Source organism: Oreochromis niloticus, linkage group LG17 (genome assembly GCF_001858045.2).
Source record: "Oreochromis niloticus isolate F11D_XX linkage group LG17, O_niloticus_UMD_NMBU, whole genome shotgun sequence".
Taxonomy (NCBI): Eukaryota; Metazoa; Chordata; class Actinopteri; order Cichliformes; family Cichlidae; genus Oreochromis; species Oreochromis niloticus.
The window spans coordinates 19,734,910-19,795,857 of NC_031981.2; the positions used below are offsets into that span (position 1 = coordinate 19,734,910).

A 60,948-nucleotide genomic window follows, 5' to 3' on the forward strand; every position below is an offset into this window, starting at 1 on the left:
TGATCATCTGCCTGACACCAGCAAAACCAGCAACGTAAATCTGACTGAGAAGCCACTAAGCCAAAGTTCCAGCAAGATTAATGGGATTAGTTTAAGCATGAGAAGTTTATTTAGTCTTAAATAACCTGTAAAACAAAGCCAGAAAATCCTGATTAGGTGGCTTTCAGTTGCAGGGATAATACACTGGGTGTTTTTGTTTCCAGCTGCAAGACTTTTTTTTTTTTTTTTTTTTTTTTGGTGGGTGGGTAAGGAAAGAGACAACCTAGCTTCTCTGGGGTTTCCACCTTTTACCAAGCTTAGAGGCTGCCTGGTACATTTTCACTCAAACATAAACTCCTGAACCTTCACAAAGTCATTTCCCTATCAGCGGAGACTGGTTTCAGGGTAAAATCAGATTACCAAACCACAGTTTAGACCCCGGTTCTTTTATACATAGATGAAGACACAAAGCGTCAAAAACTTGGACACCAGGCCACCATATTGAAAAGAAAATTATTTCAGGTTCTTGTTTCATGTGTTTGTGCACCCGAATTTCTGCATAGTGTTCTTCCTGGTTCCTCTATCACACATCCCATAATAAATGAGAACAAAGCAGCAAGCTGCAGATAACATCTCGGTGTAAACCAGCAGATGACAGATTAATCATTCACATTACCTTCTGTTTCCGTTCTGTCATTCATTCATTCACCCACTCAGGCCTCTCCCAGCTCCGCTCTATTCCCCAGCCTTTCACTCCTCACCTGTTCCCAGTTTCCCAATCAGTGCACCTGCCTCCTTGTACCTGATTACCTCTCCAGTACCTCCAGCATTTCTCCACTCACTGTCGGGTTTTCTGTTCTGCCCTAGTGAGTTTTTCTCTCTCTGGTTTTGACCTAACACACACACAGAGGTACACCTTATTTTCTCACTCATCTCAGAATCAGCCACCTTATGTGTCAGTAGATTATTACACATGTTATCATCACAAGTATTTTAACCTTTTACTGTAATTTAGAAACAAGATCCGAATCATTCGAGCTCTCCCGTGATTTTCAGCAGCTCTTTGGGCTTTTACCAAACATCAGGTTAAGTTAAAAGTAGAATGAAAACAAAGTCCCCCGGTGAAAAATGGAGACTTTGGATAAAACCGCCTCATGGTCACTGTTTCACCAGTTAGAGAGGTGAGGCTGACATGGTTTAAACATAATAGTGGATATACTTGGCAAAGGATGATGAGGATGAAGCTGTCAGGCAGGAGGAAAAGAGGAAGACCCCAGAGGAGGTTCATGCAGAGGGTAAGATTCTAGCAACAGGCTGAGATGGAGCCAGATGATCTGTGGTGGTGACCCCTAAAAGAAGCAGTGGAAAATAGAAGAAGACAACAAACTAATGGCCTCTCAGACTGGTATTAATTTCCAGCAGACAGTGTAAAAATTAATTAATTACAATCACCTTCACTTTATATTACTATAGTATAAACTACTATAACTATAAATACTGAAAAAAACACAAAAATAAAGAGCTTCCTCAATATATGCAAACATATACTTGTTTGCATATATTTGTATATACTGTTGGTGTTAGAATGAAAACGCCAACAGTCGAAACATATTTAAAGTCTTTATCAAACCAGTTGATTCCTTTAAAAGAAGGGCATTCAATATGTAGTGAATAATTAGCCTATTTTAATCTTATAGAGTATGAATGAATTAAATAAAAACTTCACAGAGTTGTTGAGAAGTTCTGTCAGTAAAACGTGTTTGTAAGTCGCCATCTATCGGCAGCTGTATGAAAATGCAGCAGAGTGAGTGCACACCTGTGTAACTGCAGCTCCCCCTTCACTGTCTGTGAGCTCACAGATACCCTCACAGCTGTGAGACTGCAGTCAGGCAGGTGTTTGACTGCTAACAGCCGTTTGCATGTGTCTGGTCATTGTTTCATTTTGTAATATCACTTCCTTCTTGTTTTTTAATGTTTAAATGTCTCTCCTCGATCTCGGAGTTAATTGTCTTTTTCCTCTCGTTGTCACTTCCTGTTTTATTCTGGTAGACTGCTGCTGATTTGGCTCGTCGTCTTTCTTGTTCCCGCTTCCCCCCCCCCCGGATCGTTTTTGCCCTTTTCCCCGTTAGTCCTTCATGATACAGATGATGATAAAATCATTTAAAGTTTTAGTCAAAAATCCCCAAGTACTTTTTTTTTTTTAAACAGAGGAAGGGATTTTCTAAACTAGCATAAATTATTTCAGAATTATTTCAGGAAAAAAGATGTCAGTATTATTAGCCCTCTATTTTTGAATCACAAATCACTGCTGTGCAATGATGCTTTAACTTTGTAATGCTCAAACTTGTAAAATCAAGCTAAAACGGAAGGTTCTGAGGATCAGGGGCTGATCTAGAAGGGTGACATGGGGTGGCAAGTGCCACCCTAAAATCATCCCTTGCTACCCCAAGTGCCACCCTAGTTTTGCATATAACAGTCTTGTTTATTAAAATAAGATAGCATTAACACTTTGAGCGTAGTTACAGTTAACAGTGAATATAAATGCTAAAACTGAATATATTGCATAGTGTTCCCCCCCTCCACCATTAACAAATGGTTCAGGCCATAGTGCAAACCGGTGTTTTTTTTTCTTGTTTTCAGTAGTAAGCCAGAGCACATTTTGAACAACATCCATGGGAATTTCAGATTTCGCACAGGTGGTTGGTTGTTACACTCTGGAAATGGAATGAAGGTTAGTGTTATTAACCCTCTGGGACACGCTGCACCTTCAAATCACATGACTGATTTAAGCTGACGCAGCAACAAGCTGCAGCCACGTTGACTCGGTTTTTCAACTCATAGTGAAAGTTCGGACTTCAGAGTATACACCGGTTTTTAAATTTTAATTACAGGCCAGTAAATCCAGAGTTATGTTAAAAATATATATATAAGCCATGCTTTTTTCTAAATACGGTGTGTGTGTGTTTTAAAGCGTTTTCTAAAGACAGCGTGAAAACAGTAAAGAAAGAAAAAAAGGCACCTCTTTCCTATCGGTGGAAAAATGTACCATGTCGACCAATTTTTTTTAAAAAAAAGTCAGGTAGGATTAGGTTGTTTCGGAAGAGGGCAGAGTTCTGGGAGTGACGGTAACGGCAGAGAGACAGAGTGAGAGAGATCTCCAAAAGTTGAATCTGTTCATCTGGACGTAGCGTTTTGTGGGAGAAACGTTTCGTCACTCATCCAAGTGACTTCTTCAGTCTCAGCTGACTGCAGGTTTCCCCAAACCTGGATGATTGAGAATGCATCAAGAAGAGTGAGAGAGAGTTTAGATGTGGGAGATTTGTGACGTTTAGCGTGGAGTTAGTGTAGTTAGTCTGTCGTGTAGTCGTTGTTTTGTTTTGTGTGTCATTGAGGGGACTAAAGAATGTCACAAGCACATTTGCAAAGTAAACACTCTCACCAAGTAGCAGCGGAGTGATACACCTGTTGTCAGGCCTGCAGGTTTATCCCTCTGTCTTTTTCTTTTAACTGACACACATAATTTGTGGGGCATCTTATTGCGACACCTGATTGTTCTCTCATTTTAGTTTTAGCAATATTTTTAAATGGTTGTACGATTTTTTTTTTTTTTAAACGGCAGGTGTATTGACTGCATTTTTAGATAAATAGTTGTATATGCTTACAAAATGTGTGCATAAGTTTTCATAAGTTTATATTTGCATTTCAAGTTATGAAAATAATAATTGACTCAACATGTCTGTGTTTTTTTTACAGTAGAAAAATACTACTGGGATTTTACTTTTTTTGTGTGATTTCAGATCAGTAATACTAAGTCTGTCAATGAAAAAACAACTAAATTCAGACACGTGAGGTTGAGCCGCAACAAATGAACCCAAACAAGGCAAGGGGAAAAAATAAAATGAAACAATTTGAGGGTGAAATACAAATGTAAAATCAAAAGGAGTCAAAAATGGCCGGTTATATTTTGGACCTCAGAGGGTTAATCCAACAAACCATGAAAAATTAGGTTTAAATTTTTGTTCATGACGGTGCAGATTTCTGACATTTTGTGTAATTTAAGCATGTAACAATTTGATTTTTTTTTGCTAACAAAAAACAGTGTGAAACTTAAGTTGAACTTGTGTTTGTAAATGAACCACCCCATGTTGTGATGTTATTGGGCTACATATTTATTTATTATACAGGATATACAGTACATAAAATTAAAACTCACATGTTTTATGTAACTAAAGTGTTTAATTATGTGGGCTACAGAAAATAATTAAGTTATAGACTATATTTTTATGAAAAGCGTGTATACTTACTGCATTTCAATCATTTTAACCATATGTAACCACCTGCATATGTGTTTGAAAAAAAGGCTTTGGTTTTGCCACTCCATTTGATTTCTTTGCCACCCTAAGAAAATTTCTGTAGATCTGCCCCTGCTGAGGATTCTTTTAAAATAAAAACTTACACGAGGGTTTGACCTGTTACTAAGAAGGCATCGATGCTATAACAAAAGACGTCAGTTTAGACTTGAATTAAAAGAATAGATGCTCATACAGGAGGAGATTGATATCTAATTGTCAGGAACTGGAGTGAGAAGTGTCATTCAAAGAGGGCCACACAGTACAGAACAAACCTGGCAGATGTAGGATGCGAAAAAATTTAAAGACCCTGGAAAGAAAACAAGTGAGAGACATCTAAAGACTTCAGAACAACTGCCCAGACACTTGTGAAGGAGTTGCTAATGAAAACAATCACTCAGACTCTGCACAGGCATGAACTGTGAGGTCGCAGACCAAGAAAAACTCCACTTTTGCAGAAGAGACTAAAGTGTGCTAAGGACAACCTGGAGACAGATTATTCACGTTAGAAGTGAGTACCTTAGTCAGATGAGATGAAACTAGAGCTCTTTGGTCACAGAGACGCAGCTTATGTTGTTTTTAAAGAGAAAAGTGAGAGAAGTACAACCCGAAGAAGAGCGTCACCACATTGAACCACGGTGGTGGGAATACTGTGAACGTTACTGACTGACCTCCACAAAGCCCTCACTGAAAATGTGTGAGGTGAACTGAAGACCAAGGTCCATACCAGAAGGCCATCAAATCTGAAGGAATTGGAGAGATTCACAGGGGGGCGTGTGAGACTTGTTTCTGTGTGTAAAAAAAAATAAAAAAAATAAATAAATAAATAATGTGAGCATTTAAAATAAAACTAGGATGTTTGAAAAATCGGTGAACCTCTCTGGATCAGCTCTCCACTTCTCTGCCTTCTTGAGTCTCTGAGTCGGTGCTGGTTTTTCTTTGCCAGTTTTGCCTCAGTTTTGTTTTTCCCATCGTTTATTCAGCAATGATCTTCTGAACCCTTCATCCACCCCAACCTTCTCCCTTTTGCTGAAGGTCCGTCTAAGTGTTCTCCAAAGTTTGGCTGGAGATGATATACATTGTCAAAAGAACTGGGGGTCATTTTAAGCTTTATTCTTTAATGAAATATTAAATGTTTCATTCTTTGTCTTCTCACTGAGTGTTTTCTTATTTTTAGAAAAGATCTGCTGGATTTAGCGGGTGTTCCCCATGTGCTCACATGCTGTCCGTCCTGTTCCTGCACTCTTATAGTGCAGTCTGGTCTGCCCGTACACGTCTGACACGTGGAGTGTAACAACCTGAGTTACCGTTTAAATGAAGCGCAGCTCATAGGACAGTCCAGAGTGATGTCATACTGACATTTTTCAGGCTGTGAATGTGACGTGTAAGAAGCAGGCAAGGAAAGCAAGCTGTGGTGACTTTCTCTGGGCACGTTGGAAGTGGTAAGAAGATTTCAACATAAAAAAAGTCAAAAAGACTTAAATATTTAATGTTATGATTAATTTCAGTGGAGCAGTAAAGAAAACTGTAAGGAACTGTAACATAATCTGGATTCTCTGAGACTCAGCATGTCAGGACTCGTCTCACAGAGCCCGACACAGATGATTGTCTTCTTTTTTTCACAAGAAAACACCCAAACCTTTGCTCATTTACCTGATTTATACAGTGATCTTTCCTACATTTAGTGGAAATTTCAGTCAAATTAGTCCATGCATGGCTGTAAATGTTCAGTCGTGTGGAGTGAACAAAAACACACTCGGCAGCACAGAGACTCGCACCTAAAACGAGAAAAGGACTAAAAACACTGAGTTTGCATCCGGTGATCTGGTGTCACTGCTGCGTTTGTTAAGAATCCAGAAGGTTTTCAACACTGCAAAGCCTAAACTTAGGACATAATCAAAGCAAACTGAATCATTGTAGGTCTTAACTGCACTTTAATATTGCTCTAATATTTATTTAAAGTATGCAAGCAATTCACAAGAAGACGCTTTTATCACAGCAGCGTAATGCTCATATTCATACAAGAATAACACTTACACGAACATCCCATCTATTTCTGCTCTTTGGTTTATCAGGAAGCCACAATGACGTCTACTAGAGAAGATCTTTGGCGCATTCTTGAGTGTCTGACAGCTGAACAGTTCAAGAACTTTCAGTGGTTCCTCAAGGAGGAGGATGTGAAAAACAAATTTCCAGCCATCGCACAGGCCCGACTAGAAGGAGCGGACAGGCAAGATACGATTGATCTGATGGTGCAAAAATACCGCCCCTCAGGAGCTGTGCAAATAACCATGAAGATCTTAGGGAAGATCAACAGAAATGATCTGGTGCAGGATTTGTCAAACAAGTCAAATGAAGGTAAAAATATGAAGAGCTGAAAAATAAAGGTTCACATTAGTTGCATGAATGATTGCATTTAATACAGCTCGAGAAAAATCCTCACTAAAAAAGTTGTTTACAGCTTTTCCTGCTTTGGCTTGTTTTAGACCACAAGATCTCTGCAGCGCTCCCATGTGAGGATGAGACAAGGAGGGCCAAACTGAGGGAGATGAAAGCCCGAATTGATCTGATGATCAAGGACAGGCAGATAAAGATCTGTGAAGTCAGACGCACAGCAGAGCTCAGCAGGAAGTCTGCAGAGCGACAGACCTCAGACAGCATGAGGGCGTTTGAAGCTCTGGTGGCCTCTGTCCAGAGCAGTCTGGATAAACTCATCGGAGAGATCGATGAAAAGCAGAAAATGACACAGAAACAGGCTGGAGGATTAATCCAGCAGCTGGAGAAGGAAATCTATGAGCTGAACAAGAGTAGCGAAGAGGTGGAGCAACTTACCAAAGACCAACGTGACTCCCTGCCAAGTTTCACAAATGAGATGCTGACAGAAGCCAGGTTCCCCCAGCCATCTTACAAAGAAACTGTGATAAGCACCGTCACTCAGCTGAAGGAAAAACTCAGCAAAGACATGGAGATGTTTCTCGCTGTGACTGAGCTGAACAGGCTCCGGCAGTTTGCCGTGGATGTGACGCTGGATCCAGATACAGCACATCCCAACCTCATCCTGTCTGAGGACGGGAAGCAAGTTCACTGTGGTGACATAAAACAAACTCTCCCAGACAACCAAGATAGATTTGACCAGGTTATTAATGTTGTGGGAAAGCAGAGCTTCTCTTCAGAAAGCTTTTACTATGAAGTTCAGGTTAAGGAGAAAATCTCCTGGGATTTAGGTGTCGCTAAAGAGTCAATAAATAGGAAGGGATCAATCAAAGTGAGCCCTGAAAACGGCTTCTGGACAATATGTTTAAGGGCAGGAAAATACAAAGCCTCATGTGTCCATCTCAGTGTGGGCTCTCAGCCAAGGAAAGTGGGAGTGTTTGTGGATTATGAGAATCGTTCAGTCTCCTTTTATAATGCTGAGTCCGCAGAGCTCATTCATTGCTACACTGACTGCTCCTTCAAAGAGAAACTCCGACCTTTCTTCAGCCCCGGGACTCTTCGTGATGGCCAAAACTCCACTCCGCTCATCATCTGTCCTGTCTATCACAACTATCAGATCTGATCAATCATCCTTTCAACTGCGTGAGACTCATCATAGAGTCTTCAGCTTCTCCACCTTTATTTATTTATCACCCCTAAGTGGACATCTGAAAACAAATCCTTAGCCAACTTTTGAGTGGTTCATTGTTAACCTAATGGGAGTGTTCAGGGGTTAATGTAGTTTGTAAAATTCAGAGGGTCCAGTGTGGCCCGCTGAGTAGCACAAAAATGTAATCAACCCTTCACCGACCCCATGCCACGCAGCAGGGTCAGGATTGGGTCTCCAGTCGTTAAACAGATGGTGTTATATGGGGCTGTTTGAATTGTTTATTTTATCATCAGTTTTACAGCCTTCAAACTTAAAGCCTGCAGTTTGCCACGTCACACTCAAATAAGGTGCTTAAGAAAGGAACGTCTAGTATCTTTGTAATGATAAAAGTCTAAGTGAAACGTGGGAAATACGTTTTTACACACTTCTGAAGTCTTTGTGTGGCTCATGAGCCAAAAAGAGTTTGACACCCTGATGTAGGAGCTTCAGAATTTGTGTGTTGTTACTTGTGATCTTGTGGAAGGTTTCACAGACGGGCCACAGTTTTACGCTCAGTACGGCGTTCCCTGACAGATTTTTTCTCGGTATTCAGTTACATGGTTGATCAGGTAACTTTGGCCTGAGCTTTTTTAAGACCATGCTGGTGACCAGTGCACATGAGCTTCTGTGTCATATTTTACTCTAAAAGTTCAGGGTTTGGTCTCAACTCTAGAGAAGCAAAACCTTCCCGAACAATCAGAGAGAGAGAGACTGGTTTTCAGCCTTGAGGGTCTTATTTAACACACAGACAGTCATTTTTCAAACATCTCCTCCCTCCAGCAGATCGTGTTTTACTTGCATGTCGAGTGTGGGGATCCAAACTGCGACGGTAACCGTTCTAACTTCGCACGCAGCTAGCAGGAGATAAACTCATTTAAAGGCAGGTGTGGTTTTTCTACATTTAGACTCTGTGGTCTCACCGAGGCGCGTCTTTCTCTGCAGTCATTATAAATGGTAAAACTTTGGATGATAACATTTTTTGTTCAAATCAGAGATGGTCAAATATAAAATGTTTAAAAATTTTGCTGATTTAAGATGGAATAAATAAATGTGTTACAGAAGAAGATCTGATAGCTCATTGTCCAGACTCTCCTGTAATTTCAAAAGTGAAGGTTTTTGTTAAAATTCTGATTTTTAATTTTTTAAATACAGATTCAAATGAAATGACAGTTTTCTGTCATTTCATTTGGAGTACAGATGGCAGTGGGTGAGGTCATTATCAGTAGGAAAAGCTGTGACCAATAAAAGTTTAATCTGGCCTCCGGGCCTTATGTTTGACACACCTGGTGTAAATGATTTGTTTTCAAACATTTTTTTCCTCTTCTTCAAGAAAGCAATCTTTACTGTTTACTAGAAAAGATCCACACTGAATTTTACTTTAATAAAGATGGATAATGTCATCAGTCTTTTTTTATGTCCCACATTAGCACCCAAAAAATTTTACTGCAGTTTCCCTTCGTATTTGAGTCCCTTCGTATTTCATGCGACAGCGACTGCGTTAATATGTTACCTGTATGCAAACTTCGTAAAGTAATAAAGACACGATGGGTGGCTGGTTACAAAATAACCACCAGGACACATAAAACTGCCAAAAATGTAACAGTAATAAGAAAAACTACCTGCTTTGAGTTGGAGTAATAGATGATTCAGCCAACAGGAACCAGCTGTGCTAACCAGCCTCTGTGCTGCACTTCCTGATGTAATGTTTCAGTAAACTGAGAAGCACTAAAATCAGAAAACACTAACCAAAGGATACAGCGTGGTTTCATCATCAGATACCGGAGCAGTACGGTTGGGTCTTGTGTACTGCAGTTAACTGCGATGACTTACTGACATGTTTTCATGAAAACACCCTGCAGTCCTCGACGTCGGCCATTACTGGCCCACCAGCCCTGTGTGAGCTGAAGTGAAGCTCATTAGAAAGTTTAACAGAATTATCTGAGCCTTTATCTCCAAAGTGAAGTTCAAGTCTCCGTTTTGTGTTCAAACTGCAGACTTTAATCCTTTTAGTCATTCAGCAGGGCTGCGTTTGCATTTTTGAGTAAATCTGTTCTTACAGGACTCGGCAGTGCTGTGAAAAACTGAGTCCACAGTATATGATTCAGCAGCTGTAGCAGTAACTACCTGCAGAAACTGTTTCCCTTTGTGACTCGTCTCACATCACTGTGGAGGAATTTTGGACCCCTCTTGTTCACAGCATTGCTTGAGGGTCCTGCAGCAGCATTTCAGTCATTCTGTTGGAGATCAGCTGCTTTGCTTGAGGTTGTTCACCTGCTGCATGACCCAGTTTGAGTCACGCTTCTTTCCAGCCTGCCTTTCCAGTTCTTACACTGGACCATTTTAGAAGAATTATTTCTTTTTGTTTGTTTAAGCCGCTTCACTCTGACCTGAGGTTCGCTGAATTATACATGAACTGGACTGAAAATCAGTGGTAGTAGGTCTGATGGAGCCATGAAAACATATTTGAAACTTTTGACTCACATTATTGTCAGTATGTACAGTGGAGGCCAGGAGGGAGGTCCAACAGTGAGTGTCTGCAGCCAGCTGTAAAACACGGCGGAGGCTCTGCCATGATTTCTGGTACATCTTTCGTCATCTTACAATGAAGTGATTGCAGCCATTCCCCAACTCTGTGTGAATGGTACCTCTAGCCATTCAGCGGTCTTTGATCAATGGACTTACGCTACGTCCAGATGAACAGAATCAACCTTTTGGGATTTTCTTGTAAAGTTTATAATATAATTTTCACATTAGTTAAACTATTTCTTTCAAACACTCTGAAGGAAATGACACGTGATGAGCTGAAGACGTTCTAGTGGTTCTGAAGCAGGACGGCATCGATGAAGATTTCTTAATAGGGGCCGAGATGATTTTAAAGATGATTTTAAATCTAAAGTTTTTATTCGAGCCTATCAAAGTTGAAGGTTTCTCACATTTCTGCTTGTCAAGAAGGAATCACACAGCCCGTAGATAGAAGACAACACCAAGCTTTTCAAGCTTATTAATAAACACACACAATGATTTAGTGCAGACACAAAATAATCCTACAGATACTTCTGAGTCACTCAAAGGTCACTTTGAAAATCTGCTCAGTCCCAGAAAAAACACCGAGTTCACTTGTCCTGATTCAAGTATTTACAAAAGGTTGAAAAAGTAGAAGTTGTAAACATAAATGAACAAACACTGAACGTTTTTAATGACTTCATGTTGCATTAAAACAACAGCTGAACTTCAAGACTGACATTGTATGCGCTCTGCTCTTTGTTAGGTCTGAAAACTGCAGATTTTAGGGATGGGACAGAAATCAGGTCTAACAAACTGCAGCATTCTTCATGGCTGTTTCCCTTCACTACTACTCACAGCGCTTCGGTTGTTCCACATTTTGCCTTTTTCACCTCAATATTTTCCAGACAATACCCCAAAATGACAACACGGAAAAAAGTCTGCATGAGCGTCCTATTTATTAAAAATAAAACATAAAAAATACGGTTTAAATACAACAAAATGTAGAAAAACTGAAGCTCTGTAAACACTTTCTGGATGAGTTGTATCTATGTCTCATCATCTTGAACAAACACATCACCTGTGAAAGAAAACAGCCATGAAGAGTGCTGCAGTTTGCTGGACCTGCACAGAGTCTGTGTGGATGCGATAAATCATTCCTCTAAACTCTCCCCTGCATAAAGAGCTACACTCTAAATTACACATGTGATAGCTCAGAAACATCTTTACTTTTTAGCCTCTTCCAGCTTTGTTTATTTCTCAGAAACAAGCTGCTAACTGCAGCACGAGCATCGATGGATGCAGGGAGATTTTTGTTTATTTGGCGGGTAAACCTCAGACTCGTCTCTGAAACTGTATTTTGAGCAGCCAGTGAAACAGAGCTTGGCTTTAGTACATTATTTTCTCTCATGTACACAAACGGGCTCTGCAGCAGCGTTTGTTTATAAGTGAAGCCTCACAGCTCCTAAATCTCTCTCTGTCCACAAAGAGTTTTTACAACTTCTCCTTCAATGTTTTAAGTTCACGTCTGCCAACAAAAACGAAGAAGTCTCCATTTAAAACCACCGTGTGTTGCTCACCAACAAATAATTTAATGATGCGAATGAGTCACTTCCTGTCCTGTATTCATTATTTAAGTCCAACTTCTTGTTTAACATCAGGTTAGTTATCATTAACCAAAACTCGAGCTTTGAGAAAATAATTTAAATAATAATAATAATAATTTAAGCATTTAAATTAAAAATGAGAAAATAGAAAACTGTAATAACTGTTTCACACTTTGAACTTGTTAAATTAACACAGCCAGTTTTCTATTCTTACACATTTACATGGATTGTGTGACATTTTAAAAATCCAGCTGAGCTGTAGTTTAAGAACAGCGCCACCTTTCGTCCGATAACAGCATGTGCGAGTTGTGTGACTAAAGTTCAATTCAGAGGTCTGCAGGAAATTTATCCAAACATGTAACTGGAAACCCATCTTTTCTTATTTTGTTGAATTTTCGCTTTTGAGTTGCTCCAGGTTTTGTTGTGCACTCTTATTCCTTCAGTTTTCTTCTCTCACGTAAGATCATGAACATTATGGAGCGCACTGAAGAGCGATTCAAACTAAAAATGTTACTAATTCGTCAGCCTTCTGTTGTTAACTCTGCTGCACAGATGGGCTGTTGAGGCATACAGACGCCACGCTTCATCAAATTATTTGAACTGCAGGCCTCAGTCTGAGGGTTTGTCTGCACACTCCATTCTGCCTCCTAATATCATTAATAAACCGACGAAGCAGGAAGGTGTGATGGGAGCACCTGCTGAAGCTGAAGCAACAGCAATAGAAAGCCTCGTGCCTGACCGTGAAACCAGGAAGAGCTTTTTGTAGTTCTTTAAATGCAGCTGACACTAAACCTTTGACCTCTTGAGGAAATAGAGCGATCAGATTGACTGTACTTATTTTCTCATGAGTAGAACACTTCCCCAGAGATGAGGGAAGCCTTCGATGAGAACCAGTGAATGATGAAGACGTGGAGGTCAAGGGGAATGTCATCTGAAGCTCCAGCTTTTTGTATGGATCTTTAGCGAGTTCTTCACACATTTATACTCATACGTCCATCTGACTGGCTTTACAGAATAACCCTTTGAGTTTATTGCTCTTAAAGAAGTCTGAAGCAAAAGGAAGACGAGCTGGACTGATTCAGACATGACCTGGATAATCTGGCTGAACTCGACCTGTCCTCAGTCCTTCAGTTTTCCCCCATGCTTTTCTTCCACTGACTGGGATCCATAATTCCCAGTTTCAGTGATTTAGGATAAAATGAAGGGACACATGACAGAAGGTTTTAATGTAAAATTATATTTAATCTGCAAAGTGCTTCTCAAAAATAAAACAATTTCACTGAAATAATGTGCAGTTTATTCTACACATGAGATCCTGTCACATGACTGTGAGTCAAACCAAAGGTCAGAACAAAAGCACTCACACAGTCTCAATGAATAAAATTAACACCAGAATCTCTTCTCTGAAATTAAAATTCAACTTTTATCTTTTAATTCAAAACAGACAAACACAAGAAAATGGACCAGTTCAGCTTTTGTACTTGGTGCTGAAGTGAGCGTTGACTTTGAGGATGGAGACGTAGAGCGTGAGGGCGACGAGGAAGAACTGCTGCTGCTCTTTCAGCCAGACCAGCTTCATCTTCACCTGCCCCTCAGAGCTGCGGTACACCATCAGGAAGTCGGTGCCGCTGTAGTCGAACGACTGAGACTTCTTCACCATGGAGATGGTGACGGGGGTGCTGACGCACCAGAAGGGTTTCTGGAAGTCGTCCAGCAGGGTCAACGTCATAATGCAGCAGTTCTGAAGACAGAGGCAGAGCGAAACATCATGACGCGCTTAGTTATTCACACCAACATCACACAACATATCACACAACAACATCACACTTTAACTGCAGCTTAAACTCAGACATCACATGTGTAAAACACGTCTGCACGAGGTCATACATTTGCTCACATTTGGTTTCTTTGTCTGTACTGTGCAGAAGTCTTGAGCCAACCCTCATTTCTTTGTAATTTGTTATAATAAGGTTTTTCCTTTGTTAGGGCAATTCACACCACACATACAACTCAGCAAGGAAACCATTTTATTTTATTGTACCTTTGGGCTCTGTCTTTTCTGTGACCAACAGCCGGTCACAGAAAGATCTCATTTGTTCCCATTTGTTTAGTTAAAAAAAAAGTTTTCTATGAAAAAAAGCCAAAGAAAACAGACTGATATAAAACTGTATTTTTGCACTAACAAGGTGATTCCCAGAGAGCTGTTAGGCAAAAACATCTCTCAGCAGGATTTGCAGTGAGTTTCCCAAAAAAAAAAAAAAAAAAAATTATGAGCAAACTGGACAAGTGGAAGGTAAGGCCTTAAAAAACAAAAACAAACAAACAAAAAACCCACTAGCATTTCAAAATCCTATGTCACCTTGTTGAGAGGTAGCTCGAGACGTTTGCACAGCACTATAAATCTCTGAATTTTGTGTGTCAGACGGCTGTACCTCTACCGAGCCTTCCAGCTTCTCCCTCTTCCAGGGCAGCCGGATGCTTCCAGACAGCGATCGGTGCTGGGACACGTTAGTCCTGCTGATGACCTTCATCTCAGCAAGTCCCTGTTGAACTGACCACAGGCCAGAGAGTGTTGGTGATGTAAGCTTTTTCACTTACTCCTCAGTTGGTTGACTTTAGAGTTTCCATAATGTGAATCCACCAAGTGTGACTATCTTCACTCCATGTGACAGGATGGAAGTTACCGATGTGGTTACACACGGTGGAAAAACAGTTGGCTTAAAAAACAAAACAAAAAAAAACAAAAAAACACACACCCTAGTCTTTAACTTACATTATAAGAACAAGTCAAATGTATAACTCAACGCAGCACAAATGTAAGGAAATAGAAATGAGTGTAAATCCTAAGATCCGGGTCTAAAGTGCAGTTTCTTGGCTCGTTTTAATTTAAAAAAAAAAAAAAAAAGTTACATTTGCTCTTTTGTGAAATCTCTATATAAATTGTGGCACAGACAGTATACGGACTCCCTGCTTAACAGGGAATGTAATCTCATTACTCCATGATTACTTGTGCTGCAGGAGAGCCGGCGAAAGTGTCTCGACATGATCTGGGTCCTGGTATTGTGCAGGACGAAGTGCAGAGTGTAGCCGTGAAGACCAAATTTAGGGTCTGAGTCGTCCACGAGAGGCCGGTCCAAAGGTTCGGAATATGGGCTGCAGGAAGGGACAAATGGTCATTGACACAGAACTGAATATTAAACAAAGTTTCTCTTCTCTTAAATTTAAATCATGCTTTTTATTTGTTTTTGTTTTTAATGTCTCTGTAAAGCACTTTGAATCACCTTGTTGTTGAATTATGCTATATAAATAAACTTGCCTTGCCTTAAACTCATGACAGACATACAAGTTTGTCTTTTTGTGAATCACACATTTAAATCAGGCCCATTTATTGTTAATATTTGACAAGCCAGGGTACTGATGCTGGCCTCTGTTTTAAAGCAGGACCACTTCCTTAAACTTACCATACTGGAGATCCCAGCAGAATCTTCTCCACCAGCCTGTGGAAGTGCAGGCTGATCATGATGAAGGCCACATTGCCCTGCCCCTACACACAGAATCTTCTTTTACAATTCATTTTATTTGAATAAAAACATACAAGTTCATGTTACAGAATTAGAGGCTTCACTGCAGAAGAACTACTTAAAGATGTTCTGTTATTTTAGGGACACTAATAGGAAGAAGTGCATTTAAAAAACACAAATTCCCTCAGGAATTAAAACTAGGGGTGGGACTCTAAAAAAAATTAATCTAATTAGAGGCTTTGTAATTAATTAATCTTGAATAATTGTATTTCATCACACACAAAAATCTGCCCCAAAACTCAATTTAAAATTATATAGGGTTTTACTGAGCAATAGAATCAATAATAGTAAAAATTTCAACATAAAGTGCAGTTTCTCTTTAAAAAAAATAAATAAATAAATAAACATAACAAGAAACATAAAAGGGTATTTGACCAGCTTCACCTTTAAACTCCGAGTAACCTTAGCCTAATGTACAAAATAATGTTTGCTAAAATGGTGTAATCATCGAACATTTTAGTGCAAAAACAAAAAAAGAAAAAACTAAGAAAACAACAACAACACCACCCCCCCCCCCACCACCACCCCCCCCCCCCCCCCCCTCCATTGGACTCACAATACCTCCATTCTCATTTACTGTTCTTCTCTTTCAGCCAGTTACTTAGACAAACTAGCTTGTTCACATTTTCAGAGCTCAGTGCAGTTCTCCTTTTTGTTACTATGTGACTGTTACGGTCGCCGACCTCTAGAGGCTCTCCCCATGTGAGAGAGCTTTTTCTCCTCCTGTGTTTCAGGTCTGCCTCATAAGCCGGAGCTGAGATGTGCTGCAAATCGACAGACACTGCATAAAGACTGCTGTCTCGAAACACCACACCCCTTTTAATCCTTCCCTTTTCCCCGGGCTGTGAGCTGCAGTGGTTTGGGCAGCGGGTTGTAGCTGTGTATGAATTTATTTCTGTGACTAAAGGTGTGCCTTTACAGAGACATTTGTGAACCACAGTGGAAGCAGGTAGGGGTTCTCTGCTGTTTTTGTTTCAACCATTTTTTTCCCCTCATGTTTTGTGGCTAGTCAGGGAGCTCAGCCATTGTATTTTGTTTTCCAACCGATGGATCTTGGTTTGTCTTTTAGTTAGAAAGACAAACCAAGAGTTTGTTGTTTTGGCCTTGGAGACCCTGACTCAGAGCTTACCTGTGTTTTATTTAGGACCTAACTAGAAACGTTTGTTTAATTGTAAAACAAATCACGCCTTGCTGACGTTAACTCCATGGCAGTTAATAGTTTTCTTTTCCCTTTGGGTCACACCCCACCTCAGAAAACCTCTTGTTTGTAAATTGGGTGTAACAGTGACCTGCAAGTGAGAACAGTCTCTCACATGGGACAGAAGTGGCAGGACTAATCAAATACTTGCGGGCCTTGACAGACAGCTGTGGTTGGCTCCCTGCGCGACTTTTCTCTCTCACAGATGGTGGGTTCTGATCCGTACAAACTCAGGGCTCTGTTACACAGGGTTTCCTCATTGGAAGCCGAGTCTGAAGACAATGAAAACAGGAGGCGGCTCTTTGTCTTTGCTGGCTCCTTTGTGGTGGCATCTTTAAACTGCTCCAGCAGCAGGGCCTCAAGGCTGGTCCAAACCTCTTCTGGCTCTCCCCTTGCAAGACACTTTAAATCCTTAAAGCGTGGGTCAAACACAGTAGCCATCTTGAGCCACTGATGGTTAAGCGTAGCTACATGTTGGGATAGGTCCTTTGTGAAGGCAGTCTTAAATTTCACCATGCAGTTTGAGTCATCATCAGAGACCTCCATGGTGTGATGCAGGTGGCAGAAAGCAGCTAAAACCCCTGAACCAGACAAATGTCTCACCTCTAAAAAGCTCAGTCACAAACCTGTAGTAGGCAGTTGAAAAAAGTAATTATTAAACTACACAATAACTCAACTATAGAGCTTTTTGACGAAACAGTAACAATAAGATTAAAAAAAAAGAAGTTTTATGTACCTCCATGGCTCACAGTTGCCAGCTTTTGGAGTTTTACCAGCTCGGATGGAGTTAAAATCACCAGTTTGTGCTTTTGTTTGTCTAAAGCAGTAAAAACAGCCTCTTGCTTCTTCGGTAGATGAGAAACCATATCCAGCATTGAATTCCACCGTATGGAAACGTCCTGTATCGGTGGCTCTTCCTGTTGGCCCAGTCTTGTTTGCTCCTGGTATAGTTCCTCCATATTAGCAGGGCTGTGTTTAAAGTGACCCACTATCTTGCGACATTTTGCTAATGCATCACTAAACCCACTATCAGCAAGGCTAACAGTGATGGTTCTTTGCAAGATATGAGCAACACAAGGCATGTGTTGGAATGGGAAGTGTCTTGTTGCAGCCACCATAGTTCGTGCACCGTCTGTTCAAGTTGTGGTGACCTTTTATTGAATTCCCCATTCCCCTGCCACAGAGAGAAACTGCTCAGCGCAGTTTTCAGCGTAGGTTCTGGTATTTGTCTTCTCCACAGTCAGGGCAAAAGACTCCATGTCCCGTTTTTGACATCAACAGTATGTGCAGTGAATCCCATTTAATTAGAATTACTGACGGAAGTCCAATGAGCCCCAGTAAGAGCCACAAAGTCAGCTTTTTGTCATGCATTTTCTGTGTCATAAAGCTGTTGAATTTTACTTGAAATAGTGTTTCGGCACGGCAGTTGGAAAGTTTGATCAACTGACGTTAACTGTAGCACATTTTCTAACCCCTTATCTTCTACAACTGATAGTGGTCTACAGTCCAGAGCAATCCATTTTACAGAAGAATTTGTAAGTTTGTCTGATGCTGACTTACTAATTTTGCTCAAGAAGCCAGTCATTTTCATCAAGATTGGCCTACCGACACCTTTTGTTGGTACTCTGACAGCTAGCGCTAACAGCTCCCACAGTTTCTGTGCTCACTGCAACATGTTTTGCATTTAGATCACACCCTAAGGTTGAAGTGCTTTGGTGGTATGCAAACTCCTTTTTGCGCAGTTTGCACAAAACCAGGCTTTTATCAAGGCTTCCGTCGGGTAGTCTTTTGAAATGAAATTTGCCTCTGATCAGTCCTAGCAACACACTTTCGTTTGATTCTTCCATTTTTGTAGCTGTGTGCATCAGTGTAATCACATACCGTTTATTGACAAAAGTTCCACTTTGCTTGGAATGCAAAGTGCGATTAAATGTAAACAAATTTTAAACGCGTTTTTTCAAATTAATTGCAATTAACGTGTTAAATTCCCACCCCGATTTAAAACTAATTTAATAATCAGCAGATAAACAAACGTGATGTTAAACAGATGATGGAATGCGCGTTTAAACTTACAACACCTGCACTTAAAACTCCAGATCCACAAAAACATTTTTGTTCCTTTAAAGAGTTTTGTTAAATATTTACCGTCCAGAAGCCGATGACGACTCCCGGCGACAGACACGCAAGCCTGATCTTTCCATCTTTGCCGATGACCTCATACGGATGGGTCTCCATATCCAGGTTTAAAATCAGAGAGCGCCAGGCCAGCCTGGAGGAGGAGAAGAGCACAGCTGACCTGAGCATCAAATTTAATTACTGAAAGAATTCACAAGGATGAATGAATTTTATTTTATTCCACAAGGGAAATTAGTCTACAATAAATAACACACTTTAAGTGAAAGTATTACAGGCCCAGAGTGAGGGCTTTATGCGACCAGATATTTATATACACTCACACAACAGTGATAAAAAAACCAAACAAATAAAATGAAGACAGTTAAATACAAATAAGAACATTTAACATTAACAGAGCATTGCTTCCATGAGAGTGTTGACTATCAGTTTTCACTTTTTGTGATCAGTTGACGACTGCAGCTCACTGTGGCAGTTTTAGAGGTCAATGATGGTCAGTCGTTACTCTGGAACATGGTCGACCTGCTCCTTAATGTGGGTGGATACTCCATCTAACCATCACCAGAGGTCCACAACCCTGTTTGTGGACCTCTGAACCTCTACCCCTCATTAAATCCATCTCTAGAACTTCCTGCTAGCAACTACAGGACATCTCCAGACTCTGCTCGTCCTCTCAGGCACTGCAGCCAATACCCTCAATCACACCTTCATCACCTCCAGCGTGGAGTGCCCTGCCTATCAAAGGCCTCCACATGCTGAACTTGGCTCAGGACTTTGCTTGGAGGTCTTACCTCCCTCCCTTTGTAAGATCCTGAAAGATGCAGGAATAAGTAGTAGGATTTAAGAGTGTAATAACAGAGTGAAATAGAAGATGGCAGCAATGCATCTACAAGGATGCCTGCTGCTGTTAAACGCCGAAGAAGCAGCAGCGTCCGGTATCGTAGCTGTGTCCAAATTCAGGGGCCGCATCCTTTGGAGGCCGCATTTGTATGCCGATTACGTTACTGCGACGCGACGAAGGCTGTCCAAATTCGAAGACTCCTCCAAATGCGGCCGACAAATTTTCCCCATATTTAAAGGCTGGGACGGTGTATCCTTTGTGGCCCAACCTATCCCAGAATTTATAGCGCGGCCCAGCCAATACCAGTTTCCAACAATGTCGGCTGCTACTTAGTTTAAATATTACTCTTATTAATCCTTCTGGGTCACAAAATAAACTTTTAAGATATTTTCAGGCGAGAATGTAGCTGTGTAAACTACAAATATCTGCTAGATTTATCAAGACATCACATATTTGCAAAAGCACTCCGATGTTTTTGGAGAAGTCTGTTACCCACCAGCTCAATAGCTAGCCGGGGGTTCAAGGCTCACTAAAGCCGTCAAGAACAATGGACACCCTGCACATCGTTTTCAAACCCCAGCGGTCTTTCGCTACTCAGGTTAAACATGATATACAAGTCACTCAGATAACTTAAAAGTGTTATTGTTTGGCCTTTTTCAGTGTTTTATTTGTTCCTGAGTAAATTGGTCTGACTGAGATGACAGAAGTGTGAGATGGTAGAGAATCCACTCCAGTGTCCTGTTATATTTGAGGGAGCAAGAAGCAGACGGCTGACTTTATTAAACTCCACTGAGACAATCTGCAAAATTCATTAAAAGTTTAATAAACTATCATAGTCTTTTTTTTTTTTAGTTAGCACATGCCTTAAACACTTCAAGCTGTAAGGTAATGACAGTTATATAACAGCAGATGCACGCTGGTGCAATAAGCTGTACATTTTAAGTCCAATAGATGCATGATCTGATTAGTCGACTAATCCCAAAAATAATCTGACTATCGACTATCAAAATAATCGTTTGTGGCAGCCCTACTGTCAGTAAACTCCCACATCTCCTCTAAAATCCTTCTCCTCACCTATAAATCCCTCCATGGTCTTGCCTCTTCTCTTACATCCCATCTCAGATTCTACATTCCACAGATAAAAACTTACTATCCAACCCTCAGACTGGAGTCTTTCAGGGACAGCCTTCAGTGCTCTTGAATGCTGCCTGCTCACTGACACCTTTTACTTTTTTTATATAAAACGGCCCTGAGTTCAGTTTCATCTTATTATTATTCTTAAATACAGAAAAATAACACAGAGATAGGTCTGTGGCCGTCTTACTTCTCCTTCCTGACTCCGTACAGCTGGATGCTGTTGATGTGTTGGTAGGACGGAAGGCGGCCTCCGCTCCAGTGGACGATCATGGAGGACTCCAAGTAGTACCCTCGGCTCTGCTCCAGCACGACCACCTGACCCCGCTGAGTGTGCAGCATCAGCTCCCAGCTCACATTCAGGTTCCTGCAAAAATCCAGTGAATAAATCTGTATTACACAGACAGGAAACGCAGGCCGCCCCAGAGTTCAACCAGGAACCATTTTAGTGACTGAAACAACCATTTATCCAGTTCTCCAAAAGTTGAATCTGTTCATCTGGACGTAGCGTTTTGTGGGAGAAACGTTTCGTCACTCATCCAAGTGACTTCTTCAGTCTCAGCTGACTGCAGGTTTCCCCAAACCTTATAAACAGTACATTTGCATAATGACTGAAACCAGCCCACTGAAGGATGGGCTGTGAGGTCAGTTCCTTAATCATAATTATGCAAATTCCCATGACCATTGATCAACAATCACTGACCAAAACCCACTGATCAAAGAACACTGATCAATGGCCATGAGTACCATTCACAGAGAGTTGGGGAATGGCTGCAATCACAGCGTTGTAAGATGGCGAAAGATGTACCCTTAGGCCCCCTCCTCGATTCAGAGATGGTCTTTCCCTCTTCACATAAATGGCCTCCTTGACTCCGCGCTCAAACCAGCGTTCCTCCCTGTCCAGGATGTGTACATCCTCATCGTTGAAAGAGTGTCCACTGGCCTGTAGGTGTAAATAAACTGCAGAGTCCTGGCCTGATGAGGTTGCTCTTCTGTGTTGTGCCATCCGCTTCGCTAGAGGTTGTTTGGTTTCCCCCGATGTATAAATCCTACTCGGTGGACCGACACATCAAATTCACCAGGGAGGATATGAAAAGTGGCAGGTTAGCCTTCTTAGACTGTGAGATTTCCATCAGTAATGGGGGACATCTAAAGGCTGACGTGTACCGTAAACCTACACATACGGATCAGTATCTAAGGTTTGACTCTCATCATCCACTGGAGCACAAACTGGGTGTCATCAGGATGCTACAACACAGAGCAAACACCATCCCCACTGACACAGCGGCCAGGCAAGCAGAAGAACATCACATCAAGAAGGCCCTGAGTAAATGTGGTTATCCCAGCTGGACTTTTGTCAAAGTGGGAAAGGCACCTAAAGAAAGCTCCAGTCGATCCAGGAGAGAAGGACAACTGCTGCCCAGGCGAAAACCTGTAGTGATCCCGTATGTGTCAGGAGTATCGGAACAGTTGAGACGCATTTTTTCTAAACACCGTGTCTCTGTGGCTTTTAAACCCCAAAACACGCTGCGCCAAAAACTGGTCCACCCCAAGGATCGGGTCCCCCGACACAAACAGAGTAACATAGTGTACGCTGTCAAGTGCCAGGAGGATTGCCAGGATTTATACATCGGGGAAACCAAACAACCTCTAGCGAAGCGGATGGCACAACACAGAAGAGCAACCTCATCAGGCCAGGACTCTGCAGTTTATTTACACCTACAGGCCAGTGGACACTCTTTCAACGATGAGGATGTACACATCCTGGACAGGGAGGAACGCTGGTTTGAGCGCGGAGTCAAGGAGGCCATTTACGTGAAGAGGGAAAGACCATCTCTGAATCGAGGAGGGGGCCTAAGGGTACATCTTTCGCCATCTTACAACGCTGTGATTGCAGCCATTCCCCAACTCTCTGTGAATGGTACTCATGGCCATTGATCAGTGTTCTTTGATCAGTGGGTTTTGGTCAGTGATTGTTGATCAATGGTCATGGGAATTTGCATAATTATGATTAAGGAACTGACCTCACAGCCCATTGTTCCTTCAGTGGGCTGGTTTCAGTCATTATGCAAATGTACTGTTTATAAGGTTTGGGGAAACCTGCAGTCAGCTGAGACTGAAGAAGTCACTTGGATGAGTGACGAAACATTTCTCCCACAAAACGCTACGTCCAGATGAACAGATTCAACTTTTGGAGATTTACTTTCCTGGATGACTGAGAATGCATCAAGACATTTATCCAGTTATGGGTCACAAACTCATGAAACCGACTCATCGAGCCTGAAATAAAGAAACAAACACTTTTAGAATAACCCGGAGAGGCAGCAGCTTGTACCTGAGCACCCACTCAGTCTGCTGGGGCAGGCCGGTGAATGGGCCGATGTCTCTCAGCGCTCCTCTCCACTTGTTCATCTCTCGTCCAGTCATCATCCTGAAGTACATCCACTTCCAGCAGCCCGTCGATCGATCCTCCGCTGGCTCCATCTTCACCGCCACATTCCCCACCGCTTTTGGCTTCCACCCAAACTCTGACATGTAGATCCTGTACCACATGAAGCTGCAGAGAAAATTTTTCTTTTGCATGTTTCTGCTGTTTGTGCAGCAGCTTCTAATCTCACCACCTGGTGGGTAGATGAATCCCGCCACCTGCTGGCTGCAGGGATGTATTACTCCAAGTCTTTCTATGTTCATGTTGCAGCTCAGCAGGTTTTGATGCCGTGAATTTAAAACATCCTCCCAGTTTTTTAGGACAGAAAAGGATCACAGAGATCAGTTTGTTTCATTTAGTGACTATTTGAACATTATCAAAAAGTATTAAACACTTTCAGCATAGTTAGAGCCCTGCATCCAGGATTTACTGTTCAGGCCATCCGATGCAAGGCTGTGCAGGTGTGCTTCGTCTTACTCGTCATTGGCGAGCTGGTAGAAGAGCTTGCTGACGTGGCTGATGCAGAACAGCGAGGACACATCCAGGTACGACAGAATCTTGAGCAGAATCTCAGACGGCAACCTGGAGAAAAGATGAGCAGAAAACACAGTGAGGCCTCAGAAATTTAGCATTTTTGTTACATGTACCTTTTAAAGGAGCCAGACTGTGCATGATTTTGCATGATTCACAGTCCAAATATCCTCAGTTATGTTATCCTGGGCCTTTGTGCAGCCTGGGAGTGGGCAGATTGATCCAAATATCTACAGTATTGATTCCATTATTGCCATTAGAGTCAATGTTAGCTTCAGTGATGGGAATAATGGCATTAAAAGTAGCGGTGTTACTAACAGCGTTACTTTTTTCAGAAACTAATTACCATTTCTATTGTTACATTGCAGTTACCGTTACTAACAAGAAAATGTGATGTGGACGCGTTACTAATTTTCAACACACAGACGACTGAAGCTGTGGCAGGGGAATGGGGAATTTACTGGGAGCTGAAGACAGCTTACTAGAAGCACACACGTGTTGCTGTTTGGCTGAGGAAGAATAAAGTAGTCATGGCAAAACCAATCACATGACCAGTTTAAGATGACATAGTTACAAGATTCTATGACAACCCAAGACAACCCTGAGTGTCTATTTTTATGTTAAAAGTGGGGACTTTAAACAACATACCAGTTTTTAAATTGTGTTGATAAAACCAGAGTTATGATAAAAAAAATATATGTGATGTTTTTTCCTGAATACTATCGTTATGTCTACTGAAGAGATGGGAAAAACTGTTTTCTAATGAAAGCGCTTGCAAGAAAGCTCTGCTTGCAACCAAAAAAGGAAAAAACAAAGAGAAAGCAAGAGAGTGTGTTTGGAGATGTGAGAGATTTGTGACACTTAGCATGTTTGGAGTGTGTAGTTAGTGTGTTGTGAAGACGATCGTTTTGTTTTCTGTGTCAGAACGATGAGGTGACTGTTGAATGACACAGCTGCTGCAAAAAAGCCACCAAGACAGATTACAGTGTAAACGCTGTCTCAAGGTGGAAAACAGTACGAGTGATACACCACCTGCTGTCAGGCCTGCAGGTATCAGGCTTGTTAAGTGCTCCTCTGTCTTATAGTCGACAAATTATGTTTTGCAGTGGCACAAATAATTTCTGTGGCATCTTATTGATGCAGAACGCCTGACTGTTCTGTAAATAATTTGAATGGTTATAAAAGGTTTTTATAGGTATAAGTTTTTAAAATTTACAATTTATTTTTGCATTTCATGTTATGAAAATGACTCTTAAAACATGTTTGTGGTTGTTACAGTGAAAAATAACTTTCTTCTATTCTGATTTTGTGTTCAGTCTGACTTTAGATCATTGTGTTAATACAGTATGTCAAAGTGAAAAACTAACTGTAAATTCACACATGTGCATTTGTCCTGAAAAGAATGATACCAAACAAGACAAGATAAATAGTTTCTAAAGGTGAAATGAAAGAAGTAGCCAGTAACTATAACTAATTACTGTTTCAAAATAACTTGCCCAACACTGGTTAGCTTACCTTTCCACCAAGTTCTCTTTGGAAACCGAGGACCTCACTTTGGGAAATTCTGCTTTTTCGTTGTCTGTCGGTGCTTCTGGACATCTACTTAAAAATGACGAAAAAGAGAATCATGAAATTTTTAATTCAATAATAAATTAACTGCTAACAAAGGTGGTGGGGAGGGGGGACACCGGGGCTCATTCCTGCCACACTGCCTCGGGTTTGGGGGCTTTGAACTCGGCCACCTCCTGCCGCCGGTCTGTCTTCTGCTCTGTCGCCTGGGACCTGGCCTTCCTCTGCCGCGACCCTGCTCCAGAACTGGCTGGTTCCACTTGTTCAGAGCCTGGGGAAAACTGCGGAAAATTTCATTCTTTCTCTCCGCCATGATGGATCCGTTTGAAGCTGTTGGCCGCGTTCACAATGAGGCCGTGGCTTCCGGACAGCTGTCACCTTCACGATAAGAGCCTTACCACTAGATGGCAGCCACGCAGTGTTGCCAACTCCTCAGTAAGGAAAATCGCTATTGGCTGTCCTAAAAGTCAATAGAAGTCGCCCAACACTGGACTGGATGACGTCATCGCCTAATTTGCATAATTGGTCATGCTAATGTAATTGTAACCTACGTTGTTGAAGAGAGAAATAACAACGTGGAACGAGACATAAAGTGAGTAAAGCACGTCCTAAATGCATTTAGAATTTATTTAGAACTACAAATTAAATTTCTTTTAGCAATTATTGTTTTTTTTTAAATGTCATAATTCCAACCCTGCACCTTTATCCGGGCTTGGACCGGCAAAAGTGACCCGAAATAGGCACTCTGGTGGAGTTACTTTGTCTGTGTGTGTGTGTGTGTGCGTGTGTGTTTACAAGTAGTTTTAAACCTTGTGATCCACAAAACAGCATAACAGTAAAAAGAAAAGAAGAAAGAAGAACTGACTGCGTCAGTGCGGAAGCAGCGGCTTCGCTCATGCGCGATTCATTTGCCGTTTGGACGCATAGGTGTGAACATCTCCTGCCCTGATAGCAGCTGGGGGAGGACTACCCTCCACCTGTGAGCGCTTTGGCACGGGTGAGCTGCCCACGACAGCACCGCTGCTTGTTGTTCACACCAAACGCGATAGAGGCGGCCAGAGCGTCAGGTTTACATGTAAAGTCAATGGAAAGAGCGCGATGACACGCGATTGCGCGTCCGGCGAAAATTCGGAAGCATATTTGCGTCGCGAAAACGCCAAAACCCGTGAAACGCGTGTCAGTGTACCATGTCTACCATGTTTGACTCGCGAAAAAAACCATGCGCGTGAGTTTTTGTGTTGCATTTTGTGCATACGCGTGTTTCGCCTCTACCGCTGGAGTTGGAAAAATCTGAACTCCAGCGTCAAATCGCACCGCGACAACCAATCAGGAGCCTGATGACGTGGCTGTAGGTCAAAGGGGCATCCAGCCAAAGCCCTTCATTCTTCAATGGAGGGAAGGCTAATCAACGCCGTAGCTGTATGACACCAGCTGCTTTGTGTACCTAGACAGGAATATAAAGGACCGAGCTTGGAGGAAGAAATGTGAAGAGATCGGGCAACCTGGTAAGTCCATTCATTTCTCTTTTTACGTTTTTCACTGACCCGGGGAAGCCGCACAAAAGCTAGCAAGCCACCACTATTTTCCCACTGATGTACAAATACCGTTCTGCTTTTATGAATGTTGTCATATAGGAATATATTTTCTTTATTAATAAACAGCACACAGTGGTCCCGCTCAAACGTCACTGCTTCGCTTTTTCGCTGATTTTTTTTTTTTTTTTGCACAGTACAGCAGTGCATTCTGCAGCCTGATTGACAAATCTCCTCCGTGTCGTGTCTCCTGCGCTCGTCAAATTTATCATGTTTTGTTTTGATAACCATCACATCCAATAGATAAAACAGCACAAAAACCCATAACTATGACCCTCATTCGGAAATAAACACCTGCACCGCGAGGGAAAAAGGCGCACGAAAGTGGCAGGCAGACGAAGACAAAACACGGCATAATAATACTTTTACGTTTTGCAATCTACAAAGGTTTGCACTTTGAGAATCAACTTGTGAGAACTGTGACTAATGTTCGTGTGTGGGGGGGGAGGGGCTAGTTATTCTGACAACCCCTGCTGCAATAAATGAGGGACCACTGTATATACTTTCTCTGTGATTATTGTATTCAACCTGTTAACATTTAATATTGTCTTGATAGAACCAACTGATTCTGCAGCAGAGCATCCCCTGTTGCTTCTCCTTGCTCCCCAGTCCCCCAGCTCCTGCTCCCACAGGTATGCAATTGTAGCATCAGATGTACAGCACGCACTGATAGCGTTTTACTCGGTGGGATTCCCTTGTGATCACCTTTACTAAATATCTACAACTAATCTGATTATATCCTGTTGTTGTTGTTTTTCCAATGTTGAAATTAAAATCTAGTAGCAGCTTTCTCATTTCTTTGTGTTTTGTGCTGTTTTACAGGCCCAGAGAGGAGGACAGCTTCGAGGCAGATGAGGGACTGGTCCCAGGACGGTCCATCGGCGGTGGAGCTGGCCATCCTGGTGTCCCTGAAGAGGCCACGCCAGTCTCCAATGGAGCATTTCCTCAGCCTTGTTCCTGCTCTGGAGAGCAGCTGGGTCCTTTTTATTCCTGTCTCTCTGTAAATACTTATATTCTATATATTTATGTTTAATGTTTTTCTGTTTGAGAATTTTAATATTATTTCAAATAAATTTTTATAATGACTAATGTCTCAGTTCTACAACACAGCAAATGTTGGCACACGACTTGACACATGTAGAATTTATTTCATATTATACTAATGACAAAATATACTAATACAGTGGGATGCAAAAGTTTGGGCAACCTTGTTAATAGCCATTATTTTCCTGTATAAATCGTTGGTTGTTACAATAAAAAACGTCAGTTAAATATATCATACAGGAGACACACACAGTGATATTTGAGAAGTGAAAAGAAGTTTACTGGATTTACAAAAAGTGTGCAATAATTGTTTAAACAAAATCAAGCTGGTGCATAAATTTGGGCATCACAAAAAAAAAATTGATATACACTAAATATATATTCAATGTGTGTGTCTCCTATATGATATATGGGGGGCCTTTGTCTGGACGTGCTTCCCATCCAGAGCTCCACAGCAGAGAGGGAAGTTCCAGTGCTCCTGGAATCCCTCTGTGATGGACCGCCAGTCTCCAGGTGAAGGCACAGCCATGAAGTCGTCCACTAGACAGTCCCAGATGGCCGTCGCTACTTGGGGGGGTGATCTGGCACACTGTGGACACACACTCTGAAACTGAACGCGATGGTCCTGAAGGAGTCCCCGGTGGCAAGGGACCTGGACAAAATTGTTCAAAATTAGTATTATGTGTACTGCAGTTACAAAATACATTATTCAAATTCCAAAATACTTTTGTGATGTCAGATTTAAATTACAAAACAAATCTTACATAAAACATTATGCAATTATAAGGATAATTACATAATATATATTAGATACAATATAAAACAGTGTGTTTTGTTTTAACTTTCAAATATCATAATTTGATTGGTAGCAACTTTTACCCCTACAGTGAGCCAATCACTCATAATTCCTAGACATGTCAATCAGGTAGGAATGAAGTAAGACATTAATAGAAATAAAGAGTTGTATGTTGACATGTAGCCCTTTCCTTGCTTAAATCATTGTTAATATTTTTGAAAAATTAACCTGTGAGAAGACATAGCTTATCAAGATAGAATATGCTAGATAGAACCATATAACTAAAGATGAACCAAACTTCACAATTTCATCTAGCCCTCAGTTTTAAGAAAGGCTGGTGACCCTGTTATAGAGTCTGACAGCTGCGAGGATTATATACAAATATTCAACTATACCAGAATTAAACCAGGTCTAAATTAAAAAAAAAAAAAAAAAAAAGGAGTATCACTACAAAGATTACCAACAGTGGTCCATACCACAGTTTGATATCAGCAAACACTGAGAGCATACATTGATAGACACCACAGCCATGCTATCATTGCTAACACTGATAACAGCATAAATCGAATTAAATCGGGACTTGATGAGACCTTTCGAGTATCACTAGAAATATTATAAACAGTCGTCTCCATACCACAGTTTGCTATCAGTAAACACCGAAGGCATTCACTGTTAGCATACCACATCCATGTTAGCAGTATATAGACGGATGGTTTAGCATATATTAGCACAGGTATCAATAAAGGACTACCATATTAAACACTTTTACTAACCTCAGGCAGATGGACAGGCGCTCTGCAGGTGGGATTGAGCGCCTGTAGTTGGTGTCTAGGCGGGCGATTCTGGGACCGACACGGGACAGCAGGTCCTCAAACTGGGCAAGTGAAAGACTGTGATATCGCTGAAATCGGCCGTCATCCAGGCGCAGCTCCTGAAGCAAGTGGTGAAACTCGCCAAACTGCTCACGCCTCTGGAGGACTGGACCCAGGTACGGCGAGGACGTCCTTAACGGGCTGCTCTGCTCTCCACAGTAAATAGAAAAGGGAGACTCTCTTCAAGCGCTAGCTCGACAGCTGCCATCTAGCAAAGATACCGTCTGGCACAACTTCCTCCCACATTTCCGGTTCACGTGCGTCAAAATATGCAATTTTGAGGCGCGATGGATTTTTCTTGGACACGCGTCGAGGTGTGAATGTGCACGCGTCAAATTAGGGGCGTTTGGGGCATTTTCGCTTGCGTCTATCGCGTTCGGTGTGAACACACCGTAAGGGCGATATGCGCTTTCACGTCAAAAATTCGTCATAAATATTTCTCCAATAACACAAGAAAAAGGTCGCCAGATTTGTCGTTAGTCGCTTTTTAGAAAAAAAAAGTTGCTAAGGGGGTCTGAAAACTCGCTAAATATAGCGACAAAGTCGCTAAGTTGGCAACACTGCAGCCACGCATTGGCTAAGCAGCTCCACAGATTCACGCAGCATTTCTTAAAGATTTACCATTACCTGTGCACATGTTTTATCCCAACAGAGATGGCTCTAACAGCCATAAGAATATTTTGTTTTACCCCTAACAGCCATAAGAATATTTTGTTTTACCCCTAACAATGGCATCCTTCACTTGGTTCTCTGACACCTGTGGCATAGATATACAAACTCCAGTCTCCGAGGGCAGGTGTCCCTGCTGCCACACACCTGTATAAATTTAGATCATTAGCAAGACTTTTGAACTTGACTGCTGGCTGAGGTGGCATTTCAGCCATTTGTTTCATGTTACAGCAGCTCATCAGTGAATGAACATCGAGCAATAAAAATACTTTTTTAAGTACATTTTCCAAACACTTACATTTATTTGAATTTACTTGAGTAGGTAGGGTCAGGGGGTGCATGCCACCTCAACATGCAGTTAAGTTCTATAGAGTCTTGCCAATGACCTACTAATTTTATTCAGGTGTGTTGCAGCAGGGACACATGGAAAAGTTTCAGGACACTGGCCGTCGAGGACTGGAGTTTGACACCCCTGATGTGCGTTTTCATACTCTTTCTCTTATTTCTCTTTACAAGTACCTCTATTGTCTATTCTCAAGAAAGTTGTATAAGTTCTATTGTGTTAATGCAAAGCTTGTCAAATCACTCAGGGATTCATATTTAATTTATTTTAGAAGTGTATAGCAGATAATCAGAAGATCCACTTCAATCTGATCAAACCACTTCTCCTGGAAGTCATGAATCAACAGCCATCTTGAAACAAATATGGGCACTTATTTGGACAGTTATTTTTGAATGATCCAAATTCAATTCCATTTTTAATGGTGAGCAGTGTTGGTTTTCCTACAAAAATGTGTTTTAAAACGATTCTTCTGGAAGTTCACTCTAATACATCTTTGCATAGTTCTTTGATGGTAACTGATACTGCTCTGCTGTAGGAAGCTGTTTTTTGTGAATGAGCTGTAGTCTGGGATCATGACCTGAATAGCAACACATGGTCAAAATGAGTAAAGTCAGTGTCCAGAACATTAATCTAAAAAAGTTATTTAAAACATGAAATATAAATATTTGCTTCTTCAAGGATGTCTGATATAGTAATTGTGCTAATTTGTGAACATCATCCAGTAAAGTTTTCAGGGTGCTGTGATGGCTTTCACTATTTTTTACCAAAATTATCTATCAGTATTGAGAATATTCTGGGTGTCGTCCCAGTCTGCTGAATTGACCTATTGTGTGTATGCATGTGTTACACAAGCATGCTACACTGTGTAATTTAACTAAAAGCCATGAAACCTGAGATCACACATGCACACACACCCTCACGTAGTGACTGAACAAACTTAATTGTCTACACAACACTGCCCAGAAGCAGCAGCAACAAACCTCTCTTTGTCGATCACGTAAACATGTTTTTGGTCTCCAAGCAGCTTCATAAACACACACAGCCTGTAAAGTGATGATGTCCTCATATGGAAGACTGCGGATGATGAAGAGCGTCGCTCTCTTCAGCATCACTGACAGCTTTCTGGGACTTACAGCAAAGGAAAACAAGTGGCTCAGAATTACTTGGTGAGTACATGGGCATCACATTTACTAATGTTCACTGTTCCTGTGTTTTTTCATGGATCTATTTTTAACCTCTGTTTAAAGCTGCACATCAATGTACATGAATAGATGCAAACTGGGTGCAAATACTCAAGCTACAAAATGAATCCAAAAAGGCAGAACCAAATAAAAAATGATGACCACAAAGAGTCTCTTTCAGTCTGGCTGTCTCTCTTCTCCTGTGTAAAAGACACAGTGGCTGTGCACAAGGCTGTGCCCACTATCTCATAATTTGACCAAGATTATTTTCAGATTTGTTTCTAATGTTCTGCTTACATGATTAACATTGCGCATTTCTGACACTGTCTTTTATGACAGAGCTGTAGTAGACTGCAGCACTGCAACATAGACAGTGATCACTCATGTAAAGTGAAAGTAGCATACAATAATACACATTGTATCTCATGTACTATACCTACCAATAATATGGATTATACACAACTTCACATAGGAGAACAATACATTTATGTTGTATTCATAATACACTCAGAACATTATTGCCACAGAGAGAGAGAGAGAGAGAGAGAAAGTACCAGGGGCAGAAGGAACAACTGGAGCAGATGTGGAAGGTAAAGTCCAAATAGGATCAGAGGTCTCTGTCCTGAAGAGCACAGGCCTAGTAACAGCTAAGATACTGCACCAAACCCTCAAACTCCCAGGACGTTAGATTTTTTTTAAAATTATATTTGCAAAAAATAATACCAAAAATACTAATTAAAAACATAAACAAAAAACAAACAAAAACATAGTTATGGACACAAGTTGTTTATTTTTTTAAATTATAAATAATACATAAACTATAAATGTTAATTTTTTTTTTAAAGATGATGATGAGAAGACGAAATAACAGTCATAACAGTGCATATTTTTATTATGTTAAATTAAATTAAATTAGATTAGATTAAATTAATGTTTTAAAATGAATATAATAAAAAATATTTAATATTATCTAATATTATTTCACATTTTATATTTCTTATATACATTTTATATATTACTTTATACTTTACATTATCTTTTTACATTTTATTTGTTTTTTACATGATTAATTACTGTATTTAATAATCATCATCACCAACGTATTATTTATCATTTGAAAATCTAATATATAATGGTATATATAATGGTAATTATATTTTATGTAAAAAGGAGGGGGAGAGGAAGGATGGGGGAGGGGAAGGAGGGGGAAGGAGAGAAAAGAAGAAAAAAAAATTTGTCACTGTAAATGAGATATATACTTTGTTGCCTGAAATGTACAGAGTGCCAATGTAGATAAACATGTACAGTGGCAATAAAAAATAAAAAATAAAAATCTAATATAATCCGTTATTATTATTATTATTATTGTTGTTGTTATTATTATTTATTGCTACTACTACTGTAACATATATCGGTGATTTAACAGTAAAATATTATAAATAGCAAAATCAATTTATTATTATTTGTTTGTTTGTTTATATGGGAGCGCTAATGCGCAGGTATTTCAGTTGTTTCGGGGTCTGACGGAGAGGATTAGAGAGAGGTGGAGAAGTGGGAGGAGTAGGTAGAGGAAGAGGAGGGGTGGCTAATGGAGGAAGAGGAGGGGTGGCTAATGGAGGAAGAGGAGGTGTCCTGCACAGTTGCGTCCAGAGGAGAGGAGCGGCCGCCATGTTAACCAAGAAGCCCGGAACCTCGGTCCTTCCGACGGGTGAGCATACCCTTTGTATCCGACAGAAGGCACCTGAGCCCGGCCACGGTTGAGGAGATGCCCCAGTGTTTCTCTGGCTGTCTTTAACGGCAGGTAGTGAGTGAGACACGGAGGAGCAGAGCGGGGAGGGCTGGGAGCTGTGCTAGCTAAGTGGCTCCAGTACGAGCAGCCCTCCAGGCTCGCCCTTTTCGGTCTCTGCTCATTAAATTAAGCATAAAAGCTGGGGGCTAGCTGGGCTGACAGCGGGAGAAGTGAAGGAAGGAAAATCAGCTCAGTCCGTCAGGTTTATTTTTAGCAAACAGATGAGAAGTGACAGCAGCAGCAGCAGCAGCAGCAGCTTTTCCCACAGTCTCTCCCTGCTCCGGTTATTCCTCTTCTTGCTCTCCGTCAAGCTGCCTTTGTCACCGAGCTACTCCTCGGTGTCCTGGCTCTCCTGGTGCCCTGTGTGTGATGTTAGCTTTGCTGGTTTCTGTTTTGCGTGTTTTCCGTTGCTGGGTAATTCTTGGCCTCCGGCTCCACAGACAGAAATAAATCTTCGGTCAGAGGTCAGTTGGTTTGCTCCACATTAAAGGTATGGTTTCCCCCTCCTATCACTTCCTAACATCTTATTTAAGGAGCTTGACAGCCTCACGCTGATCCTATTGGGGAGCGTTACAGCTGATATTCTGCCTTTATATTCATATAAGGATTCAGTGGCTTTGTGCTTGCATGGAAGCTTTCCATACACTCCTGGTGTCTCTGAACCATTAAAACAAGATTTATTCGCTCTCCAAAGGTTTGACGATTGTGCTTGGTTTATTTTTTTTATCATACGTTTAATTTCAATAAGTACTTTGATGGTTGGAGGCAGTTTCATTTTGCATGATGAGCCTGATTAGTATATTAGCATTGCATAAATGCTGTTAGTGTGAGGAAGTCACAGCAGAAATTACTTGTGGTATAAACAGGTTAAAGGGCGTAGCCATCCATTTGTGCGTGCACTGTTGTTTTGAAGCCTAAAGGTTGGCCATAGTGGTTATTTTGAAGCTTTATTAGCCGTAAACTCCTTTATTTACACTGATGGGCTAATTTTGGCTGGTGTATTCATAGACTTTTGGACATGTTGGATATTTGGATGGTTTGTGGTCTGCTGTTTTAAAGCCACAGCTTTGGTTTTCTCGAAACCGGATGTGGGGTAGAGCTGGGAAATTGTTAGCTTGGTTAGCTATTTGGTTAGGTCCTTTAAAGACTACGTTAAACCTTTAGGTTTATTTTAAAGGACATGACCCTATTTGGAAAAAATTTATAATATGTACAATTTACTGTCTTGTTAAATAGGGTGTTGAAAAGGCATTTAAAAAGACTAATGAGTTGTTAGCTGATGTTAGCGCTTGCTAGCATCATTATATTAAATGGTTCTAACTTTTGCTCATGGAAAATCTGTTTATATTCATATATTTTTTAAAAAGTTGGAGATGTCTATCTTGTGGTGTGAATAGATCTGTTCGGTTATTATGGGGTTTGTCAAATGTTGGGATGAGCTAGGAAGTTGTTAGCTAGCCAATGTAATTCACACTAGGGCTGTTCGATATAACGATATATATCGGATGACGATAGAAAAACGTCTATCGTTTCATTTTACGCTATCGTTTGTTTCGTGGTGTCGCAAAATAAACTGTTTACGGCAATATTTTTTCATTATTTTGATGGTCACTGTAGTGGCTATATTAATTTCCTAAAGTTCTCTCTTTCTCTTATATTTAATATAACCACACTACAGACGGACAAGCGCTTGTTTTTATGCGTTGTCGTTAGCAACAACGACGGTAAAACCACCTCGTGTCCACTTGTTTATTTTCCACATAAACCTTTCACAATAAAGCTCAAGATCCTGTTGAGACTTTTCAAAATAAACTGAATCACGTGAAAGATGCAGAGTATTTACGGATGAGAAGCAAAAAAGAGACGTCAGGTGCTAAAAAATAAACCTTAGACTCAAACGTTAGAACAGGCTTTTCCCCGCAGCACGCTGTGTAATAAATACTCACAAAGAAAACGGCGGCCGTTACAACCTATGTCTAAAAATGTATCGTTTCATGCATCAGTTAAAACACTCGACTCCAGGTACGTGACTCCCAGCTGGAAACACTTCACGCAAGTCGAGCTGCCCGACATTCACAGAATTTACAGAAAATGTTACATTTTTGTGATTTATATCGTTATCGGACGATAGATGTCTTAATATCGGGATATGAGATTTTGGTCATATCGCACAGCCCTAATTCACACTGTGATATAAAATGGTAGTCTAATCTTGGCTAGTGAAAAATGTGCCTTAAATATACACACATGGTTGTAAAAGCTAATGGTAGCCACAGGAGGGGTTACATAGGGAACTATTCAGCAACTAGCTTGGTTAACAAGGTGATAACGAGGGTTACTGGGTTTTGGAAAACAGGCTTTATGTTTTGTTTATTGAGGTTTTGGAGACTCTTGACCACTAACCATGTGACTTAACTTGTCCACCATTCTAGATGTGTGATAATTAAGGGAAGGGATCAAGTGAATAAGTCCCCAATCACTCCAGTTGTGAGGTGAAAAATGAATATAACGGTTGTGAGTAATTTGTGGAGGTTTATGGCAATCGCTGGAAAAATGATTGCTAAAGTCAGTCGCGTAGGTAGGTCCCCTGGCAACTCGCCTGTTGCTAGGGTAAAAGACATGGATTCCCGCGACTAGTGAGCAAAAAACTTGTGATTGCTGCGGTCACAGTTTCAGTGGAAATGAATTGACTTGTGTACAAATGTCATCCAGCTGCTAAAACACTGAAAAGCATTAAAGCTGAAAAGTGCGACACAAACCGCAAACGGAGGTTTACCTTTAAAGTAAAAATTACACCTTTAACTTCATTTTTACTTTTCTTTGTTTTTTGTCAGTGTTGTAAATCTAACAATTTCTACAGTCTCTCATAGTATAAGGCCTTATACATACACGCACTGTACGTACCTATGTATATCTCAATATACGTAGTGATAGAAGTAGCGATACCAAATGACAACAACATCAAGAAGAAGAAATACGAGAAGCTTTAGAAGTACCAAGGGCTCAGAGAAGAACTGGAGAAGGTGTGGAAGGTGAAGGTAGCAGTGGTCCCAGTGGTAATAGGAGCACTAGGTGCAGTGGCTCCAGCAGATCCCAAGAACAATATCAGAGATCTCTGTCCAGAAGCAGTGCTAGGAACAACTAAGATACTGTGTAGGACCCTCAAGCTCCCAGGCCTCTGGTAGAGGACCCAAGCTTGAAGGCCCCCTCTCACCACCCGCAGGGGCGAGAGGGGAATTTTTTTTTAATACACTTATATATAGGTATATATAAATAAATAATTTATAACATTAATAAGAGGTCCAAGAATGGATCCCTGTGGAACACCTGTAGTAATTTTGTTAATGTAAACTGAACGTGGTCATGATCTGCTGAATCCACTTATGGCATCTGAGGATAACATAGGGACATGTTGTACCAGGTGAAACGAGTATTTCTTGTTTTCAGGATTTCCTCTTATTAACTTGGCACAGTGGTAGTAGTTCTTGTGACTTCCTTGATTGGTGTTGGCATATATCTCATTTTGATAATAATATCAAGGTTTTGTTCTGCTGCCTGTTTCTGTTTGTTTTTAGATAAAAACCCAACTATTGTTACTGTTAAGTTGTTTTTCATAAGTTTATTTCAATCTGTGTTAACCCATCTTCACTCTAATTCTACAATAAACATATTTAAAAGAAATATCACGTGCTTCATGAAATAAATAACAGATAATTTAACCTTTTTAGGCCTCATATATCCAGCAAGGTGTATGTAAGGCGGTTGTGCCAAATTTATTTGAAGCTTGTCTTGTGGATAATGTAAGGGTGTTATGTGTAGTAGCATGAAGTATATGCTTTGCAATGTATCATACTATCTTTAGGAACTAAGACATTGCAGTTGAGTTCGATTGCACATTGCTGTATTCAGTTACAGTGATGTAAACAGAGGCAGACAGCCAGATGTAACATAGCTCTGATATTATTGCTGTCATTTGCTCACAGCCAGAGATGTGCTGTCAGTAATGAAGTTTAGACAGTGACTGATACAGAGTATAATTACTCGGTGATCACAGTCATGTTTTTGTCATTTAAACTCTCAGACTTGTAGCAAGCTTTCCCTGCTCATCCCTCATCCTTGTCTAACCACCTGCTTTATAATCAGTTCATTAGCTGCTTGAATCAGAGTCTGTTTCCTGCTGTGTGCTGGCAGTTTGTGCTGGTTTATGCACAGTTTCCAGATCTGTGTCACAGTTTCTCACTGTACACCGACAAGCACGGGGTGGATGTCGTAATGTTGACACTACGTGCTGACAAATGTCTGTTAAACTGGCTCTGCAGCAGCAGCACACGGGGTTTTAAAAGGTGCTTTTGAGAGGAGGGCGGAGTTTGCGACTGTCTCAGTTATCTGTGTCAAAGCAGATGGTGCCTGGTTATCAGAATACCCACATTCAGAGAGTTTCTGTCTTTGAAAACATCACAGCTGCTTGTTTACAAGCAGTGGTGATCATCACTCTCGCAGATAGATCGACAAACCTCATTAATGTGGGTTTTTACCAGCTGCTGCTAATTAACAGTGATTCTGAAATGGAAAAGTTTGGATGTCATCGGGCTGATTTGTTCTTGTTTTCCATTTGAATGCACTGCTACTGAAATGGTCACATTTTAATCTCTTAATTCTTGTTTCTCAACATGTGTTTTCCCAGTTTCCCCATCCTTATCTTCGTGTATCTGAGTGTGACATTTATTCAGCAGTGTCTGTGCCATAAAGTGACTAGTTTTGACTTATAAAGGGCAAAAATAGGTGAAATTGTGAAATTTCTGATATTAATATTCTTGGTGATTTTACCCAGAAATCCTGTTTAAAAGTCCAAACAGTGAAAATATGGCTAAATTTGTGGATTTAAAATAAAAAGATGTTGCTGAAAGGGAAGTGAAAAGTTAAAAAGGCGAGGCAGCCTGAATAAGTGTGATGACGGCATCCGATTTCCATAATTAAACAGAAACATGAATACCCAGCACATACCTGCCTTGTGAGCAGATAGGTAGATACTTTAGTCTAGCTCTCGGTTGAGCCGTCGCTCTTTAAAAGTCAAGTTTGGATGAATTACAGTTTGAAAAGTCTCAACATGTGTGACTGAACAGCAGCAGTATGAGTCAGTCTACATCTTCATGACTGAAACAGTTTGTTTACCCTCCTGCGTAATAATGTTAGCACACCACCAAAGGAACAGCAGCATGTGTTGATAAAAACATACAAGTAATTAATGGCTTTATTGCAATTTTCACACTTTGTAAAGCCACCCAGGTCCCGTTGGACCATTTGGGTGAGCACTTTTGGTCCCCAGGCTGCATGTTTGACACCTCTACATTAGTGGATTGCCCGACCAGAGCCCTAACAGCCAATCAGTAGCTTCAAAACTGAGGGACTTAAGGGGGGCTTCACTTTGACTCCACAGTTGTATGTTGTGCTAAATTTGGGTGTCATTAACACCTAGCCATGTGCGTCTGTCACACACATGAATTTTTTGTTATTTTTATGATACTTCACTCACTATTGTTAGAAGTAGGGAATAGTGTAGAAGTTCAACTAAATGTCAGTGAGTCATCTACAGGACCCTGTGAGGAACAGCATGCTGTGATTTTGGGAGCTTCGTAGTTTTTTTTTACCCACATCTTTTATATCTTCAGCACCTCTGCTGGCTTGTGACATTGCTGAGCGTCACAGTGCTGACTTTCCCACTCGACCGGTTGAGCAGCATGCCAAGCATGCTCGCCGACTCTCTGGCATTTCCAGTAAGGGCTCTCTTTGCTTTGTTCCGGTGTTGAGTTTGCATTCAGAGCACTGCTTTTCCACTCCGGTAGCATGCATTTGTTGGGCTCGCAGGGAGGCTGTGTGCGCCTTCCAGTACAGATCCCTGTTACACTATCAGTACGTGTTGCAGGAGGCCCTGCAGAGTTGATGAAGGGCTGAGAGCCCAGCAGGACACTGGATGGTCTGAGTTAGAGCCTGAGCTGGTCTGGAGATTTAAGCTCTGCTTTTTAATGCTTTTATTGGCTGATAATTTTATTTTTCTGACTAAAGCAAGGACTTTGAGCTTCTTTCAAATCTGTTAAGTAAAAGTTGTAGTAAAGATTAGGAGTCAGATGATTTCTGTTTTTTTTTAGGCCTGACAGACACACGGATTATTAGTAATCAGACACTGATAACAAATATACACTGGCATTCAGTATTAAATCTAATTGTCGACATTCAGAGTAAAAAAAAAAAAATGTTTGCCAAGTTTATTACAATGAACTGCAGCTAAACTAAAACGGTTTCCAAGTCAGCTTCAGAAAGTATCGCTGTACAATATCTGCTCTGAACATTTGAAAAACACTACCCATCTTATTAAAATAAAACTGATACTGAAACAAATAAAAATCCAAACTGAAACGGGCAAGCTTGAAACAGAGTTGAAAAAGCAAGAACTTAAAACAAAATGGTAAAAGAAGAAAGGACAGAATGTAATATCTCTAACTGTCAGTGTAAGCATGACTGGTCCGCATGTAGTTAAAACAGAGCCTGCGGTAACCATCAGTGCATTTTCCTCTTATGTTTCATACAGTATAATAAATGTATTTCAAGCTAGGGCTGGGCGATATGACCCAAAATTCATATCTCGATATTTTTTAGCTGGATGGCAATATACGATATATATCTTGATTTATTTTTTTTTTTTTTTAAATCCATAAAGTAAGAACAAATAGAGAGTTCTTAGTCAAAGCTGTGTCCCAGATGTCACACAGGCACTTTTATTAATATACAGCATAGATGTACATGAAAAAATTACTCAAAAATAAATTATGAGCATTTATTAAATAATAATGCTACATAAATAAAAGAAAACTGTTGTTTTTGTGCATAACAAAGAGCTCACAATTGTGCAGTCAAAATGTAAACTAAAAGACGCTGAGCATAATAACAAAGACAGATTTCACAGCAGCTCTATTCCCAAGTTCTACTGCGTGACTGACAGCCTGGAGTTTGAAATCCGCTTCATAACCAGGTCTCTGAACAGGTGCCATTTATGGTCCTTATACACACACAATACGGTAATATTCCGTTGAAGCACAGTACGTATTACTCTGCGAGGCTCCTCGGTAGCCGTAATGCTCCGACAATCCATCAAGCGGTGCAGCTCCGTAGCTTACCAAAGTCGTACTAAAACATTTGACAGATTTTCGAGCGCCGTGTACCACATAAAATCGTTTCGAGGTCAGTAAACACAACCAGAATTCATACATAAGGCACACGGGATTATAAGGGGCACTTTTGATTTTCAGAAAAATCAAAGGATTGATTTTAAGTGTGCCGTATTTTCCAAACAACACGGTAATAACGACGCCTGCTAGCATGCTCTACTAAAAATAGTGCTTTGTTGTGTATCTGACGGACGAAAGCTAAACCAGTTCCACACCACTGAAGTTGCAGCATTTTTACAAACCAGTTCTGGTTCATCCTTTTCATTTAACGATCCACTTTCGCTCTTCTCATTCTGCGTCGCCGCCATGTGCATATGTAAACATAGGCACTGCGCACGCACGTTTTACCCATATTCTATCGCGATATTTCATTTTCCTATCGTTGCCCAAAATTATACCGGTATTACCGTGAACGGTATGATATGGCCCAGCCCTATTTCCCAGTGAGGTATATTTCTGTCTGTGTACATGCTGTCATAATGTGCAGTAAGGGCTCTCTTTGCTCTGTTGTTTCTCCATGCCGCAATGCCTTGTATGCGTTTTGTTTACAGTTTTTCTCATGCCTGGTTGTTGTTGTTCTTTGCTTTTGCTCATTTCTTGTTATTTTATGAGCCAGATGTGATTAAATATGGCTGAATCTGTCACTTTTACATGATGGACTGCTTCTTCTTAGAGAAAAGTCAACGATAACAGTAGTGTTAAAGCACTTTCATTTTCCACTAAGAAATAAAATACCGTATTAAACTTTAAGCTGTTTATTGTGGCTGCCTGCTATCTTAGCCGCTAGCATGACCTTCCATTCTTGTTGTTAGCGTAGCCTTGGCCACTGTGCTCCTTTTCTCTGTTTGTGATAATGCCTTGAGCTTGTTCAAATTGCTTGTAGCAGGAGGCCGAGGGTAGCCCTGGCAGGTATTTCTTCAGGTTGGGTGTGTCTGCCGTAGGGGCTGGTCTCAGTCAGAACAGGTTGTTAAAAGTTTGAGACGCTTCAGGGACTGACGCTTCCGTCTCCACAATAAGGTGCATTCCATTTTTAGTGCAACCTTCATGCAAGTTTGCCACTACTCAAATGCTGTTGTGACTCAAACAGAGAGGATGTCATGTTTATTAGCATCTTTGGCTTCAAACAGCAGCTTCGTTCATTTACTGGAGCTTTTTCAGACTGTGGACACTTCTGCAAGGTAATTGGGTTTTACTCATGACAGGTAACGAATCATGTGGCTCTAAAGAAAGAGAGAGAAGCGGTACATCAGCACATTTTAAACCTGCCCTACTTTGCTCCCTTATTCACAAAGGGTCCAATGTTTTTCCGCTGGATATCCTTCCAGACACAGACCCAAATGGATCTGCATCAACTCCTGGGATTGAACCGGAGATCTTTTGCTTGCTATTCTGATAATTGAATGATTTGCAGTTGGTTTGGGGGTTTCCACTGCATGCTGCTGTCAGTACAGTCAGGGTTGTTGTGGTTTCCAGACAAATGTCTGTTTGCAATATTCGATAGAACTTATCTACATCTTTTTTTTCTATCCATGAATCTGCAGGGCTCTAGAGTGCGACCAATTTGGTCACAAATGCAACTGAATTTCTCAATGGTGTGACCAAAAAAATATCCTAGGTCACACCAGTGCGACCAACCGTTCGAGTAAAAAAAAAAAAAAAAAAAAGTCTCAGCAACTCTGAAAGTCTCTGTGTGGCCAACAGCAGACACCCATTGTGCCCATATGGTGGTCTAAACCAATCAGAGATGGTGAAGGGCGGAACCTCTCAAATGCCCATGTCCAATTTAAGATGTTCAGTTCGAAGCCTTTGAGTCACTTTTAATTTTGACTTGCTTTTCATTTTATATATCTTGAGATATTTTAAGTTTAAATCTCAGCTCAGTGAAGCACTTTAAGCACAAGAACTTTTTCAGCACTGTTTTTTTTGTTTTTAGTTGAGTTGAGTAAAGTTTGACTTATCTGACTGTTTGTTTTAGCTTAATGCACATTTATAATCCGGTGCACCTTATGTCTAAGGTCCAAAAAAATACTGTAACTTATCTTTCTTGTAGAAATCTGCTCCAAATAAAGAACTTTGTGTTGACAAGATTGTTAGTTAATCATTTAGAAATCAATATTGTCTGTATGGACAGCAATTTAAAAAAAACAAACAAAAAACAAACAAACAAAAAAGTGAACATGTAAAGCTGCGGTGTTAAGCGATGCGGTTGAAGAACTTGGGTGCAAAAAAGTTCTGTGGTAAAAAGTTAGTCTAGAGCCCTGATCTGACCAAAGTGTTTCTGGCTAACTGATTAAAAGTTTTTCTAATAAAATGTCATCAAATAAGCAAAAATGGCAGATTTTTTAATCCCAGTGTGACATAAAAGTTTTAGTTTTGGACTAACAAAAGTTTTCAGTTTTCTTCATCGTCCTGTGGCATGCCTTTGTGGCCTTGCCGATGTGGTTTCGCCTCACCCTCCATGTTATCCTCATTAGCGGGATTAAGTTTGGATTAGAGGCAGAGAGCAGCAGTACGGACCATCTGCCTGCTTCAACTTGCACCGACACAGGAAGTCGCCGGACGGTGGCCTGCAAGGGTCTGCAAGGGTCTTCTTTGTTTATCCATTTATTGTTTCCATGACAAGCCAGCAGAAGATTCTGATTTTCATTTCCAGCTGTTCAGAAAATATTTTAATGATCTGGAGCCTTTTGATTACAGAAATAAGCTCACAGACACGACTCAACATAGTGGGTAGGATAGCTCACTCATCAGCCATCTAAAACAGAGTTTGGGCTGTTTTTGTTGAAACCAACTTTACGTGTGAAATCTGATAAATGCTGATTTTACTTCAGAATGAGGCTTTAAAAATATTTTATCCTGACAAAGTTGAGCCTCTACAGGTGATATTTCCCAGGTAGCACATGGAAGTATCCTGGCCCACGTCCATCTGTGCTGCAGGCATTTGTGTCTATAACCTCCTGAAACACAATCTGAAGCTCACAGCGTAAAGCCCTGATTGGCTGTGCGGAGGCGAGAACAGTCAGCCGCTGAACTTCTCTTTGTTGTTTTGTTTTCATTTGTTAGTCACGTTTCCTGTGAACGACCCAAAGTGGCAGAGAAGATATGAAAACTTTGACTGTTGTCAGACACCTTTTTCCTCTAAACTCCTTTGAGTCCTGTCACCGTTTTCGGGGGTTCAGATCGGAGCTGTTTGAACTCTGCGTATAAACCCTGTGCAATCAGTATGTGGTAATGTTTGGCCTGCTCTTACTTATATCACTGGTTCCCCTTTAAAAGTGATGTGAAAGTGACTGCTTTGCTCCCTCAGAAGCGATTCTTAAGTTAACAGACTCTGCTGGTTGCTGAGTTTTGATTTCCTGCTTCTCCTTTTTCACGTCGTCACTGTGAGTCGGGCTGTGAACCATTGACAGCAGCAGAAGCTGATAAAAGTGTTGTTTAAAGTCCAACATGCTTTATCACCCAGCGGCTGTTAAACTTTTGGCTCTTCAGTTAAGATACTCGTCCGCTGTGACCTCTGACCCGTGCGTGGTGTTGCTGTCGTCATGTTGCTATTAAAAAAGGTGAAGCTGCAGAGGGAGAGGAAAAGAGGTAGGAACTGTATTGGAGATTACGAGGCTAAATTAAAACCTTCATCCTCCTTAGACTCTGTAGGACTGACTCCAGAATGAACAGGATTGCTTTGGGTCAGTCCAATCCAGGGCTATTTGAAGGCAGTTAGCAGGACAGTCAATGAGCTGTTTACATGCAGACTGGTAGCTAAGCTTTCAGCTACTTCAAGCTTTCTTATGCTGTATTTACATGGTACTGTACAGACTGCAGTGTTTCCCACAGGTTTATTTTTGGCACATGTTATGTTTGTGTATGTGTCAACACAAAGCTTTTACACATTGGTCACGTTTACATGTTTCAGTTCATCAAACTAATCTTGGACAAACATAACCCAGGTAAATACAAAATGCAGTTTTTAAATGATTATTTCGTTCATTAAGGGGAAAAATGTATCTAAAGCTAACTCATCTCATGTGAAAAAAAGTAATTACCCCCTCTAAGTCATAAATTAACTGTGATTAGTCACATGTCTGATTTCTGCCAGACCTGCTGAATCATTAAATTGCTTAAATAGAACCTGTATGATAAAGTGAAGTAACCTAAAAGATCTCAAAAAGCAACACATCATCCCAGGATCTAAAGAAATAGATACAAAAGATCTGCTGGTCTTCTGCTGCCACAGCCCATCTGCTACAAGTTTCAACATATTTTGCATTTAGAGATGCTCTTCTGCATACCTTGGTTGTAACGAGTGGTTATTTGAGTAAATACTGCTTTCCTGTTTGAACTTCAGCAGGTCATCTTGACCATGTCTATGTGCCTAAGTGCTTTGAGGTGCTGCTGTGTGATTAGCTACTTGGATAACAATTAAATAAAATTGTTAAATAAAAATAAATGTTACAAGCAGTTTACTCGCAGCAACTTAACTGCAAAAACCAGAAAAACATCATCTTTGTTACCTTGGGGCAAAGCATGAAAAGGGTTTTTGGTGCAGTGATTAGAAGGTACAGTACAAACAGGAAAAATACATGAGGTCAAAGACTACAGCGTCACAGAAAAAAGCTGTGGAGTCAGATTTCTCTTGTTCCAGGAAATAAAAAAAGAAGATTAAGAGTTAAGTTTATTCTTACAGCTCTTATCAAATGCAGATAACTTTCTTTAAAATCGAGAACTGGGGCATGTCTAAGTAGGTAAAAGGTGTACAGGTCAGGTGTACAGTGTTTTGGTGTCATAAAGCGCAGCAGATGGCGAGACATGACGACACTGGTGAAGGAGCTGATGAGGCTGGAGGTGTTGGATGAAGTCATAGTCACTGTGCCGATCGGCACAGGTCAGGCTTGGATGTTTGAAACTTACAGCGGGCTTTTTGGCTACTTATGGACATTTTGTTAAAGAAATGAGAAAATGATGAAAACTGAGCTAATCCAGATTTAAAAATAAGTAATTAAATGATGATTTTTTTTTATGACAGTTTTTGCAAGAAAAATTACAGATTAACTTTTCTTACAAAACCTGCATAAAAATCAGCAGACCTTTACATATGTGAAGCTGCGTCTGGAGAATGTTTACAGATATTGTTTAAAGATATTTAGTTATTAATTGTAGCTCCTGTGCTGCTGGAATAACTGGAGGTTTTTCCATTCTTCCCATTCTTCCACCATGGTGTGAATTCAGCTCATTTTATCTTCTTAGACAGCACAGTGCAGAGTCGGTCTAAAACATCATAAAAACCAGTTTTATTTTTCATTTTTGAGATACTGCCCGATAAAGGTTGTGTAACTCACCAGGTTTCCCATCTATGATTTTTTTTTTTTTTTTTTTTTTTTTTTTTTTTTTTTTTTTTTTTAAAAATCCTTCTTTGCTTCCTCCTAAGGCTAAAACACTCAAATTCAGAAACTTTTTTTTTGTCTGTGTGTGTGTGTCTCCAAGCGGGACTAGTTGAAACACAGTCATTGGTTTTTATGATGTAAAAGGCCTTAAAAACACACATGACAATAACAAAGCTGTCATATAATCATATTTTCTCACTCTCTTTCAGGCAAAACGGGCGAGCCGGTCTACTCTCCCGGTCACAACGGCTCTCAGGCCACGTCGCCCGCCGCCCTGCCCCCACTTCGCAACAGTAACCACCATCATTTGACGGTATGGCTGCATGCTGCTTTATCATTTATTACTTTCACTTCTTTGTCATTGTTGTGTTCAAAATAACACATGTGAAAAGCATACAGCGGATATCAGGCCCAAGTATCTGGACTTCTTCCTCTTGATCTCAGAATCTTTAAAACTTTAGGCTGCTTTAGAAGAACTTTGAGTAGTTTGCTCATTTAGGTTTAACCAAAATACACAAACTGTGTGTTGTGTGTAAATGTGCTTTGATAACATTAGTACTCCTCAAACAGTGTTTTCTTTTACCAAAATACAAATATTTTTCTTCAAACTAGGACAATTACGCTTTTCCTTCTTTTAACGTTTGAGGCCACAGTGTTGCTGCACTTCTAGTATGCACTTAATTATACAAAAGCTTTCAAAGACCCGCCTGGAAAAACAAACAGAAGAAGAAAAAGACTGAACCCTGCACGCAGCAGGCTGTCAGGGAGCGAGGGGAGAGAGCAAGCCATGCTCCGCCCTAATTGGCTTTATATGAACGCAGGTGAGACTAGGGCTGGGCAATATATCGAGATTTTTAAAAATATCGATATATTTTTATACGAGATATAAGATGTGACAATATCCTTTATATCGATATAGTCTATGTTACGTTATAATTATACTTGTGGAGCCGCAAGTTTGCCTCTCTTTCGTCCACTTTTGTCTCTACGCAACGTTACTCAGCCTCGCCTCTCTCCTTCACTGAACACAACTCCCCCTCCTCCCCCATTGCTTCACCTGCAGGCAGCGACAAGATGGACACGGCAAATCTCCGTTAACGAGTTACCGCGCATCACCCCGTGCGTGGGGCTGGACAGCTTCAACGTGTTAACGAGCTAGCCACGCTAACACCATGCAGCCCAGAGCGGCTGCACGGCCTAAAATCCTTTCATTTTCTCAAAAGTTGACAGCGTGCCTTATGTAAGAATTCTGGTTGTGCTTGATGACCGCGAACCAATTTTATGTGATACACGGCGCTCAGCAATATGTCAAAAATGTTTTAGTACGACTTTGGTAAGTTACGGAGCTGCACCGCTTGATGGATTGTCGGAGCATTACGGCTACCGAGGAGCCTCGTGGAGTAATACGTACTGTGCTTCAACATAACATTACCGTATTGTGTGTGTATAAGGACCATAAATGGCACCTGTTCAGAGACATGGTTACGAAGCGGATTTCAAACTCCAGGCTGTCAGTCACGCAGTAGAATTTGGGAACAGAGCAGCTGTGAAATCTGTCTCTTTGTTATTATGCTCAGCGTCTTTTAGTTTACATTTTGACTGCACAATTGTGAGCTCTTTGTTATGCACAAAAACAACAGTTTTCTTTTATTTATGTAGCATTATTATTTAATAAATGCTCATAATTTATTTTTGAGTAATTTTTTCATGTACATCTATGCTGTATGTTAATAAAAGTGCCTGTGTGACATCTGGGACACAGCTTTGACTAAGAACTCTTTTTGTTCTTACTTTATGGCTTTAAAAAAAAATCGAGATATATATCATATATTGCCATCCAGCTAAAAAATATCGAGATATGAATTTTGGGTCATATCGCCCAGCCCTAGGTGAGACTCAGTAGCCTGTCAGCACAGAGGATGAACCAGAGCAAAGGCAGGTTAATAATGATGATAGAGAAAGTTAAAACAAAGATGCCTAACAAGGTTTCGAACAATGATGGCAGCATGCAGAAGTCATTCAGATTGCTCTAAATGCTCTATTTTATATTTTTTTTATCTGCTCTGTGTGATGTCACGAAGAGGGAATGTCATTAATATGGTCATTTGAGTACCTCAGAGTAGTTTATATCCTCTTTTACTGTGTGTGGTTCTCCTTTTTTTTCTTCTATTCTCTTTCCGCTCCCAACAAATCAGGGTTGATTGCTACCCCTCCAACAGTGTCTTCCTGTTAAAAGGGCGTTCTTCCTTTCTGCCATCACCAAGTGCTTGCTCACAGGCAGTCACCTGACCATTGGGATTCTTTACCTTACAATACACCTGGAAATTAAAATTGAGCAGTCTACTGAGCTGAATAGAAGCTCCACTCTCCTCTTGCTGTTCAGATCATCTGTTTGTGGGAGGCAGCCAATCAGGAGATTAAAGGAAATGGATGAACTACACCAACGCCTACTTTAAAATAAATAACTGTGAAGCTGTTACCAAGAAGAACGTGAATCTGATCCAGTTTAATTATAAACATTCAGTCTGCTAGTGTGTCTCAGGTTCATGGTTTCATTCTGATAGTCATCAGCAGGTGAATAACAGAAAAAGTGATGAACAGATTAGCGGCAGACATTCTGCTCAGACCTTTGTGGTCAGCAGCTTTGTGCAGGTCGTGATTATTGAGTTTGATTCAGATTCTGCAGCTCGGGGTTTTGTCCCGTTCATCTCTGCTCATCGTTGGCAGAAATAAGCTGGTGAAATCATCTCTGTCGGTGTTCGCGTGTTAGCGTGCTTTTAGCGCCAAGAAGCAGCACTTCTGTGCACCAGCCTGCTGTAGCCACATGGCTAATAATAGCTTCCTGTGCCAGGATGCTTTAAACAGCTAAATGGTTTATAGGCTGGTGTGAAGGACGCACACACAAGACTAATGCTATAAAAGAAATAATGCATCATTTATTTGCTCTGTTTATTTTATCACCACTTTTGTACGCGATAACAACGTCAGTGGAATCTCTTACCATACGTTAAATTTGATGTCCAGGATGGCAAATCAGAGGCTTCTTATCACTTGGAAAAAGACACGTTTAATCGAGGAGCAAATATTCATTGTCTGAAATTGATCTTCCAGGCTCGAGTAATTTACCTGCAGTAGCTAAAGCTGTTACTGATCTCTGAAAACACTTATTTCACATCCACATTTAGACCAAACTTTATTTTGTGCACTCTGAGGGCTTTATCAAGCTCACATCCACACCTACATTCAATCAGCAATCTCCAGTTTATTTAACACACGATAATGGTCACAGTGGTGCCATCTACTTTGTTTATGATTCACGGTTGTCACCAGGACGTTGGTCAGCAGAGCTGTGCAGTGCTTGTAAAAGCTGCTTTGATTACATACAGTTAATATTAACCAGCAAAGCGATACCAAACTATAGTTAAGGTCATGTGACATTATCATAGCTAACTAAACCTGAAAAGTCTAAGTATGGTTAAATGTTTTGGTTCACTAAAATAAAAATATGATAAAGAGTACTTACTGAACTAAACTAAAAATATGTAGTAAAAATTTTGTCGTGTACTTTGTCAAATTGGTTAACACAAACAACCTCCATCCTCTACGTGACATTGTGCAAGTGTGTTTTATTGTTATACCAACAATGAAACCATAAAAAATAATAATAACCAGCTCTGAAACTGATAAGAATAAAACTCAAAATATTTTCTTTTTACTTACTAAAAAAATCAAAACAATTTTTTTTTTTTTTTAACCTAACCTATGTCTGAGCTAAAGATTGCAGATGATCGTTGGCGTTTTTATTTATTTCTTTGTTTATTTATTTGCACATGCTACTGCTCAATCTGGACATCTGCAGGCTTTTACATACTAAAAAAGTTTAAATTCAAAACGGTTGACATGTAATTCAATTTTTTTTAAAAAGTATGCACAGAGGTAATGATTCATTCATTCTCCTAAATCTTTTCAAATTATCCGATTTCACACTGATTCTGCATTTCAAATGAACGTGATGTTGTATTCACTCATTCTTAAGGGTAAGATGTACTTCATCCCCAAAACTGTGAAACTGTTTCATGACAGCAAGATCATGTAAACACAGCCTGTGACAGCAGAGCTTAGTGAATTAAAGTAGAAGATAAAATAAAACATACCATATTTTCCGCACTATAAGGCGCACTTAAAATCCTTTAATTTTCTCAAAAATCGACAGTGCGCCTTATAATCCGGTGCGCCTTATGTATGAATTCTGGTTGTGCTTACTGACCTCAAACTGATTTTATGTTGTACACGGCGCTCAAAAATCTGTCAAATTTTTTTAGTATAACTTTGGTAAGCTACGAAGCTGCACCGCTTGATAAATTGTGGGAACATTAAGGCCACCGTAGTCAGGAGCCTTGAGGAGTAATCTGGGTTCAAAACTCCTTCCGCTTCAGGTCCAAAACAATGCGGCATCACTGAGAGTTAAAAACTGTCTAAATTCTTTCATCTTTAATGAAATGATCAGCGTTGCTGCTTTAACAGGCGTAACAATTAAGTTTAACATCCAGGCATCCATGAAAACAGAATTTATGAAATTTAACGGAGTTAGAAGTTAGCAGGGATTTAGCTTGCTAGTTTCCACCTTAACATGATATAGCATGTTCTGACTGAGGAATTTCTGAAAAAAAATTAAAACATACAGCTCTGCTATCACTTCTGCCATAAATGAAGACAGGAAACTAAACAGCAGTGACTTTTGTAGGTTTACTGAAGTTGGACTAGCTGGTATATAATGATGTGCGACGTCAGCGGTCCCCAACCCCCGGGCCTCGGACCCGCATTGTATATGCTGAGCTCTAAATAAAATTAGAGCTCAGCATATACAAATTTTAATATACTGCAATAAAATTCTTAATGAGTGCAACCTAATGACAAGTGAACCCCGGAAGAAATAAAGTCTTATATTGGGGCAAATTCTTTAATCACATTTGACTGATAATTCTGTACGGGCAGTTTTTATGTCTCAGTAACGATTGAAATGAACAGAAATTTTGATTATTTTTCAAAATAACTGCCTGAATATGTACCTGGAAACGTTTCAAGATGGGTGTCCAGTGGCTAAACTTTCACCTGAAAGAACTCATTTCCCAGCCCTCTTATATAAAACCATTTAAAAACATAGAAATGTTACACTTAGCTTTTTTATGTATGTTTAATAATTTAAAAAAAATCTGCAGATTAATGAATAATGGAAATCATTTTCTGGGCCACAGTGAAAGAATGAAGCACCATTTGGCTGACTGAGTTGAGGTGTAGTCAGGTTAGGGAGGAGTCAGCAGAGCCAGATCTTATATATCACTGTAGCTGCTGACACACTCACACAAACGGTTTGTGTGAGTGTTTCATCTCCTGATTGTCATCCTCATGTTTGTGCCACCGTGTCCTCAGCTGCCGGGTTACAAGAACACACACTTACTGTGTTTTTGTGTTAAGCACCGGGTCTTTGAACCAAGCTGCTCTGCCGTGTGTGTGTGTGTGTGTGTGTGTGTGTGTGTGTGTGTGTGTGAGAAAGCACCTCTGTTATCTGAAAGGACCCAGGTGTGCTGGTCACCACAGCAACGGGGAGTGACTCAGTGAGCGGGAAACAAAGGGAGACAATGAGCCGGAGCCGCCTGTTAATCAGAGGGGGATAATTTCCCTGACACAGTTCATCTTCCCGGGAATCGTTTTTGTCTAATTCACTCATTTGTGGGTGTTAATTATCCACGTTTCTCTGAGAGCGCATGTCCAGGTCCATATTTAGATGACACGCATCAGAAAGCGAATCATTAAAAGGAGAAAAATAAAGTCCCAGAATGTATTAAACTCAAACCAAAGACATAAGTGTTTATAAAGTGGCCACCTGCTCGTTACTGCTGTTAAATAAACCTCTGTTTCCTCGGCTCAACTTGCAGAGGACTCACTCTTATTTTTAGCCAATATTTCCCTCTGTTTTCTGTCAGGGAGGCTCTAAAGTTGCGATGTCGGACGCCGTCCAGCTGTCATCGCAGTCGCAGGGCCACGTCACTCAGCTCTATGAGGAGAACACCAACAAGCGCCCGGTGCTGACCTCCCAGCCCAATGGGCTGGCTCCAATCAGCTCGTCCCGACCGGGTTTGCCGCTGCCAGACCGGCAGACCTCGGCGTCAGAGCCTGCCCACCACCACCGCCAGAGCAGCGCAGCCTCAAACAAGTCGACGGACAACAAGCCGAAGGTCAACCCCATGACCCCGGAGCAGGCCATGAAGCAGTTCATGTCCAAAATTTCGTCATTCGAGCACCACGAGGTGTTCAGCTACCCCGAGGGTGAGCATCCCTGACCACTCCGCCTTCAAATGGTCATTCCAATTGATTAGATGTCGGGTGCATTGGCAGGAGAGAACCACTAATAACTGATCAATCATCTGCTTCCTCCTCAGTGTATTTTGTTGGCCAGAATGCCAAGAAGAGGCAGGGGGTCATCGGTGGAGCCAACAACGGGGGCTATGACGATGATCAGGGGTCTTACATCCACGTACCACATGACCACATCGCATATCGCTACGAAGTCTTGAAGGTCATCGGCAAGGGCAGCTTTGGACAGGTACGATTGCTGACACCCCCCCCTTTCTTTTTTCTTTTCTTTTTTTTTTTTTAATTTCCCTTTTTAGTCTGAATTTTTTAGCCTTTTTTCTTTTTCTTTTTTTAGATTATTTTTGTTGACTTTTTATTAAATTCTGTTTGTGGTAATGTTTAGTTCCTGACTGTTTAAGAGTGATGACAAGTTTTAGCGTCTTTGCAGTAATAATTTATAACCTTAATGCCTGCTGAAGTTTCCAGATGATGTTGTAGTTTGTAGTAAAGACAGTAGAGATGGTCATTACACAGCTTAGCAGCTGAGCTTTGTTTGGTGAAACATGTCTCATTATAAAGGAAAGCTGCAACAAAAGGAGTTTTTAGTCATCAGGTTGAGTCTTCATGTTTAATTTTAGGATAAAAAATTTTTTTTTAATAGAGAAATAGCAGTTGTAGAATAGAACCAGGAAAACCATGAATTTAAAAAATATCTTTGCATACTCTTCTATTTTGAGACTTTAGTTGGTGGGTTTTTTTTTTTATTATTATTATTTATTTATTTATTTTTTTTTTTTTGACACCAAGAATATCTGATCTAAGATTAATGACGGCGTGATGCTCTTCCTTTTCCTCCTGCAGGTGGTGAAGGCCTTCGACCACAAGACTCAGACCCACGTGGCTCTGAAGATGGTCCGCAACGAGAAGCGCTTCCACCGGCAGGCGGCAGAGGAGATCCGCATCCTGGAGCACCTGAAGAAGCAGGACAAGGATTCGAGCATGAACGTCATCCACATGCTGGAGAACTTCACCTTTCGAAACCACATCTGCATGACCTTCGAGCTCCTCAGCATGAACCTGTACGAGCTCATCAAGAAGAACAAGTTTCAGGGCTTCAGCCTCCCGCTGGTCAGGAAGTTTGCCCACTCCATCCTGCAGTGTCTGGATGCGCTGCACAAGAACCGCATCATCCACTGCGATCTCAAGCCCGAGAACATTTTACTGAAACAGCAGGGACGCAGCGGCATCAAGGTCAGCAGCTGTAAACGAATCCGAGGAAAACCCCCTTTCTTCACTTCACAGACCCTTCAAGCTGCTTCTCTCTCTCTCTCCCCAGGTCATAGACTTTGGTTCCAGCTGTTATGAACATCAGAGGGTTTACACCTACATCCAGTCCAGGTTCTACAGAGCACCGGAGGTTATTCTGGGTAAGAAAAACACTGAGAAAACTGGGAGCGTTTCCTTTTCTGTATGGAAGACAGTAAGTGCCAAAATGAACTGGCACATTATAAATTACTCAAGGAATAAAAAGCCATTAAATAAAAAATAATATTAAAAATATAGAAGAAGACTGAATTTAGGTTTCAAACATTTTAAATACATAGTAATAAAATATATATAAAATTACTTGTATTTGATTTTTTAACTTGTCATCATTTTTGTTGAGCTCTGACAGCAGAGCGTTTTATTTTCACTTTTAAGATAATATACAGAATAAAAGCTTGTTGTTCTGACTTTAAATAAGAACCAACCAGCGATTTAAAAATACAAACAAACATTTCTCTTTAAAATTAATCAGCGTCAGGTTATCTTTGCAATTTAATAATAGATATAGTCATTATTACTTGCGTTCTACTGATGTTTCAGGAAACTCTTGAGTAAAGCAGTTCATCACAGGAAACCGTCTTTGGACTTCCTGAACGTGACTGCTTTACTTTCTGTTTGACCGACTAGCCAATAATGACACAGGCTGGATTTGATGGTGACCCTCTTTCCTCTCTTCCAGGCTCCAGGTATGGGATGCCCATCGACATGTGGTCTCTGGGCTGTATCCTTGCCGAGCTGCTCACCGGTTACCCCCTGCTGCCGGGTGAAGATGAGGCTGACCAGCTTGCCTGCATCATCGAACTCCTGGGAATGCCCAGTCAGAAGCTCCTTGACGGCTCCAAGAGAGCGAAAAACTTTGTGTCATCTAAAGGCTACCCACGGTACTGCACCGTGACCACGCTACCTGACGGCACCACAGTGCTGAACAGCGGGCGCTCGCGGCGGGGAAAAATGCGCGGCCCCCCGGGCAGTAAGGACTGGAGCACGGCGCTGAAGGGCTGCGATGACGCGCACTTCATCGACTTCCTCAAACAGTGTCTAGAGTGGGACCCGGCACTCAGGATCACTCCCAATCATGCGCTTCGGCACCCGTGGCTGAGGAGGCGGCTTCCAAAGCCTCCGTCAGGAACCACAGCAGGAGAAAAGACCTCATCGTCCAAACGTGGCACGACCACCACTGATGGCGCCATCACCTCCATCTCAAAACTCACCACCACCTCAACCACCACGTCGTCCTCCTCAAAAACCAGGACTAACTTAGCAGCTATTACGGACGCCAACGGAAACATCCAGCCGAGGACAGTGCTGCCCAAACTGGTCAGCTGAGAGTGAATGCACCCCACTCGCTGCGGGGAGGACGGCAAACCAGCCAGAACTGAATAAAATGGTTTCGTCCAGTTCGACAAACGTTTGGTTTTTCAGCGTTGTTGGGGTGCGTTCAGAATAAACACGACATGGAAATGAGCGGATTGGCTATTCCGCTGCACAAAACTCAATTAGATGAACTTGCTTGCGTTCAGGAACGCCTCAAATCCTCAGTTTTACATTTTGAGCAGCAAGACACGAAGTGACTGCACTTTGTTTGGACCCGACTGCGGCGCCACTCAGACAATCAGAACTCACTATACCGCTCTGTAGCTCCAAACTCAAACACATCAACAACATGGTGCTGACGGGGGAACAAGGCTGTTTTTAAAGTGTTTTTAGTACAGAATCTTTTTAGCTGGTTTGATTAATCAATTTAATAACTTCAGTCTTACAAGGTTATATCCAAACACAAGGCCCTACAATGAAGGAGGTTTATGTGGTTAACTGACAGTTAAGTTTGATATATCCTTTTAATTCTAAAGGTATAGTTGTGCAGTGATTAGCTTTCTAGTCTTTGTTTTATGTCAGAGTGAAAAAACGTTTGGTTTCAGTTAGGGGTAGATTGGTGGTGTTTGTTAAAAGCCTAGCAGAACCACCTCCCTGCTAGGTGGCTAACTTTGTTAGTTAGCTTTTGTTTTACAGCGTAGCTAGCCTTTTTTTACCGTGCTAGCATAGTGCCTGTCAGCTGGCTAACTGCTAGCTGGCACTGGTTGTTGTTAGACAGCTACATGTTTCTTACCTGTCCCTTTGCTGGCTAGGGTTAGCTTAGCGAACTTTAAATCTGTCAGCTAGCTATAGCTGGCTCCATGTTTGCCTTTTTTGGCAGTCTGGCAGCTAGCCTTAGCCTGTTTTTAGCCATAGCTCGTTAGCTCTTCACTGCCCAGCCTTACGAAGCACAGACAGAATGAAATTTTTTTTTAATATCTACACTTTGTTTTTTGATGGGGATAAAATAATGCCTGAAAAGAAGAATGTTTGAAGTAAACAAGCACCAGTTTTTTCCTTTTGTAATGAATCAAAACTGAGCACTGAGGGCACGAAATGGGGTTTGAGGGATTACCACAGAGGAGCTGGTTTAATAGTCACGTTATAAACTTTAAATCAAAGACCATGGATTAAAAAAAAATAGATTTAATGTTGTAAACCAAAGGGGACAGTGAAGAATTTTCTTAAATAGCCATTTTAAATAGTATTTAATAATAATTTGTTATTGTACAAAGAAAATAAAAGATGATTGTTAACCGTTAAGCGGTAGACGTTTCACCTGAGCCCAGAAAAAAAAGTTCTAATCGAAAATTAACTTGTACACAAATCCTCATGAGCAACAAAATGGGTGTGAGCAACTTTATTTGATTTTCAGAATACTATAGGTTTACTGAGCTCCATTGGTTTTTCTCAAATTATGGCAAGGTTGTTTCAAATCACAGCCTTTAGAGCCATTTGGAGCATGATATGTAGTGAATACCCTTTGTTTAAAAATGGAACAAAGAGAATATTTAAGGAGCATCTACATCGGGATGGATCGAGCAATAACGCCTAAAGTTCAACTTTTTTTTTTTTTTTTACTTGCGACAGTCAGTGAGTGATTAAAGGTGAATACCAATGGGACCTAAGCATGGTGAGCCACTGCGTCTGGCCCTGAATGACGTGGTAAAATTACAGATCAATTTAGATGATTATTGATTATATAGATCTAAAAAGAAGTACATTTGTTGATACGTGGATCAGAGTTCATTATTGAAAAAATTATAATGGGACGGGAAATGATTTTTATTTATTTGCGACACGTTAATATTTATTAATCTAATCTATGTACTACGTGCAGTTTATACTGTATACTTGAATGTGTGTGTGCTAGTTGTATGTACTAGTGCGTGTATGCGCGTTCGCAGTATAAAGGTTTTTTTTTGTTTTTGTTTTTTTTTTTAAAGCTTGTTCCCTCAACCCTGCATACACACACACACACACACACACACACACACACAGCTGTATCTGAACGCACTCTAAAACTTAGGAGGATGACGACTAGGAGAAAAGCTGGCCCACAGTTGGCCGTGTGTGCCATCGGCCTGGTGATGTAATGTAGCACGCAGGAAGCGGACGATGATGCCGCGATGCTCAGAAGGAACAAAAACACACAGACACTACCTGCTCCACCCATCTCAGGGGAAGCTTTGCCCCCCTTCTGGAGGAGGAAGAGGAGGATAAAGACGGGGGGTCCTCTCTGATGTTTGTTTTTTCCGAGGACTTGATTGGTTTAGTTTTTGTTTGTTTGTTTGTTTAATTCAGTGAGATGAAGTGCAGAGAGTCGTAACTGTGTGCCTTCAGTATCTCATTGCCATGTCACACCCACCGCTCACACACACACACACATATTCTTAAAGAGGTGATGTCATGGCATCAACAACAAAAATGAACAACAAAACCTCCCAGGAAGTCTGTCAGCAACCTTTGGTGACACTCACACCAGCATGGTGACATTTAATGGCTTAGCCTGGAAGCTGATCAGTTCCTGTTTTTTTTTTTTTGTTTTTTTTTTGTTTGTTTTGTTTTTTTCAGTAAAGCCCAAAGACACCTTGTGAACCCATGTGACCTTTGACCTCTAAACCCCAGCTTGTCTTCACTGATCTGATACAATGGTTTTGTGGTCAGTGGAGACTCAAACACACGTCTTTAGCACAGTTTACAGAGCAAACAATAGTGCAGCAGAAAGCTCAAACTCTGGATACAAACACCAAAACGTCCACATTTGACCCTGTGGAGGTGTTCTTGTGAAAAATCAGTCCGGCTTTCATTTCCATCTAGGAAAACAGCTGTTTTGCTCAAATCTCAAGCCCTGGATACATTTTAGAGGTTTTACTCTTGATTCTTACCGGTAATTCTTTTGACTGTAAGCAAGTCAGATTTATAGCTTTCTGAATAGTCACTCTGAGTCTTGACCCACTATAAATGGCAAACTTCCTGCCATAGGTGAGACCATATGGGGCCTGGAGTTGTGAATGAATCAAAAAACTATGTACTAATCCTAAATGAGTACACGTGCCACCATATTTCAGTACTTGTATCCACCTGTGAATGGTTCTCCTGTTATTGCTATCTGCTGCATTACAGAACATGCCAACTTACCAGCCAAAGTAGCTTTAAGCTGACCTGTACCGACATCCACAGGTGTGTTTGTGTGTATGTGTGTGTGATAAGATGATTTTTTTGAGGGGGGGCAGGGGGTGTATAACATGGCTGCACAATGTATAGACACATATCAGCCCACTGTCGCCATGTGTCCCCGTGGTACAGACCGGTGACACCTGCTGACGATAGGGCTAAGCTAACACTAGCCGTTCGACTGCTAGCGCCCGGCCGCTAGCTGCTGCACTGACGTTTGTTTTCTTTGCAGTGATGCTAACACTAGCCTACTGCTAAATAAATGCTGGTAGCACGTTTTTACCTGCTAGCGTTGAGCTCTGCACAGAAGTTGCTTGTGCAAGCTGTTAGCATTAGCATTAATGTGGTTTTAAAGGTGTGGGGTTTTTTTTAATTTTAAATATTTGTACCTCAGATCGCTCAGTTATTATTATTATTATTATTATTATTATTATTATTATTATTATTATTATTATAACCGCTGTCAATGTTGTGACTAACACCCAGGGCATTTGGTTGACTCTACCAAAGTGCATTCCTTTACAAAGCTAGCTCAGAGCTAGCTGCTCAGATAGACACGCAGGTAGGTAGACAGGAAGTATGAAAGAATGCAAAGGGAAAGTGGACAGAAAGGCAATCGAGTGAGAAGCAGCCGTTGTCATTGAGATCAAAAGAGCATGAATTGCAATGTTTTGTTTGGTTTTTATTTTGTTGTCTGGCTGCAGTCACACTCATGATGTTTGATTTAAATAACCTCCAGTAGCATTCAGTTGGGTGTTTTGTTTGATTTTTTTTTTTTTTTTTTTTTTTTTTTTTTTTTTTTTTGGGGGGGACAGCAACTATAGCCTGGCTATCTTGCTAGCTCAATGCTTCACTAGCCAGTTAATGTACAATCCCATTAGCCATTTAGGTTCTCTTCGGGAGTCTTTCCAGCCAGAGGTTAGCGGCTGATAGCGTGAAGCTGCGCTGTATTTCTGTGATATTTGCCAGCTGGTTTTTATTGTGGATTTTATCTGTAAATAATGTGCAAAGTGTTTGAATAATACAGTTTTTTTGGGGGGGGGATTAAATGCGCTGATGTGCCACGCCGCGGCCAGTTTTACAACGTACTGTATGTACTGTACAGAACACAGAAGTTGACTTTTCTAGTGAGCCTTTGTTAAATTTTATTGTGGTGCAAGAAAAGGATTATTAATAAAACAGTTTTATTGTTCATCTTTATGCTTCTGTCTTTTTGTGAGTCGGAGTGTAATGAAGGAGATAGATGTGCCCACTTTTTAATTGCAAACAAAAAGTGAAAAAAGGCACAAAACATGAAAACACTAAGAGTTATTTAGAAGTTAAACAAAAGGTAGTACAGCCCCACAAGGTGCACAAGCACACTGAGACTTTACAGAGGCACCGGGGTTGTCAGACCGAGTGGAAACTCCGGCATAACAAAAAACAGCTGAAAGTATTCAAGGAAAATGAGGTGAGAAATGGAAACTACAAACAAAGCAGTTAAGAATAAAATTTGAGTTGCCAATGCAGGAAAAGTCTTGGATTGGCCTCCCCAGAACCTGGACCTCAACATTATTGGACCAATGTGGGATCATCGTGACAGAAAATGGTACAAAAGGCAGAAATGTGCAAAGAAGAGGTTTGAATGTCCTTCTAGAAGGTTGGACAACTGAAGACATCTGCCTAAGAGTCCAGGTTGAGTTGAAGAATAAAAAAAAGCTAGAATTATACAGACTTTTTATTCCAGTCTGGAAACATAACAATTCAGCTTGGAGTTTGAATCTTTCTCCTTTTCTTCCATCTCAGGTAGAAATCCATCAGACACTTAATGACTTGCAGGAGACTGTGGAGGAAGCTGGGAGATTAGAAGGGGGTTACCATGACAACAGTCTCCAAGGTGCTAATGAATGCAGAGTTTTCAAGGAGGAGGACGTGACATCATATGTGACAAGGAGCCAGGAAACGGTGAGGCATGCTGTCATGGCAACCAGCTCGGCATTATTAGCACTGTTTAGATTAGCACCGACAACACAAGGTGTTAGAATACAGTACACACAGGATGTGAAGGTGTCACAGGTCTTTATTTACAAATAAATTTACTTATGAGAATCCATGAGCGCCATGTAAAGGACAGATGCCAAGAAGGAGCAAGTTAAGAGAAGATTTACCCCTCTGCTTCATAATATCATTCATCAGATCCTCTGTGCTGTGGCCTTGTAGAGACTGAACAGAATTATTTTTAGAGCCTGTAGTTACTGGAGGTCCTTCACACAAAGTAATAGTTTTCATCCAAAATGCACCTGATATTAATAATTAATTGAATTTTCACGGCTACAAATGATCAGAAAGCTCAAAAATCACTATTATTGTTGCCTAAAACAGTACGATACTTCTCATG

General features: G+C 40.8%; 4 protein-coding genes across 7 annotated transcripts in view; 2 read left to right on the plus strand and 2 right to left on the minus strand.

The window, feature by feature from the left end:
- Positions 1–801, minus strand: part of LOC100707727 (tetraspanin-8) — a 15,009-nt gene extending 14,208 nt beyond the window's left edge. The window contains exon 1 of the mRNA XM_003448079.5: positions 656–801. The gene's annotated coding sequence lies outside the window, so the exon portion shown is untranslated. The remainder of the gene's footprint in view (positions 1–655) is intronic.
- A 1,831-nt stretch (positions 802–2,632) lies between these two features.
- LOC100697957 (E3 ubiquitin-protein ligase TRIM21) lies at positions 2,633–9,016 on the plus strand. Its single transcript, XM_003448127.4, has 3 exons — positions 2,633–2,710; positions 6,404–6,686; positions 6,815–9,016. The coding sequence occupies exons 1-3, from the start codon at positions 2,705–2,707 to the stop codon at positions 7,882–7,884; spliced, it is 1,359 nt and encodes a 452-aa protein (XP_003448175.2). The 5' UTR covers positions 2,633–2,704; the 3' UTR covers positions 7,885–9,016.
- Positions 9,017–13,275: 4,259 nt separating this feature from the next.
- On the minus strand, positions 13,276–25,911 carry LOC100698229 (F-box only protein 15). Of its 2 annotated transcripts, none has more exons than XM_005475804.4 (10): positions 25,648–25,911; positions 25,421–25,507; positions 23,852–23,956; positions 23,282–23,503; positions 21,137–21,313; positions 18,984–19,107; positions 15,521–15,603; positions 15,067–15,212; positions 14,492–14,610; positions 13,276–13,800 (listed from the first exon to the last, which is right to left on the minus strand). In XM_005475804.4, exons 1-10 carry the CDS (start codon positions 25,785–25,787, stop codon positions 13,528–13,530), a joined length of 1,476 nt encoding a protein of 491 aa, XP_005475861.1. In that variant the 5' UTR covers positions 25,788–25,911; the 3' UTR covers positions 13,276–13,527. The 2 variants fall into 2 exon arrangements, with proteins under 2 accessions (XP_005475861.1, XP_005475862.1); XM_005475805.4 differs by having other exon boundaries at positions 25,421–25,504; positions 25,648–25,909.
- Positions 25,912–33,506: 7,595 nt separating this feature from the next.
- dyrk2 (dual-specificity tyrosine-(Y)-phosphorylation regulated kinase 2) lies at positions 33,507–59,765 on the plus strand. 3 transcript variants are annotated; one of them, XM_005475802.4, is made up of 7 exons: positions 33,507–33,679; positions 46,571–46,674; positions 52,346–52,688; positions 52,802–52,965; positions 53,577–53,966; positions 54,052–54,142; positions 54,721–59,765. In XM_005475802.4, the coding sequence occupies exons 1-7, from the start codon at positions 33,640–33,642 to the stop codon at positions 55,365–55,367; spliced, it is 1,779 nt and encodes a 592-aa protein (XP_005475859.1). In that variant the 5' UTR covers positions 33,507–33,639; the 3' UTR covers positions 55,368–59,765. The 3 variants fall into 3 exon arrangements, with proteins under 3 accessions (XP_005475859.1, XP_025755455.1, XP_025755454.1); XM_025899670.1 differs by lacking the exon at positions 33,507–33,679 and adding an exon at positions 33,705–34,224; XM_025899669.1 differs by lacking the exon at positions 33,507–33,679 and adding an exon at positions 34,229–34,250.
- Positions 59,766–60,948: the final 1,183 nt, after the last annotated feature.

Excerpts from the sequence above, each read along its gene's own strand:
- dyrk2 (XM_005475802.4), top strand. The coding sequence starts at position 33,640 with ATGTTAACCAAGAAGCCCGGAACCTCGGTCCTTCCGACGG. Across the intron at positions 46,675-52,345 it reads GTAACCACCATCATTTGACG|GGAGGCTCTAAAGTTGCGAT; the intron begins GTATGGCTGCAT and ends GTTTTCTGTCAG. Across the intron at positions 53,967-54,051 it reads AGGGACGCAGCGGCATCAAG|GTCATAGACTTTGGTTCCAG; the intron begins GTCAGCAGCTGT and ends CTCTCTCCCCAG.
- LOC100698229 (XM_005475804.4), bottom strand. The coding sequence starts at position 25,787 with ATGGCGGAGAGAAAGAATGAAATTTTCCGCAGTTTTCCCCAGGCTCTG. Across the intron at positions 23,957-25,420 it reads AAAGAGAACTTGGTGGAAAG|GTTGCCGTCTGAGATTCTGC; the intron begins GTAAGCTAACCA and ends TCTTTTCTCCAG. Across the intron at positions 19,108-21,136 it reads TACGGAGTCAGGAAGGAGAA|GCTGGCCTGGCGCTCTCTGA; the intron begins GTAAGACGGCCA and ends CTCCTCCTCCAG.
- LOC100697957 (XM_003448127.4), top strand. Across the intron at positions 6,687-6,814 it reads GTCAAACAAGTCAAATGAAG|ACCACAAGATCTCTGCAGCG; the intron begins GTAAAAATATGA and ends GGCTTGTTTTAG.